Raw genomic sequence first — 67,842 nt, 5'->3', positions numbered from 1 at the left:
GGAGTGAAGGGGGACGCAAATAAAATATTATTGCTTTGAAATTAGATTTTTTTATATATCACAATTTGTATTCCGTTTTGCAATAACATGAGATTCGCAACAACCACATTCGAATCATTTTGCAACAAATATTGGAACTGTTTGGACTTGGCAAGAACCGGGCGATGAATAAACTAGTGGGCAAAATCAACTCTCTCAAACGTACAATTAAAATTGATTATATAAAAAGTGCACAATTTCTTCATCCATGTGTGGTTAGCATTGATGAGGAAGAAAGAAATGATTAAAATTTGAGGCATTCTTTTTTTTCCTTTTTGAATGAAAGCCATCATGGCAGATTTTATTCATTTTGACACATAGTTACATTGTTGGTGATTCAATCCACAAGAAAATTGGGAGGATACTCTTGCCAAGCATTAGGAAGAGTGCTCTCCGCTTTACTAACTAAAACATGGGCTGACACATTAGTTTCCTAGAGAAAAATTCAAAGATTACATTCCTAAACTCGTGACAAAGAGAAAAAACAATCATCGTACAGATCGTCACCACCCGCCGAAAAGTGTGCCCTCCATTTTTTATAAACTCCATCACTTTTATGCAAATCAGAGTTGGCGATGCTAATTTTGAGGAATTTTTATGGGCAATATATTGAAAAAATAAATGCATTTGATGTGGGAGACAAGGGGCTGGCACACGGAAATGTATAAGAGCTCCGACGAGCATATTTTTCCGTGTAATATTTTTTTCCAAGTGGAGAACAGTAGTAGTTGTGTCACTGTCATTTTGGGTGTCTATGAATTTTCATGAAGAAAAATATATAAATATAGTGGTTTGTGAAAAAAGTAATGCCTCCAAGTTAACCTCATTAGTTTTTCCCATAACATGACATACGTCTTTTCTTCACGGAACTTTGCACGTAGATAGAATATACATACATGTATGGTGTAAAAATGACAGACCTTTTGGCATTTTAAACTCTTATTTTACAATTTTATTATTCATCCTCGAGTATACCCTCCTTAAAGGCTAAGTGTTGTTTCCGTTAGCACACATTTAATTATTTTGTTGTGACTTGGTGTTGTAGTTTCATTACAACAACTTGCAACTTGCTTATTTGGTTCTAAAATCTATTATTTTCTTGCCAAAATAGTTTTTTTGGGTGCTATCGTATGTTATTTATTACTAAATCGAGTTGTTACTGTTGGGGAACGTAGTAATTTCAAAAATTTCCTACGCACACGCAAGATCATGGTGATGGCATAGCAATGAGAGGGGAGAGTGTTGTCCACGTACCCTCTTAGACCGAAAGCAGAAGCGTTAGAACAACGCGGTTGATGTAGTCGTACGTCTTCACGGCCCGACCGATCAAGCACCGAAACTACGGCACCTCCGAGTTCTAGCACACGTTCAGCTCGATGACGTCCCTCGAACTCCGATCCAGCCGAGTGTCGAGGGAGAGTTCTGTCAGCACGTGTACTACCGACGCAGGGCTTCGCCTAAGCACCACTACGATATTATCGAGGTGGATTATGGTGGAGGGGGGCACCGCACACGGCTAAGAGATCCAAGGGATCAATTGTTGTTGTGTCTCGAGGTGCCCCCCTGCCCCCGTATATAAAGGAGCAAGGGGGGAGGGGGCGGCCGTCCTAGTAGGGGCGCGCCAAGGGGAGTCCTACTCCCAACGGGAGTAGGACTCCCTCCTTCCTTGTTGGAGTAGGAGAAGGGGGAAAGAGGGGGAGAGGAGGAAGGAAAAGGGGGCCGCACCCCTTGTCCAATTCAGACCAGAGGGGGGCTGCACGCCTCCTTCCTTTTGGCCTCTCTCCTCTATTCCCGTATGGCCCAATAAGGCCCATATACTCCCCGGTGAATTCCCGTAACTCTCCGGTACTCCGAAAAATACCCGAATAACTCGGAACCTTTCCGAACTCTGAATATAGTCGTCCAATATATCGATCTTTACGTCTCGACCATTTCGAGACTCCTCGTCATGTCCCCGATCTCATCCGGGACTCCGAACTCCTTCGGTACATCAAAACTCATAAACTCATAATATAACTGTCATCGAAACCTTAAACGTGCGGACCCTACGGGTTCGAGAACAATGTAGACATGACCTAGAACTATTCTCGGTCAATAACCAATAGCGGAACCTGGATGCTCATATTGGCTCCCACATATTCTACGAAGATCTTTATCGGTCAAACCGCATAACAACATACGTTGTTCCCTTTGTCATCGGTATGTTACTTGCCCGAGATTCGATCGTCGGTATCCAATACCTAGTTCAATCTCGTTACCGGCAAGTCTCTTTACTCGTTACGTAATGCATCATCCCGCAACTAACTCATTAGTCACATTGCTTGCAAGGCTTATAGTGATGTGCATTACCGAGAGGGCCCAGAGATACCTCTCCGACAATCGGAGTGACAAAACCTAATCTCGAAATACGCCAACCCAACATGTACCTTTGGAGACACCTGTAGTACTCCTTTATAATCACCCAGTTACGTTGTGACGTTTGGTAGCACCCAAAGTGTTCCTCCGGTAAACGGGAGTTGCATAATCTCATAGTTACAGGAACATGTATAAGTCATGAAGAAAGCAATGGCAACATACTAAATGATCAAGTGCTAGGCTAACAGAATGGGTCATGTCAATCACATCATTCTCCTAATGATGTGATCCCGTTAATCAAATGACAACACATGTCTATGGTTAGGAAACATAACCATCTTTGATCAACAAGCTAGTCAAGTAGAGGCATACTAGTGACACTATGTTTGTCTATGTATTCACACATGTATTATGTTTCCGGTTAATACAATTCTAGCATGAATAATAAACATTTATCATGATATAAGGAAATAAATAATAACTTTATTATTGCCTCTAGGGCATATTTCCTTCAGTCTCCCACTTGCACTAGAGTCAATAATCTAGTTCACATCACCATGTGATTTAACACCAATATTCACATCTGTATGTGATTAATACCCATAGTTCACATCATCATATGATCAACACCCAAAGGGTTTACTAGAGTCAATAATCTAGTTCACATCGCTATGTGATTAACACCCAAAGAGTACTAAGGTATGATCATGTTTTGCTTGTGAGAGAAGTTTAGTCAGCGGATCTGTCATATTCAGAGCCGTATGTATTTTGCAAAATATTCTATGTCCATAATGCTCTGCATGGAGCTACTCTAGCTAATTGCTCCCACTTTCAATATGTATCCAGATTGAGACTTAGAGTCATCTGGACTGGTGTAAAAGCTTGCACCGATGTAACTCTTTATGATGGGCTCTTTTATCACCTCCATAATCGAGAAATATTTCCTTAGTCCTCACTAAGGATATTCTTGACCGCTGTCTAGTGATCTACTCTTAGATCAAAATTGTATTCCTTTGCCAAACTCAGAGCAAGGTATACAATAGGTCTAGTACACAGCATAGCATACTTTATAGAACCTATGACTGAGGCATAGGGAATGACTGTTCATTTTTTTTCTATTTTCTGCCATGGTCGGGTTTTTAGTCTTACTCAACTTCATACCTTTGCATCACAGGCAAGAACTCCTTCTTTGACTGTTCCATTTTGAACTATTTCAAAAATTTATCAAGGTGTGTACTCATTGAAAAATTTTATCAAGCGTCTTGATCTATCTATATATATCTTGATGCTCAATGTGTAAGCAGCTTCGCCGAGGTCTTGCTTTGAAAAACTCTTATTCAAGTATCCTTTCATGCTATCCAGAATTTCCATATCATTTCCAATTAACAATATGTCATCCACATATAATATTAGAAATGCTACAGAGCTCCCACTCACTTTCTTGTAAATACAGGCTTCTTCAAAAGTCTGTATAAAACCATATGCTTTGATCAACTCGTCAAAGCGTATATTCCAACTCCGAGATGCTTGCACCAGTCCATAAATGGATCGCTGGAGCTTGCACAATTTGTTAGCACCTTTAGGATTGACAAAACCTTCTGGTTGCATCATATACAACTCTTCTTTAAGAAAACCATTAAGGAATGCAGTTTTGTTTATCCATTTGCCAGATTTCATAAAATGCGGCAATTGCTAATATGATTCAGACAGACTTAAGCATAGATACGAGTGAAAAACTCTCATCATAGTCAACACCTTGAACTTGTCGAAAACCTTTTGCGACAATTCTAGCTTTGTAGATAGTAACACTATCAGCGTCCGTCTTCCTCTTGAAGATCCATTTAATCTCAATGTCTCGCCGATCATTGGGCAAGTCAATCAAAGTCCATACTTTGTTTTCATACATGGATCTTATCTCAGATCTCATGGCCTCAAGCCATTTTGCGGAATCTGGGCTCACCATCGCTTCATAGTTTGTAGGTTCATCATGGTCTAGTAACATAACTTCCAGAACAGGATTACCGTACCACTCTGGTGCGGATCTTACTCTGTAAGGCCTACGAGGTTCTGTAGTAACTTAATCTGAAGTTTCATGATCATCATCATTAACTTCCTCACTAATTGGTGTAGTAGTCACAGGAACAGATTTCTGTGATGAACTACTTTCAAATGAGGGAGCAGGTACAGTTACATCATCAAGTTCTACTTTCCTCCCACTCACTTCTTTCGAGAGAAACTCCTTCTCTAGAAAGGATCCATTCTTAGCAATGAATGTTTTGCCTTTGTATTTGTGATAGGAGTACCCAACAGTTTCCTTTGGGTATTCTATGAAGACGCACTTCTCTGATTTGGGTTCGAGCTTATCAGGTTGACAACCTTTTTCATATAAGCATCACAACTCCAAACTTTAAGAAACGACAGCTTAGGTTTACTTCTAAACCATAGTTCATATGGTGTCGTCTCAACGGATTTAGATGGTGCCCTTTTAACATGAATGCAGTTGTCTCTAATACATAACCCCAAAACAATAGTGGTAAATCAGTAAGAGACATCATAGATCGCACCATATCCAATAAAGTGCGGTTACGACGTTCGGACACACCATAACGTTGTGGTGTTCTAGGTGGCGTGAGCTGTGAAACTATTCCACATTGTTTTAATTGAAGACCAAACTCGTAACTCAAATATTCGTCTCCGCGATCAGATCGCAGAAACTTTATTTTCTTGTTACGATGATTTTTCCACTTCACTCTGAAATTCTTTGAACCTTTCAACTATTTCAGACTTATGTTTCATCAAGTAGATATACCCATATCTGCTCAAATCATCTGTGAAGGTCAGAAAATAACGATACTTGCCACAAGCATCAACACTCATTGGATCGCATACATTGGTATGTATTATTTCCAATAAGTCAGTAGCTCGTTCCATTGTTCCGGAGAACGGAGTTTTAGTCATCTTGCCCAATAGGCATGGTTCGCAAGCATCAAATGATTCATAACCAAGTGATTCCAAAAATCCATCTTTATGGAGTTTCTTCATGCGCTTTACACCGATATGACCCAAACGGCAGTGCCACAAATAAGTTGCACTATCATTATTAACTTTGCATCTTTTGGCTTCAACATTATGAATATGTGTATCACTACGATCGGGATCCAACAAACTATTTTCATTGGGTGTATGACCATTGAAGGTTTTATTCATGTAAACAGAACAACAATTATTCTCTGACTTTAAATGAATAACCGTATTGCAATAAACATGATCAAATCATATTCATGCTCAACGCAAAAGCTAAATAACATTTATTTAGGTTTAACACTAATCCCGAAAGTATAGGGAGTGTGTGATGATGATCATATCAATATTGGAACTACTTCCAACACTCATCGTCACTTCCCCTTCAACTAGTCTCTGTTTATTCTGTAACTCCTGTTTCGAGTTACTAATCTTAGTAACCGAACAAGTATCAAATACTCAGGGGCTACTATAAACACTACTAAGGCACACATCAATAACCTGTATATCAAGTATACCCTTGTTCACTTTGCCATCCTTCTTATCCACCAAATATTTGGAGTAGTTCCACTTCCAGTGACCATTTCCTTTGCAGTAGAAGCACTCAGTTTCAGGCTTAGGTCCAGCTTTGGGCTTCTTCACGGGAGTGACAACTTGTTTGCCATTCTACTTGAAGTTTCCCTTTCTTTCCCTTTGCCCTTTTCTTGAAACTAGTGGTCTTGTCAATCATCAACACTTGATGCTCTTTCTTGATTTCTACCTTCGTTGATTTCAACATCACGAAGAGCTCGGGAATTGTCTTCGTCATCCCTTGCATACTATAGTTCATTACGAAGTTCTAGGAACTTAGTGATGGTGATTAGAGAATTTTGTCAATCACTATCTTATCTGGAAGATTAACTCCCACTTGATTCAAGTGATTGAAGTACCCAGACAATCTGAGCACATGCTTACTAGTTGAGCGATTCTCCTCCATCTTTTAGCTATAGAACTTGTTGGAGACTTCATATCTCTCAACTCGGGTATTGGCTTGAAATATTAACTTCAATTCCTGGAACATCTCATATGGTCCATGACGTTCAAAACATCTTTGAAGTCCCGATTCTAAGCCGTTAAGCATGGTGCACTAAACTATCAAATAGTCATCATATTGAGCTAGCCAAACGTTCATAACGTCTGCGTTTGCTCCTGCAATAGGTCTGTCACCTAGCGGTGCATTAAGGACATAATTCTTCTGTGCAGCAATGAGGATAAACCTCAGATCACGGATCCAATGCGCATCATTGCTACTAACATCTTTCAACACAATTTTCTCTAGGAACATATCAAAATAAACATATGAAAGCAATAACGCAAGCTATTGATCTACAACATAATTTGCAAAATACTACCAGGACTAAGTTCATGATAAATTTAAGTTCAATTAATCATATTACTTAAGAACTCCCACTTAGAAAGACATCTCTCTAATCCTCTAAGTGATTACGTGATCCATATCAACTACACCATGTCCGATCATCACGTGAGATGGAGTAGTTTCAACTGTGAACATCAATATGTTGATCATATCTACTATATTATTCACGCTCGACCTTTCGGTCTCCGTGTTTCGAGGCCATATCTGTATATGCTAGGCTCGTCAAGTTTAACCTGAGTATTCCGCGTGTGCAACTGTTTTGCACCCTTTGTATTTGAACGTAGAGCCTATCACACCCGATCATCATGTGGTATCTCAGCACGAAGAACTTTCACAACGGTGCATACTCAGGGAGAACACTTCTTGATAATTAGTGAGAGATCATCTTATAATGCTACCGTCAAACAAAACAGAATAAGATGTATAACAGATAAACATCATATGCAATCAAAATATGTGACATGATATGGCCATGATCATCTTGCGCCTTTTGATCTCCATCTCCAAAGTACTGTCATGATCTCTATGGTTACCGGCACGACACCATGATCTTCATCATCTTGATCTATATCAATGTGTCGTCACATGGTCGTCTCGCCAACTATTGCTCTTGCAACTATTGCTATCGCATAGCGATAAAGTAAAGCAATTATTTGGTACTTGCATCTTATGCAACAAAGAGACAACCATAGGGCTTTTGCCAGTTGCCGATAACTTCAACAAAACATGATCATCTCATACAACAACTTATATCTCATCACGTCTTGACCATATCACATCACAACATGCCCTGCAAAAACAAGTTAGACGTCCTCTACTTTGTTGTTGCAAATTTTACGTGGCTGCTACGGGTTGAGAAAGAACCGTTCTTACCTACGCATCAAAAACCACAATGATAGTTCATCAAGTTAGTGCTGTTTTAACCTTTGCAAGGACCGGGCGTAGCCACACTCGATTCAGCTAAAGTAAGAGAGACAGACACCCGCCAGCCACCTTTAAGCACGAGTGCTCGTAACGGTGAAACCAGTCTCGCCTAAGCATACGCGTAATGTCGGTCCGGGCCGCTTCATCTCACAATACCGCCGAACCAAAGTATGACATGCTGGTAAGCAGTATGACTTGTATCGCCCACAACTCACTTGTGTTCTACTCGTGCATATGACATCTACGCATAAAACCTAGGCCCGGATGCCACTGTTGGGGAACGTAGTAATTTCAAAAATTTCCTACGCACACGCAAGATCATGGTGATGGCATAGCAACGAGAGGGGAGAGTGTTGTCCACGTACCCTCGTAGACCGAAAGCGGAAGCGTTAGAACAACGCGGTTGATGTAGTCGTACGTCTTCACGGCCCGACCGATCAAGCACCGAAACTACGGCACCTCCGAGTTCTAGCACACGTTCAGCTCGATGACGTCCCTCGAACTCCGATCCAGCCGAGTGTGGAGGGAGAGTTCTGTCAGCATGACGGCGTGGTGACGATCTTGATGTACTACCGACGCAGGGCTTCGCCTAAGCACCGCTACGATATTACCGAGGTGGATTATGATGGAGGGGGGCACCGCACACGGCTAAGAGATCCAAAGGATCAATTGTTATTGTGTCTCGAGGTGCCCCCCTGCCCCCGTATATAAAGGAGCAAGGGGGGAGGGGGCGGCCGGCCTAGTAGGGGCGCGCCAAGGGGAGTCCTACTCCCACCGGGAGTAGGACTCCCTCCTTCCTTGTTGGAGTAGGAGAAGGGGGAAAGAGGGGGAGAGGAGGAAGGAAAAGGGGGCCGCACCCCTTGTCCAATTCGGACCAGAGGGGGGCTGCGCACCTCCTTCCTTTCGGCCTCTCTCCTCTATTCCCGTATGCCCAATAAGGCCCATATACTCCCCGGCGAATTCCCGTAACTCTCCGGTACTCCGAAAAATACCCGAATCACTCGGAACCTTTCCGAACTCCGAATATAGTCGTCCAATATATAGATCTTTATGTCTCGACCATTTTGAGACTCCTTGTCATGTCCCCAATCTCATCCGGGACTCCGAACTCCTTCGGTACATCAAAACTCATAAACTCATAATATAACTGTCATCGAAACCTTAAGCGTGCGGACCCTACGGGTTCGAGAACAATGTAGACATGACCTTGAACTATTCTCGGTCAATAACCAATAGCGGAACCTGGATGCTCATATTGGCTCCCACATATTCTACGAAGATCTTTATCGGTCAAACCGCATAACAACATACGTTGTTCCCTTTGTCATCGGTATGTTACTTGCCCGAGATTCGATTGTCGGTATCCAATACCTAGTTCAATCTCGTTACCGGCAAGTCTCTTTACTCGTTACGTAATGCATCATCGCGCAACTAACTCATTAGTCACATTGCTTGCAAGGCTTATAGTGATGTGCATTACCGAGAGGGCCCAGAGATACCTCTCCGACAATCGGAGTGACAAAACCTAATCTCGAAATACGCCAACCCAACATGTACCTTTGGAGAGTAGTACTCCTTTATAATCACCCAGTTACGTTGTGACGTTTGGTAGCACCCAAAGTGTTCCTCCGGTAAACGGGAGTTGCATAATCTCATAGTTACAGGAACATGTATAAGTCATGAAGAAAGCAATAGCAACATACTAAACGATCAAGTGCTAGGCTAACAGAATGGGTCATGTCAATCACATCATTCTCCTAATGATGTGATCCCGTTAATCAAATGACAACACATGTCTATGGTTAGGAAACATAACCATCTTTGATCAACAAGCTAGTCAAGTAGAGGCATACTAGTGACACTATGTTTGTCTATGTATTCACACATGTATTATGTTTCCGGTTAATACAATTCTAGCATGAATAATAAACATTTATCATGATATAAGGAAATATATAATAACTTTATTATTGCCTCTAGGGCATATTTCCTTCAGTTACATGCTAAACTCTTATATTTGGTGTTCAAATGTATCGTTTTGTGCTATATTTTTTTATTTTGAAATATCTTATAAGTGCTTAAATATGACATTTGGTGTAGAAAACATGAAGATGTGATACATGTTTGTTGTAAATGGTTGAACGTGGTCAAACTACCACTAAGAAGATGGAGGATTTACTTATTTGGCCCCCTCGTATGTTCACATACATGACGCAGTCTCTTGTTAGATTGTAGAAAATGTTGTTAGGATTGATACAAGATTAAAGGAGACCCATCTTATCCATGTTGCAAAGTCTTAGAGTGATTTGTTAGGTTTTGTTTGAATAACATCCTAGTGCACAATCATCTTCACAAGCTGCGAGTTAGGTGGGTAAAAATTACTTAGTTGAGATGATTAAGTGTGACACACGTCAATGCCACATTAGTGTTGGAAGAGCAACACTACTTGGACTACAACAACGTATATACATAAATGTTCAGGTTGGACTAAAATATGTTTTCAGCTTTTGTAATATGTCATTAATGATGAATGTCATACTTATTGTTGAAATATGTTTAAGTGTTGAAATCAAATATTTATTACCCAAATCTTTTTAAGTGTCAAAATCTTTGAAATGTTGAGATTTGTTGTATATGGTGGAATATCCGTTTCAAGTGCTATAATCTACTATTCATTGCTGAAATGGGCTATTTTATATTGAATGTGGTGTGGAATTGAAATATATATGTAGGATAATCACAGTTAGGCCAAACATCATAAGGATGTTGAATTCCTCCATGTCCTATTTGAGAACTACACACACATATGAAAGTTGTCTTCGATAGTGAGGTAGCCATAGAGAAGTTTGCAATGGGATCTAATGAGGATTTAAGACACATGTTAAAGTGGAGAGTCGATGACAAGTGGTGATAGATTTGTAGATAATACATTTGGATTTGAATTTGGTATTCATTTGTTTGGTGCTAATATATTGCCCTCTCTAGTTCAACTAGGAAGAAGAAAACATTTTTTTCACTGGAGTAGGTACATTCCAGAGTAACATCATGGTTGGTGGGATGAATGAAAGTGAGAGTGCTATTAGGTGTCATGCATAGTCCATGTGTGCATCTTTGATCCACTCCAGGTAATTTATTGGACGCCACAAGCCTTTGGAGTGCAAGTACACATTGTCTCACTAAACATGCACACATGGACACCCCCTCTAAAATTGACACATCCATTGATCGTGAAGATCAAACTCACGTGACCAGTCTGCACGCTAGAGAGCTTAGCAACAAGCAAGAGCACGCTCCATAGATATGTGCCATAGTTAGAGCAACTCATGCACAGTCGTCATGCCGACAGTCTACGTAATGCACATGGAGCACACTCCATAATATTTTGGAGGGTGTGCGCAAATACAGAGTCGCCCATAATGTGGTCTCTATTTTTTATGTTTAATTCTTTCTACCTGATGTACAACAACTTAGAACAAACAATTCAATAAGTGAACGAATAATATTACAAACCTTTAATTCGAATATATTAAATGCAAAAATATATTCAAATGTAACGAATAATCCTATAAAATTGGTTCAACTAAAAATAAATAATATTTAAATAATCTAAACACACTATCTCCCATGTAGCTGCCAATGATGCTCAACAAAATCCTCTTTCAACTGATGATGGAGGCCCGGTCCTCAATCTTCCGGTACGCCTCAAGAAATGCGAGGTGGCACGTGTCACTTCTAGGCTGGCGATTGTGCCTGTATCTGGCATATCCCTCTCATCCTCTATGATCATATTGTGTAGGATTACACAACATGTCATTATATTTGACAAGACATCCTTGTTTCATAAATGAACATGTCCCTGGACAATTGAGAAGCTTGCTCATTGCATTCCAAATGCCTTTGTAGTGTATTTTGTCTAAAATTTTGGCGCCTTGGTGAAATGCTTATGTTTCATGCTCTTATTAACCCCTCTTCACAAATGTTGGCCAAGATGGATATATGCCATCGACAAGATAGTAACATTGGTCATGCTGGTGGCCATTGACATTGAAGTTGCAAGGTAGAGAAGTATCACCCGCTAGCCTTGCAAATAGATGAGATATCTGCAATACATTGGTGTCATTGTGAGATCTAGGCAACCCAAAGCAGCAATGCTAGATCCATAAATCTTCGAAGGCAAAAAACTTTCAATTTTTTGTTGGATCCTTGCAATGCCCCATGATTTGGCCGTGCCAAACTGCACGGCAATTCTCCCACCTCCAATGCATATAGCCAACACCCCATGTTTATGTCTTTGAAATCAACACAAAGACGCCTCCACCCCATGAGTTGTTGCTTCGACTAGTTAGTCGATACGTGGCAAAGGTAACAAATCCTTCTCTAGCACCATGAGACAACCAGTCTGAGTGCATACTGCTCAGGTGAAGCCGACTTCGAGCAGCTTAGCCAACTCTTCATCCATAGCCTTACGCTTGGGTACCTAGAATTTGCACAAGGCCCATTTCACTTGCTTGGATCCGAGAATGATATTCCGGCCATGTTCCGCAAACTCCCTTGGGATCCCTCGCATACTGGAATGATGCCAGGTGAAGATCTACCAATTCTCACAGAGGAAGTCGTGGAGCATGCTTTCCTATTTAGGGTCTAGGCCAGATCCTATCGAGGCCGTCTTGGACGGATCCTCGGGATGGACCTGGATCTTGGCGTCGAGGGAACCCTAATCACCAAACTACTTGGGTTTGGTGGGTATGGGTGTCGAGGGAACCCTAATAAACAAACTACTTGGGTATCGGGGGCTCAGCGTCGAGGGAACCCTAATCACCAAATTACTTGAGTCTAGGGGGGCTCGGCGTTGAGTGAACCCTAATTACCACCATCTATCATCCATCTATCAAAGCAACATATATCATGATATATATAATTTCAACCGCATTTATCAGCCATCTATCAAAGCAACATGGATCAGGAGTTATAACTTGAACCATCTAACATAGCATACTTGAGCGTAATTAATAGACTCTTACAAACCATAGATTCTTGTAGGTGCATTATTAATAGGTTCTTGCATTACAACATAGCTGCAAATCATAGCATAGTGGAGTTTAACATAATTCACAACTAGTAGATCCATACATCACACTTCATTACACCACAATTCTTCACAAAAGGTTAGCAAAGCATACTCTTCTTCATCTACCAAGTTCATCTTCATCTTCGTCTAGCTCATTCCTCCAAGATGTCATGGATCAACTTCAACTTATGTTTTTTCTTCTCCACTGCCTTCAACTAATCAGCAATCTAGATCTTAAGCTCATCCCTATGTTTAATGAGATTCTCATGTGCCTACTTGAGATCACACATGTGAAGGTTCAGCTGTAGATTCTCTTCAATGAGTTTTTTCTCAAACTCGGTGAGTTCATCAAACTGAACCTTCAAATTCTTGTTATCTTCACTTAGCTTTTCATTCTCTTTCAAACAATTCATCTTCAGGTTCCTGATGACACTGCCTACCAGGTTCATAAGCACTGCATACTTCTCTTACAACTTCAAGTTCTCTGCCTTTTTCTTCTCCATCTCAGTCTTCATGCTAGCCACAACCCCACTGTGTAGGAATGAAGTATGTCTACCAGAGGGGGGATGAATGGGAGTTTTGAATTTTCTTTGGAAATATCAAAACTCTCAGAACCGAGTAGCAGAGTGAATGAAAACAGTGTATAGTGAGCGAATATAAACTACCGAATGGAAACTAAAAGCATGCATCGAGACAAATCACATGATTGAGACAGTTCGAATGTAAAGAGGAGAAGCACAAATAACCAGTGTTGCTCGATGGGGACAAGGAATTTGGTAGACCAGTTCGCCCTTCTGCAAAAGGACTACGTCTGGTTGGAGGGGTTGTGATTTAACACAGAAGATAAACTCTCTTCGCCCTATTCTCCTTGACAATTGGTTCGTCAACCAATGCCGATCACTCATGGTAGATACTTGAGGCGATCTCCGAACCTTTACATACTTCTTCTTCGAGAACCACAATTACTCTTGGTCTCTGAAGAAATTGACACCTAACCATCTAGAGAGTTCGCAGCTCTCAAGAGTAATAGGCGAAGCATACTGAACTTAGATTCGAGTAATGCTGAACCACTATCTAATTTTTTGGCTCTGAGGTTTTCTCTTGGTGGATTTTAAACTCAAACCACTCAGGAGAGGGGGTTTCTCAACAATCTTCTCGCAATCAAACAGAGCAGCCACCGGACAACACCGGTGCGGGGTGGCTATTTATCGCCGCAGCCTTCCCTGGTGGGAAATGACCATTTTGGACGCGCAGTCCAGCCAATGGCCAATCGACACATTCACAATGGTCGGATCTCAAGAGCAACAGTAACATTACTTGAGGACCAAGTAATGCTAACTCCTTGGTCAGAGACAAGTCTCTCGTAGTGAAAAAGATCACATTCTCTTGCTGGCAAGTATTTGCTCAGAACACAAGGAGATTTCTTTCGCAACTTTCATAGGATTTGGGTTTAGCATCAGAGAATCAAAGCTTCGAACACTACACCCTGTTAGTAGTATGGTGGTCCTATGACTCAATAAAGAGAAGAGAAACAACGAAATAAATACTTCGTCTTCAATCTTCTCGGTCGCAGTCACTTCATTCGGACGAGCACCGAACCAATTGCTTCGCGTCAGCAATTTTTCAGGAGTCTCTCTTGTTATCATAATCTTCGGTGATAAATTTCACTTCCACGCAGAGGATTATCTTCTTCGTTTGAATCAAACTCCTCTTGACTCTAGGGACCTGTTACTCTGTGTGCACTAGCAAACACATAAGTCCCTTACTGTTTATGTCAACTAACTCCAAAACATAAGGAGGCAAATCACTACAAGAAATATGTCAACTTATGACCTTCTGTCAGTGACCCTGGAAGAATTGGTCATAGATTTATGACCATTTGAGACCAATTGGTCAAAAGCTGTTCGAGGGGCTCCAAACCCTAAACCATTGCGACCATTTTGGTCAGAAAGGTCATAATTTCCTTACATGAAATGGTCATAAAGCTAACAGCGCTAGTCCGCTGCCTTATTTCTAGTTGTTAACGACCAATATAGATGGTCATAGCCTTGTAAATTGTGGTGGGTTGCTATGACTAGGCGCGACCTCATCAGTTTTGCCTATGTGTCATGTCCATGTGGCAGTTTTTGCCCTAGGTTGTGAAGCAACCTATATTTCTGTCATTCCCAAAATTCCCAAAAAAATCTCATAAATTCTTTGGGTCATATCTTCGTCAAATATGTAAAAACCTTCCTTGCCTAGTTCAAAAATAATTCAAAAATATTCATTTTCCTATTCTGTTCAGAGTAACAGTTTGTGAAGGAAGTACCACTTTGGCATGTCCAAATAGTATCCATTTTCTACAGTACTTTCCTATGCCCAAATAACCATCCTCCACCAAATGCCAGCTCAATCCATTCATTATTTTGAGCCGAGCTTCAACATTCGTATTTATGTCCAGTGTGATGGTTTGCAAAGCAAGTACCACCTAGGGTCCTCCTTTTGAGCTGAAAATTTGTGAAGACGGTCTTCTTAGTAACTGATCATCCTCAGCCAAAACTCACGCCCATTAGCCATGTACATTTCCCGTACCGCTAATCAAACACTTGGCCGCTAATTCATGTTTGAGCATCGATCGGTCTCCTCGTGAGAATCTTATGTTGTAATTCTGTTCGTAGCACCTACCTGGGGAGTGCTCAACCCACTAGACATGCCTAGGCTGCCCATAACACATGGCAACGCCACGGTCACGCGGTGACCACGCGACGGGCATGCGAGTTTACGCGCTCTAGAGTTGGGGCCCTCGGCCACCGCCCAAACCTCGACGTATCACCACCAAAAAATGTATTTATGATTAAATAGGTACTTATGTAACTAGAAATGATTTTTGGAAAAAATAAATAGCAAACTATGAGGCAGCTGCAGTTCAAATTTGACCCGCTTCCAACTGAATCGGCGGGAATTTGTCTTTTTCACCAGAGGTGGATCAAAACTTTTGACACCCAACCATTTTGTCAATTGTGCAGTAAATATGTCCTAATATTTTATTAAAAATGATTTGGTACAATTTTGCAACAAATATATGGTAGGTCCTTCACAAAAAAACCTCATTTCGGGCACTCGAAAAATGGAAAATGAATTTTCCGTGCAAAGAAAATGAAAACTCCCTTTGGCAACATTGTTTGAAATTCCAAGATGCACCCTTATGCACAATATGAGATCATTTGAACAAACTATGCCATGAATGTGACCATGAGATTGAGCGTTTGGGTTGAAATTCATGAATCTTCACACATGATAGCTCATTTATGAGAACACTTTTCTAAAATAATTTCTGTATTACAAGATTATTATTTTTCCTGGAAACTTGGTCACACATAATGACACAATGCGAAGGTTTTCCAATTTTTAGATTTTTTTTTGAATTTTTTATGCCCGTTTGAAAATGCGGTCAAAACGGCGGGCTTGACCGTTCCTAGCTAGTGGTTGAATCTTGGAAAACTTTTGATGTTTCTCTTATTAAATAGATACTTATGTACATAGAAATGATTTTTGGAAAAAATAAATAGCAAACTATGAGGCAGCTGCAGTTCAAATTTGACCCGCTTCCAACTGAATCGGTGGGAATTTGTCTTTTTCACCAGAGGTGGATCAAAACTTTTGACACCCAATAATTTTGTCAATTGTTCATTAAATATGTCCTAATATTTTATAAAAATGATTTGGTACAATTTTGCAACAAATATATGGTAGGTCCTTCACAAAAAACCTCATTTCGGGCACTCGAAAAATGGAAAATGAATTTTCCGTGCAAAGAAAATGAAAACTCCCTTTGGCAACATTGTTTGGAATTCCAAGATGCACCCTTGTGCACAATATGAGATCATTTGAACAAACTATGCCATGAATGTGACCATGAGATTGAGCGTTCGGGTTGAAATCCATGAATCTTCACACATGATAGCTCATTTATGAGAACACTTTTCTAAAATAATTTTTGTATTACAAGATTATTATTTTTCCTGGAAACTTGGTCACACATAATGACACAATGCGAAGGTTTTCCAATTTTTTGAATTTTTTTGAATTTTTTATGCCCGTTTGAAAATGCGGTCAAAACGGCGGGCTTGACCGTTCCTAGCTAGTGGTTGAATCTTGGAAAACTTTTGATGTTTCTCTTATTAAATAGATACTTATGTACATAGAAATGATTTTTGGAAAAAATAAATAGCAAACTATGAGGCAGCTGTAGTTCAAATTTGACCCGCTTCCAACTGAATCGGCGGGAATTTGTCTTTTTCACCAAAGGTGGATCAAAACTTTTGACACCCAACCATTTTGTCAATTGTGCATTAAATATGTCCTAATATTTTATAAAAATGATTTGGTACAATTTTGCAACAAATATATGGTAGGTCCTTCACAAAAAAACCTCATTTCGGGCACTCGAAAAATGGAAAATGAATTTTCCGTGCAAAGCAAATGAAAACTTCCTTAGGCAACATTTTTTGGAATTCCAATATGCACCCTTGTGCACAGTATGAGATCATTTGAACAAATTATGCCATGAATGTGGCCATAATATTGATCATTTGGCTTGAAAGCCATTGATCTCCACACATGATAGCTCGTTTCTGAGAACACTTTTTAAAAATAATTGCCGTATTACAAGTTTGTTATTTTTCCTGGGAACTTGGCCACATATAATGACACAATGCGAAGGTTTCCCAATTTTTTGATTTTTTTGAATTTTTTATGCCCGTTTCAAAATGCGGTCAAAACGGCGGGAATGACCGTTCCTAGCTAGTGGTTGAATCTTGGAATTTTTTTGGCGTTTCTCTGATTAAATAGGTACTTATGTACCTAGAAATGATTTTTGGAAAAAATAAATAGCAAACTATGAGGCACCTACAGTTCAAATTTGACCCGCTTCCAACTGAATCGGCGGGAATTTGTCTTTTTCACCAGAGGTGGATCAAAACTTTTGACGCCCAACTAGTTTGTCAATTGTACATTAAATATGGCCTAGTATTTTAGAAAAATGATTTGGTCCAATTTTGCAACAATTATTTGGGAGGTCATTCACAAAAAAACCTCCTTTCGGGCACTCAAAAAATGGAAAATGGTTTTTTCGTCCAAAGAAAATGAAAACTTCCTTAGGCAACATTGTTTGCCATTCCAATATGCACTCTTGTGCACAGTATGAGATCATTTGAACAAACTATGCCATGAATATGGCCATAAGATTGATCATTTGCCTTGAAAGCCATTGACCTCCACACGTGATAGCTCGTTTCTGAGAACACTTTTTTAAAATAATTGCTGTATTACAAGTTTGTTATTTTTCCTGGGAACTTGGCCACATATAATGACACAATGCGAAGGTTTCCCAATTTTTTGATTTTTTTTGAATTTTTTATGCCCGTTTCAAAATGCGGTCAAAACGGCGGGAATGACCGTTCCTAGCTAGTGGTTGAATCTTGGATTTTTTTGGCGTTTCTCAGATTAAATAGGTACTTATGTACCTAGAAATGATTTTTGGAAAAAATAAATAGCAAACTATGAGGCACCTACAGTTCAAATTTGACCTGCTTCCAGCTGAATCGGCGGGAATTTGTCTTTTTCACCAGAGGTGGATCAAAACTTTTGACACCCAACCATTTTGTCAATTGTGCATTAAATATGGCCTAGTATTTTAGAAAAATGATTTGGTCCGATTTTGCAACAATTATTTGGGAGGTCCTTCACAAAATACCTCCTTTTGGGCACTCGAAAAATGAAAAATGTTTATTTTTGCAAAAAAACTCATTTCTCACTACACCTTTTTGAAGATATTTATCTTTTTTCATGTTTGTTATTTTTTTCTGAAAACTCGTTCACTTTTTGGTGACACAATGAGAAGGTTTTCTATTTTCCTTTTGAATTTCTCAGGTCATAAAATAGCTGTCATGACTTTAACATATTATTTTTAAACAACTATGACCAATTTAGATGGTCATAGCATCATACTGCATTCTGATTGGTCTGTAGACCCTTCACGCGGATCGTGCATCATACGCCGTCAGATGCTCGTGGATCCAACGGCTGTCCACACCAACCCCGAAACCCTAGCTTGTCATTTTCCATCCACCCCCCGCCTCCTTTCTTTCCCACCCCCACACCAACCCATCCATCTCCTCGCTGCCTCCTCCCTTCCAGATCTCCTCGCTGCCCGACGGAGAGAGAGAGCTGCCTCCTCCCTTCCAGATCGCCGCTGGCACCTCCCTCCGGCAGAGCTGGCCGCCGTCCATGGCCTCCCGCACGCCCTACTCCTCTCACCCCTCCCCTTCCCTTACCCAACCAAACCGCACGTCCATGGCCACATCCCAGCTCGATCTCGTCGGGAACGAGGCCACCTGCAACCACCGGCCTCCATCAATCCAACCATCCATCCATGCCCGCGGCAGCACTCCCGCCGCCCGTGCTCCTTCCCCAGCAGCGAGAGGCTTCGAGAGAGCCGAGGCACGCTCCGAGCGGGGCGATCCACCATCCGTCCCAACCTCCTCCGCCCGCCTCCTTCTGTTTTCTATGGGTCCTACAGATGGCGGCGACGGGCGTCGGCGCCGGGTGCCTCGCCCCAGCGTCCGCCTACGCGCTGATCCGGCGACGGCGGCCCGGGCGTCCGCCTGCGTCGTCCGCACGCGGCTCTGGTGCGTCGCGCGGGGCCGCTATGTCGTCGAGCTCAGCAGGGAGGGCCCCGCGGCGCGCCCCGCGTAGCAGCTGTAGCAGCTGGCCCCGCCCGTCATGCCCGGCTTCCTCGTGCCGCCCCTGCCCGCGCCTGCCCAGTCGCCGGCCCCGTCGCAGCCGAGATGGACTTCAGGAAGGCGCTGGACTCGGCGCTGTTCCGGCGGTGGCTGGAGAACCTGCAGGCGGAGAAGGGCCTGCTCGCCCACGGGAAGCTCAGCCTCCGACAGATCCTCATCCAGGTGCGGTCCTAGTGCTTCCCCCTCCCTCTGAATTGAAATGTTTGAGCTAGTACGATTTCCTCGGGGAATCTGTCTGTCGACGGCGCATCTGAAATATACTCCGCGATGTGTTGCAGGGGGTGGACATGTTTGGGCAGCGCGTGGGGTTCCTCAAGTTCAAAGCCGACATCGTCGACGAGGAAACCAAAGCCAAGGTGATCACAATGTCCCATGATTCTATCTCCTTTTACTGGCATAGTAACAATTTGTGATTCATACAATTTTAAGGTGTTTCTCCAACTAAAATAGATGTGACCTTGTCATGTCTAGTTTGTTATCTATGTTAAGATTGCTTAGACACAAACAGGGTTTGGAGTATGAGTAAGTGGAGACCATAAGGTAGGTGTAGATATGATAGAACCGGGTGAGGAGCCGCGATAGACCAGGGCAGGCAGTATATGTGCTTCACCAGGGTTTGCCAAATCGTTTGTGTTAGCATGATGGATTTAGAGCTAGTTAATTGACATGCTCGCGAAATCTTTGTTCTAGACAGTTCCTAAATAATCATCGGTACTCTGTCTTACCTTTTAAAATTAGTATGTATTGTGGATTTTCGTTCATCTTATTGATCTACAATATATTTAGATTCGAGGGATTGTCTTTGCAAGAGGGCCTGCTGTTGCTGTGTTGATTCTTTTGGAGTCCAAAGGGAAAACTTATGCTGTTCTCACTGAACAGGTATATATATTACTGTGATTTGCAGTGAATTGTTGCATATGCGAATAGTAATATTGTGTAGCTTGATTATTTGTATTCAACTATGCGATGCATGAGGAGAAACGGGTTGTTGCCCACAGCACACTGCGGCGACATCTTCTTCTCCTCTCTTCGCGGGTGCTCGCCGGTCCACGCTGCCACCCATCAATGTTGACAAGTCACCATCTAGAAGGTTGTCCGAGGAGGTATAGCCGAATCCTGAATCTGATTGATGTATTCTCATACACCTTTAGATTTCTTTTTCTTTACATTTACATAGTTTCAGTTACTTGTTACAGAAACTGCTGGTTTCGAACGCTAGCAAGCTCCTGGCATGGACTAGACAGAAGTGGGAAGGCTATTGCTGCTCCATGCTCCCGGCTTGACTTAAATATATGGACCTGATTATCTTGTTTCTGTGCCGATTTACTTGTTTCTGTCTTACTTTGCCTAGTGTTTGAACTAGTTGGTCTGTTAGATTTTGAATGGCAAGTCGATAGACTCCGTTGCTCCATCTGTACATAATTCTGTTTGTGTTCGTTGTAGTGGTAATTATGGCTTTAATAGTTATTGAAGATTGCACCTGTAAATCTAGATCTACTTGGATCCTGGTGGCTTCTTTTGCCAAGCAATATCATGTGCTTATTAGTTGCAAGATGTATTGGTTTGCTCTGCTGCCATGTTAATTCTGCAACATATTTCGTTTTGTCTGATTAAAAAATTGGTCATGCTCACGAGCAGTATATATGCACTTGGTTGGTTCGTTGTTGGCAGTTTAGCTACACAAACTGACTGACATTGCACAATAAAATGTAGCAGATTTGCTAGCAATCCTTCTTTCTCTCGTATAGAAGTACATGCTATCTAACGTGAGCAAAATCATTGCGTAACTACAGGTACATCATATGACTAATTTACATAGAATACTGATACTCGACCCCATGCATTCAGTTTCAGAACTTGAAACTAATTAACCTGTGGAAACTAACCTGACTAGTAGCTTCTCTGGCTTCCAGTTTACAACTTCTAGGATATCAATCATTCATTCTCAAGTTGCTGCTGGCAGCTACAAGTTGCCTTTTTCTGGAATTTTCATGTTCTTTTTTTGTGTGTATATGCCTTCCTCTTCGATTTCGAGCTTGTGATTGAGGTCAATTGATGGTGGTGGTTGTGCGATGCAGATGTTCGGGATGGTGGAGAAGGAGATGGAGTACCGGGTCGAGCTTTTCAACCGGTGAGTGATGAGCCTTCTAGCTGTTGTACTACCACCAGTCCACCACCTGGGTGGGGCTTGTGAGATCAGATCGCTTGTGAGATCAGATCGCTGGTTGATGCAATGAATTGTGGTTATTGCAGGCAAATTTGGGGCTGAGGAAAGAAGACGAGGAGCAACTTCTCTCTGGTCTGGTCGTTGGAACTTCAGGACAAGGTACGCATCCCCATCTCCCTCCCTCTCTTTCTCTGCTTACAAATGCCGCTAAATTAAGGAATATTTGATGCAAATCCTGGCTGTGTAAGGAATTCAAGAGGGATTTGTATGAACAAGTCCAGTTTTTTTAGTTAGTACCAAACAGAGAAGATGAAGGAAATATGCCCTAGAGGCAATAATAAAGTTATTATTTATTTCCTTATAATCATGATAAATGTTTATTATTCATGCTAGAATTGTATTTTCCGGAAACATAATACATGTGTGAATACATAGACAAACCAAGTGTCACTAGTATGCCTCTACTTGACTAGCTCGTTAATCAAAGATGGTTATGTTTCCTAACCATGAACAATGAGTTGTTATTTGATTAACAAGGTCACATCATTAGTAGAATGATCTGATTGACATGACCCATTCCATTAGCCTAGCACCCGATCGTTTAGTATGTTGCTATTGCTTTCTTCATGACTTATACATGTTCCTATGACTATGAGATTATGCAACTCCCGTTTACCGGAGGAACACTTTGGGTACTACCAAACGTCACAACGTAACTGGGTGATTATAAAGGAGTACTACAGGTGTCTCCAATGGTCGATGTTGGGTTGGCGTATTTCGAGATTAGGATTTGTCACTCCGATTGTCGGAGAGGTATCTCTGGGCCCTCTCGGTAATACACATCACATAAGCCTTGCAAGCATTACAACTAATATGTTAGTTGTGAGATGATGTATTACGGAACGAGTAAAGAGACTTGCCAGTAACGAGATTGAACTAGGTATTGGATACCGACGATCGAATCTAGGGCAAGTAACATACCGATGACAAAGGGAACAACGTATGTTGTTATGCGGTCTGACCGATAAAGATCTTCGTAGAATATGTAGGAGCCAATATGGGCATCCAGGTCCCGCTATTGGTTATTGACCGGAGACGTGTCTCGGTCATGTCTACATTGTTCTCGAACCCGTAGGGTCCGCACGCTTAAGGTTACGATGACAGTTATATTATGAGTTTATGCATTTTGATGTACTGAAGGTTGTTCGGAGTCCCGGATGTGATCACGGACATGACGAGGAGTCTCGAAATGGTCGAGACGTAAAGATTGATATATTGGAAGCCTATATTTGGATATCGGAAGTGTTCCGGGTGAAATCGGGATTTTACCGGAATACCGGGAGGGTTACCGGAACCCCCCGGGAACCATATGGGCCATCATGGGCCTTAGTGGAAAGGAGAAAGGGGCAGCCCAAGGGGGCTGCGCGCCTCCCCCCTTCCCCTAGTCCTATTAGGACTAGGAGAGGTGGCCGGCCACCCCTCTCCCTCTTTCCCCCTTGGGAATCCTAGTTGGAATAGGATTGGGGGGGGGGGAGTCCTACTCCCGGTAGGAGTAGGACTCCTCCTGCGCCTCTCCCTCTTGGCCGGCGCCCCCTCCCCCCTTGGCTCCTTTATATACGGAGGCAGGGGCACCTCTAAACACACAAGTTGACACAAGTTGATCCACGTGATCGATTCCTTAGCCGTGTGCGGTGCCCCCTGCCACCATATTCCTCGATAATACTGTAGCGGAGTTTAGGCGAAGCCCTGCTGCTGTAGTTCATCAAGATCGTCACCACGCCGTCGTGCTGACGAAACTCTTACCCGACACTTTGCTGGATCGGAGTCCGGGGATCGTCATCGAGCTGAACGTGTGCTCGAACTCGGAGGTGCCGTAGTTTCGGTGCTTGATCGGTTGGATCGAGAAGACGTACGACTACTTCCTCTACGTCGTGTCATCGCTTCCGCAGTCGGTCTACGTTGGGTACGTAGACAATACTCTCCCCTCGTTGCTATGCATCACATGATCTTGCGTGTGCGTAGGAATTTTTTTGAAATTACTACGAAACCCAACAGAAGATGCGGTCCAGATTGGCCAATTTTGCTACTACCACATGGATTTGTATCTATGCAACCATCTTCCTACTGTTTGTGTTGTTTGGATTGCAAGAAATTCAGCTTTGGGTGACCTGCACTTAGTTTAATTTCTTTGAATAATCAACCGTATTGTTTCTGTATTGTTTTGCTGCTGTATTGTTTCTCACTCATGATTGATCTACTGCCAGGTGAAGGTTTTCAAATGTTGAAGGAGGAGGACAATAGGAACTTGTGTGATGTCTTGTCATCTATTTTCTTTTCTTTGTTGTAGAATAGTTCTGTTTGGCACTTACTGGTTGGATGTAAAGATATGTACTGCTAGAATGAATGCATGTAAAGATATTTTGGGCTCCTATAATATTTCATGTTGCTTTGAAAATGTATCGGAACTGGGCTAGGCCCAAGATAACTTGTAGTGCGATGTGTTGTAATGTCAATGGCATAATAAAAGAAGTTGGATTGGACCAATTATTTTGGCCCAGCCCAAGATATATTGAACAATTATTTTTGAGGGGAAAACTTGAGAGGCCCAACAAAGAAATGGCCCAGAAAAAACAAGACCAAAAAAATCTGTCAAAAGGGATAGGCAAAGAAATTTAAAAGGCCGAATTACTAGGCCAGGCCCATGAAGCTAGTGAAAATTAACAGAAATAAATATATATTGAAAAGGCCGAATTGTTGGGCTCGGCCCATGTAGAAAATCGAATTGGACCGGGCTGAATCTTGTGCCACATCAGCTTGCCACGCTGGATGCCTACGTGGCCTGGGGGAGGTTGCTAGTGACCAAATCGCCACAGTAGGAATATTTTGGTCGTAAACGTCTTTGACCATTCCAGAAGAAAGGTCGCTATAGTCAGTTTACGACGGCCAGCTTTTGACCTTCTGTTTTTTGTCACAAAAAGGTCGTACATGGAAATTTGTGACCTTTCAGTGACCAATAGTGGTGGTCACAAGTTGACATATTTCTTGTAGTGAATTATTGCACCAACAATCTCCCTCTTTTTGGATGATTGTTGACAAAACAGATAATCATTAAAGTGAAGATAGATAAGAGGCAATTAATTCCAACAAGAGTGAATAAGTGTTACTTTTCTCAATGATGAATAGACTCCCCCTACATGTATGTAGGGAAAAAGATATGAGATTAATTCTCCTGCAAGTATTTGAAGTATACAGTGGAAATTTCAATCATCCGAGACAATGATTCACACTGATGACATATGATCCATCGAGATCATAGTGCTATCATTCATAACTTCCGATAATAACTCCACCTGCAAGACAAATGCTTCGAGAGAAATAGTGTAGCAGGAGGGGTTATTAACATTACGACACATAAGTTTTACAACTTAGAGCAGAAAAGCTTAAACCATAAGTTGCGAACTCGCATGAAACCAAACCAAAGGAACACAGAAAGAAAATCTATCGAGACTCGATGTAATTCTCCCCCCTTTTTTCAACTAATGTAAAAAATGTGATGAATAACATGAGTGCAAAAGAAAAGAACTTGGTTCACTCGGTGGCATACCCAGAAGAACTGTCCGAGGTGACTTCTTTTTCGGAAGTGACTAGATTAGCTTCATTTTCAGTAGCGGCAGATTTTCCTTTAGGGATAACAACTTGGTGTTGAGAGGAGGAGGGCATATTTGGAGCCGCCACATGAGGAACACGAGATAGCACATTGCCTTCGGTAGGTTTCTCAGTCGGTGAGGTGGCTTTAGAACGGTCAAGCAGTTTGCGAAGCTTGAGATGCAGAAGATCAGTGGTTGACTCATGACCAGGAAGAGGAGGGGTACTCCGATCTTGGAAATCTTCAAGAGTGAAGCCTTTGTCAATATAATCATATAGCTCTTGGAGATTGACATTCAGTAGTTGTTTCTCGGTAAAGAACTTGCGAGCAATTTCCAGAGCCTCTTCTTGTTTTCATCTGCAATCAGATGCATGATTCTAGTGTGATTGTTGAGAGCATTTAGCTCGGAGGCGAGATGTTCTTTTTCGCGTCGATCCTCAGCGATGTGCTGCAGTAGCAGTTGTTGTGTATGCAAACTAACTTCGAGTTGCGATGGAAGTTGAGGTGAAATATTTCGGTCATGCTGAGGGAGACGTGGCCCATCAAATTTCTTGTGATAATCATGAGGGCTTGATGCGGGAGATTTACCCAAAGAAATATCTTCCATGATTTGCAAGGTATCGCGAATAGGAGGTATGAAGCATTTATGACTTTCCTTCGCCAGATACACTATGCGCATAGTGTGATCAATAACTTTCTGGATCCATGGTGTGAAAACTTTGATGCAGAAAGGATATTGAGCAGAATCCTTCAGAATACGCAGAAACATGTCCTCAACATCAAAGATATACCGCTCAGAGATTGCATAGATAACATTTTGAAGAACATCTGAGATGGACTTATCTGGGTTCATCCCGGACATAGGGCAAATAGTGTAAGAGAGCATGTGAAATAGCATTTGATTCTCGAATCTTAAATGCTTAGGACGGGGAGGACCAGTTTAGTTATGAATCTTGTCTTGATCCATAGTGCACTGAAAAGTTTCATCTGATATACATCAATGTTGTGCACTGATACGTCCATTTTGCATCATGCTTTTATATCAATATTTATTGCATTATGGGCTGTTATTACACATTATATCTCAATACTTATGGATATTCTCTCTTATTTTACAAGGTTTATCATTAAGAGGGGGAATGCCGGCAACTGGAATTCTGGCTGGAAAAGGAGCAAACATTGGAAACCTATTCTGCACTGCTCCAAAAATCCTGAAACTCCACAAAACATCTTTTTGGAATTAATAAGAATTATTGGGCGAAAGAAATACACCAGGGGGCCCACACCTCAGCCAGAAGAGTGGGGGGCGCGCCCCCCTACTGGGCGCGCCCCCTGTCTCCTGGACCCCCTGGTGGGCCCCCGGTGTCCATCTTCTGCTATATTAGAGCTTTTACCCTAGAAAAATTGTGGGCAAGCTTACGGGACGAAACTCCGCTGCCACAAGGCGGAACCTTGGCGGAACCAATCTAGGGCTGTGGCGGAGCTGTTCTGCCGGGGACACTTCCCTCCGGGAGGGGGAAATCATCACTAACGTCATCACCAATGATCCTCTCATCGGGAGGGGGTCAATCTCCATCAACATCTTCACCAGCACCATCTCCTCTCAAAACCCTAGTTCATCTCTTGTATCCAATCTTGTATCAAAACCATAAATTGGTACCCGTGGGTTGCTAGTAGTGTTGATTACTCCTTGTAGTTGATGCTAATTGGTTTACTTGGTGGAAGATCATATGTTCAGATCCTTTATGCATATTATTACTCCTCTGATTATGAACATGAATATGCTTTGTGAGTAGTTACGTTTGTTCCTGAGGACATGGGTGAAGTCTTGCTATTAGTAGTCATGTGAATTTGGTATTCGTTCGATATTTTGATGAGATGTATGTTGTCTTTTCCTCTAGTGGTGTTATGTGAACGTCGACTACATGACACTTCACCATTATTTGGGCCTAGAGGAAAGCATGGGGAAGTAATAAGTAGATGATGGGTTGCTAGAGTGACATAAGCTTAAACCCTAGTTTATGCGTTGCTTCGTTAGGGGTTGATATGGATCCATATGTTTAATGCTGTGGGTTTACCTTAATACTTCTTTTGTAGTTGCGGACGCTTGCAACAGGGGTTAATCATAAGTGGGATGCTTGTCCAAGTAAGGGAAGTACCCAAGTACCGGTCCACCCACATATCAAATTATCAAATTACCGAACGCGAATCATATGAACGTGATGAAAACTAGCTTGACGATAATTCCCATGTGTCCTCGGGAGCTTCTTTCTCATTATTAGAAATTGTCCAGGCTTATCCTTTGCTACATAAAGGATTGGGCCACCTTGCTGCACTTTATTTACTTTATTTACTTGTTACTCGTTACTATTTATCTTATCACAAAATTATCTATCACCTACAATTTCAGTGCTTGCAGAGAAAACCTTACCGAAAACCGCTTATCATTTCCTTCTGCTCCTCGTTGGGTTCGACACTCTTACTTATAGAAAGGACTATGATAGATCCCCTACACTTGTGGGTCATCAAGACTCTTTTCTGGTGCCATTGCCGGGGAGTGTAGCGCTTTTGGTGAGTGGAACTTGGTAAGGAAACATTTATATAGTGTGCTGAAATTTTCTGTTACTTGTCACTATGGAAACTAATCCTTTGAGGGGCTTGTTCCGGGTATCTTCACCCCGACCAGAAGAGCAAAGAGTTGCTCCTCAACCTACTGAACTTTATGAAAATATTTACTTTGAGATTCCTTCGGGTATGTTAGAGAAACTGCTAGCTAATCCATTTGCAGGAGATGGAACATTGCATCCCGATTTACACCTTATCTTTGTGGATGAAGTTTGTGGATTATTTAAGCTTGCAGGTATTCCCGATGATGTTGTCAAAAGGAAGGTCTTCCCTTTATCTTTGAAGGGATATGCATTGACATGGTATAGGCTATGTGATGATACGGGATCTTAGAATTATAAGCGATTGAAGTTGGAATTTCACTAGAAGTTCTATCCTATGCATCCTGTTCATCGTGATCGTAATTACATATATAATTTTTGGCATCGCGAAGGAGAAAGCATCTCTCAAGCTTGGGGGAGGCTTAAGTGAATGTTATATTCATGCCCCAATCATGAGCTCTCTAGGGAAATGATTATTCAAAACTTTTATGCTCGGCTTTCTCTTGATAATCGCAACCTGCTCGATACTTCTTGTGCTGGTTCTTATATGCTGAAGACTATTGATTTCAAATGGGACTTATTGGAAAGAATTAAATGCAACTCTGAAGATTGGGGTTCCGATGATGGTAAGGAGGCAGGTATGACACCTAAGTTCGATTGTGTTAAATCTTTTATGGATACCGATGCTTTTCGTGGATTTAGCGCTAAGTATGGACTTGACTCTAAGATAGTAGCTTCTTTCTGTGAATCTTTTGCTACTCATGTAGATCTCCCTAAAGAGAAGTGGTTTAAATATAATCCTCCTGTTGAAGTGAAAGTAGTTGCACCTATTACAGTTGAAGAAAAGACTATCACCTATAGTGATCCTATTATTCCTACTACTTATGTTGAGAAACCTCCCTTTCCTGTTAGGATAAAGGATCATGCTAAAGCTTCGACTGTTGTTCGTAAGAGTAATACTAGGACTTATACACCTCCTGAGCAAATTAATGTTGAACCTAGTATTGCTATGGTTAAAGATCTCTTGGATGATGATTTAGATGGGCATGTTATTTATTTTTGTGATGAATCTGCTAAAATTGCTAAACCAGATACTAAGATACATAGACCTGTCGTAGGCATGCCTATTATTTCTATTAAAATAGGAGATCATTGTTATCATGGCTTATGTGATATGGGTGCCAGTTCTAGTGCGATACCCTATGATCTATATAAAGAAATTATGCATGACATTGCATCCATTGAATTAGAAGACATTGATGTTACTATTAAGCGTGCTAATAGGGATACCATTAAACCTTTTGGGATTGTTAGAGATGTTGAAGTCTTGTGTGGGAAGGTTAAATACCCTACTGATTTTCATGTTCTTGGTTCCCCACAAGATGATTTTTGTCCCATTATTTTTGGTAGACCCTTCTTGAATACAACTAGTGCTAAGATTGATTGTGAAAAAGATATTGTCACCGTTGGCATAGATGGTATGTCCCATGAGTTTAATTTTGCTAAGTTTCATAGACAACCTCGAGATAGGGAACCACCTAGTAAGGATGAGATTATTGGTCTTGCTTCCATTGCCATGCCTCCTACTGATCCGTTAGAACAATATTTGCTAGACCATGAAACGATATGTTTATGAAGGAAAGAAGGGAAATAGATGAAGTGTTCCTTAAACAGGAACCTATGCTGAAACATAACCTTCCCGTTGAAATTCTTGGGGATCCCCCTCCACCCAAGGGTGTTCCCGTGTTTGAACTCAAACCATTACCTGATAATCTTAAGTATGCTTATCTTGATGAAAAGAAAATATATCCTGTTATTATTAGTGCTAACCTTTTAGAGCAAGAAGAAGAAAGATTATTGAAAACTCTGAAAAAGCACCGAGTAGCTATTGGATATACTCTCGATGATCTTAAGGGTGTTAGTACCATGTTATGCCAACACAAAATTAAATTGGAGGACGATACCAAACCAGTTAGAGATCCTCAACGATGACTAAATCCCAAGATGAAAGAAGTGGTAAGAAAGGAGATACTAAAGCTCCTTGAGGCAGGTATTATTTATGAAGGAAATATGCCCTAGAGGCAATAATAAAGTTATTATTTATTTCCTTATTTCATGATAAATGTTTATTATTCATGCTAGAATTGTATTAACCGGAAACATAATACATGTGTGAATACATAGACAAACATAGTGTCACTAGTATGCCTCTACTTGACTAGCTCGTGAATCAAAGATGGTTAAGTTTCATAGCCATGGACAAAAGAGTTGTCATTTGATTAACGGGATCACATCAATAGGAGAATGATGTGATTGACTTGACCATACCGTTAGCCTAGCACTTCATCGTTTAGTATGTTGCTATTGCTTTCTTCATGACTTATACATGTTCCTATGACTATGAGATTATGCAACTCCCGTTTACCGGAGGAACACTTTGTGTGCTACCAAACGTCATAACGTAACTGGGTGATTATAAAGGAGCTCTACAGGTGTCTCCGAAGGTACATGTTGGGTTGGCGTATTTCGAGATTAGGATTTGTCACTCCGATTGTCGGAGAGGTATCTCTGGGCCCTCTCGGTAATGCACATCACTATAAGCCTTGCAAGCAATGTAGCTAATGAGTTAGTTACGGAATGATGCATTACGTAACGAGTAAAGAGACTTGCCGGTAACGAGATTGAACTAGGTATTGGATACCGACGATCGACTCTCGGGCAAGTAACATACCGATGACAAAGGGAACAACGTATGTTGTTATGCGGTCTGACCGATAAAGATCTTCGTAGAATATGTGGGAGCCAATATGAGCATCCAGGTTCCGCTATTGGTTATTGACCGGAGATGTGTCTCGGTCATGTCTACATAGTTCTCGAACCCGTAGGGTCCGCACGCTTAAGGTTTCGATGACAGTTATATTATGAGTTTATGAGTTTTGATGTACCGAAGGAGTTCGGAGTCCCGGATGAGATCGGGGACATGACGAGGAGTCTCGAAATGGTCGAAACGTAAAGATCGATATATTGGACGACTATATTCGGAGTTCGGAAAGGTTCCGAGTGATTCGGGTATTTTCGGGGTACCGGGGAGTTACGGGAATACGAGGAAGAAGCAATGGGCCTCATGGGCCAAGTGGTGGAAGAGAGGAGGTAGGGCGCGTGGCCCCCCTAGCCCAAACCGAATTGGACTAGGGGGCCGGCCCCCCTTTCTTCCTTTTCCTCCCTCTCCTTCCTTCTCCCTCTACTTCCCTTCCTTCCCCTCTCCTAGTTGGACTAGGAAAGGAGGGAGTCCTACTCCCGGTGGGAGTAGGACTCCTCCCTGGCGCGCCCTCCCTTGGCCGGCCGCCCCCTCCCCCTTGCTCCTTTATATACGGGGGCAGGGGGGCACCCCATGACACACAAGTTGATCTTCGTGATCGTTCCTTAGCCGTGTGCGGTGCCCCCCTCCACCATATTCCACCTCGATCATATCGTAGCGGTGCTTAGGCGAAGCCCTGCGTCGGTAGAACATCATCATCATCACCACGCCGTCGTGCTGACAGAACTCATCCCTGACACCCTGCTGGATCGAAGTCCGGGGATCGTCATCGAGATGAACGTGTGCTGAACTCGGAGGTGCCGTACGTTCGGTGCTTGGATCGGTCGCATCGTGAAGACGCATGACTACATCAACCGCGTTTTTATAACGCTTCCGCTTTCGGTCTATGAGGGTACGTGGACAACACTCTCCCCTCTCGTTGCTATGCATCACCATGATCTTGCATGTGCGTAGGATTTTTTTGAAATTACTACGTTCCCCAACAGTGGCATCCGAGCCTAGGTTTTATGCATTGATGTTATATGCTTGAGTAGAACACAAGTGTATTGTGGGCGAGATAAGTCATACTGCTTACCAGCATCTCATACTTTGGTTCAGCGGTATTGTTGGATGAAGCGATCTGGACCGACATTATGCGTACGCTTACGCGAGACTGGTTCTACCGACGTGCTTTGCACACAAGTGGTTGGCGGGTGTCTGTTTCTCCAACTTTAGTTGAACCAAGTGTGGCTACGCCCGGTCCTTGCGAAGGTTAAAACAACACTAACTTGACAAACTATCGTTGTGGTTTTGATGCGTAGGTAAGAACGGTTCTTGCTCAGCCCATAGCAGCCACGTAAAATTTGCAACAACAAAGTAGAGGACATCTAACTTGTTTTTGCAGGGCATGTTGTGATGTGATATGGTCAAGATGTGATGCTATATTTTATTGTATGAGATGATCATGTTTTGTAACCGAAGTTATCGGCAACTGGCAGGAGCCATATGGTTGTCGCTTTATTGTATGAAATGCAAATGCCCTGTAATTGCTTTACTTTATCACTAAACGGTAGCGATAGTCGTAGAAGCAATAGATGGCGTAACGACAACGATACTACGATGGAGATCAAGGTGTCGCGCCGGTGACAATGGAGATCACAAGCACAAGATGATGATGGCCATATCATATCACTTATATTGATTGCATGTGATGTTTATCCTTTATGCATCTTATCTTGCTTTGATTGACGGTAGCATTTTAAGATGATCTCTAACTAAATTATCAAGAAGTGTTCTCCCTGAGTATGCACCGTTGTGAAAGTTCTTCGTGCTGAGACACCACGTGATGATCGGGTGTGATAGGCTCTATGTTCAAATACAATGGGTGCAAAACAGTTGCACACGTGAAATACTCAGGTTAAAACTTGACGAGCCTAACATATACAGATATGGCCTCGAAACACAGAGACCGAAAGGTCGAGCGTGAATCATATAGTAGATATGATCAACATAGTGATGTTCACCATTGAAAACTACTCAATCTCATGTGATGATCGGACATGGTTTAGTTGATTTGGATCACGTGATCACTTAGATGACTAGAGAGATGTCTGTCTAAGTGGGAGTTCTTAAGTAATATGATTAATTGAACTTAAATTTATCATGAACTTAGTCCTGGTAGTATTTTGCAAATTATGTTGTAGATCAATAGCTTGCGTTGTCATATGTTTATTTTGATATGTTCCTAGAGAAAATTGTGTTGAAAGATGTTAGTAGCAATGATGCGGATTGGATCCGTGATCTGAGGTTTATCCTCATTGCTGCACAGAAGAATTATGTCCTTAATGCACCGCTAGGTGATAGACCTATAGCAGGAGCAGATGTAGACGTTATGAACGTTTGGCTAGCTCAATATGATGACTACTTGATAGTTTAGTGCACCATGCTTAACGGTTTAGAATCGAGACTTCAAAGACGTTTTGAACGTCATGGACCATATGAGATGTTCCAGGAGTTGAAGTTAATATTTCAAGCAAATACCTGAGTTGAGAGATATGAAGTCTCCAACAAATTCTATAGCTAAAAGATGGAGGAGAATCGCTCAACTAGTGAGCAAGTGCTTAGATTGTCTGAGTACTACAATCGCTTGAATCAAGTGGGAGTTAATCTTCCAGATAAGATAGTGATTGGCAGAGTTCTCTAGTCATCATCACCAAGTTACTAGAACTTCGTGATGAACTATAATGCAAGGGATGACGAAAATGATTCCCGAGCTCTTCGTGATGCTGAAATCAACGAAGGTAGAAATCAAGAAAAGAGCATCAATTGTTGATGATTGACAAGACCACTAGTTTCAAGAAAAGGGCAAAGGAAAAGAAAGGGAACTTCAAGTAGAATGGCAAGCAAGTTGTCACTCCCGTGAAGAAGCCCAAAGCTGGACCAAAGCCTGAAACTGAGTGATTATACTGCAAAGGAAATGGTCACTAGAAGCGGAAATGCCCTGAATATTTGGTGGATAAGAAGGATGGCAAAGTGAACAAGGGTATATTTGATATACATGTTATTGATGTGTACTTTACTAGTGTTTATAGTAGCCCCTGAGTATTTGATACTTGTTCAGTTGCTAAATATTAGTAACTCGAAACATGAGTTACATAATAAACAGAGACTAGTTGAGGGGAAGTGACGATGAGTGTTGGAAGTAGTTCCAAGATTGATATGATCATCATCACACACACTCCCTATACTTTTGGGATTAGTGTTAAACCTAAACAAATGTTATTTGGCGTTTGCGTTGAGCATAAATATGATTTGATCATGTTTATTGCAATACGGTTATTCATTTAAAGTCAGAGAATAATTGTTGTTCTGTTTACATGAATAAAACCTTCAATGGTCATACACCCAATGAAGATAGTTTGTTGGATCTTGATTGTAGTGATACACATATTCATAATATTGATGCCAAAAGATGCAAAGTTAGTAATGATAGTGCAACTTATTTGTGGCACTGCCGTTTGGGTCATATCGGTGTAAAGCACATGAAGAAACTCCATAAAGATGGATTTTCGGAATCACTTGGTTATGAATCATTTGATGCTTGCGAACCGTGCCTTTTGGGCAAGATGACTAAAACTCCATTCTCCGGAACAATGGAACGAGCTACTGACTTGTTCGAAATAATACATACCGATGTATGCGATCCAATGAGTGTTGATGCTTGTGGCAAGTATGGTTATTTTCTAACCTTCACAGATGATTTGAGCAGATATGGGTATATCTACTTGATGAAACATAAGTCTGAAATATTTGAAAAGTTCAAAGAATTTCAGAGTGAAGTGGAAAAATCATCGTAACAAGAAAATAAAGTTTCTATGATCTGATCGTAGAGATGAATATTTGAGTTACGAGTTTAGCCTTCATATAAAACAATGTGGAATAGTTTCACAGCTCACGCCGCATTGAACACCACAGCGTAATGGTGTGTCCGAACGTCATAACTGCAGTTTATTAGATATGGTGCGATCTGTGATGTATCTTACCAATTTACCACTATCGTTTTGGGGTTATGCATTAGAGACAACTGTATTCACTTTAAATAGGGCACCATCAAAAATCCGTTGAGACGACGCCTTATTAACTGTGGTTTGGCAAGAAACCAAAGTTGTTGTTTCTTAAATTTTGGGGCTGCGATGCTTATGTGAAAAAGTTTCAACCTGATAAGCTCGAACCCAAATCGGAGAAGTGCTTCTTCATAGAATACCCAAAGGTAACTATTGGGTACACCTTCTATCACAGATCCGAAGGCAAGTTATTCGTTGCTAAGATGAATCCTTTCTAGAGAAGAAGTTTCTCTCGAAAGAAGTGAGAGGAAAGTAGAACTTGATGAGGTAATTGTATCTTCTCCCTTATTGGAAAGTAGTTCATCACAGAAATCAGTTCCAGTGATTCCTACACCAATTAGTGAGGAAGTTAATGATGATGATCATGAAACTTCAGATCAAGTTGCTACCAAACCTCGTAGGTCTTCCAGGGTAAGATCCGCACCAGAGTGGTATGGTAATCATGTTCTGGAAGTCATGTTACTAGACCATGATGACCCTACGAACTATGAGGAAGCGATGATGAGCCCAGATTCCACGAAATGGCTTGAGGCCATAAAATCTGAGATATGATCCATGTATGAGAACAAAGTATGGACTTTGATTGACTTGCTCGATGATCAGCAAGCCATGTTAAATAAATGGATCTTCAAGAGGAAGACCGACACTGATAGTAGTGTTACTATCTACTAAGCTCGACTTGTTGCGAAAGGTTTTCAACAAGTTCAAGGTGTTGAATACGATGAGATTTTCTCACTCGTATCGAAGCTTAAGTCTGTTTGAATCATGTTAGCAATTGCCACATTTTATGAAATCTGGCAAATGGATGTCAAAACTGCATTCCTTAATGGATTTATTAAAGAAGAGTTGTATATGATGCAACCAGAAAGTTTTTGTCAATCCTAAAGATGCTAAAAAAGTGTGCAAGCTCCAGCAATCCATCAATGGACTGGTGCAAGCATCTCGGAGTTGGAATATACGCTTTGATGAGTTGATCAAAGCATATGGTTTTATACAGACTTTTGGAAAGGCTTGTATTTACAAGAAAGTGAGTGGGAGCACTACAACCTTTCTGATAAGTATATGTGAATGACATATTATTAATTAGAAATGATGTAGAATTTTCTGGAAAGCATAAAGGAGTGTTTGAAAGGAGTTTTTCAAAGAAAGACCTCGGTGAAGCTGCTTACACATTAAGCATCAAGATCTATATAGATAGATCAAGACGCTTGATAAGTTTTTCAATGAGTACATACCTTGATAATTTTTTTGAAGTAGTTCAAAATGGAACAGTCAAAGAAAGAGTTCTTGCCTGTGTTGCAAGGTGTGAAGTTGAGTAAGACTCAAAACCCGACTATGGCAGAAAATAGAAAGAGAATGAAAAGTCATTCCCTATGCCTCAGTCATAGGTTCTATAAAGTATGCTATGCTGTGAAGCAGACCTATTGTATACCTTGCTCTGCGTTTGGCATAGGAATACAATTTTTGATCTAATAGTAGATCACTGGACAGCAGTCAAGAATATCCTTAGTGAGGACTAAGGAAATACTTCTTGATTATGGAGGTGATAAAAGAGCTTGTCGTAAAGAGTTACATCGGTGCAAGCTTTTACACCGATCCAGATGACTCTAAGTCTCAATCTGGATACATATTGAAAGTGGGAGCAATTAGCTAGAGTAGCTCCATGCAGAGCATTGTAGACATAGAATATTTGCAAAATACATACGACTCTGAATGTGATAGACCCGTTGACTAAACTTCTCTCATGAGCAAAACATGATCATACCTTAGTACTCTTTGGGTGTTAATCACATAGCGATGTGAACTAGATTATTGACTCTAGTAAACCCTTTGGGTGTTGATCACATGACGATGTGAACTATGGGTATTAATCACATACAAATGTGAATATTGGTGTTAAATCACATGGTGATGTGAACTAGATTATTGACTCTAGTGCAAGTGGGAGACTGAAGGAAATATGCCCTAGAGGCAATAATAAAGTTATTATTTATTTCCTTATTTCACGATAAATTTTTAATATTCATGCTAGAATTGTATTAACCGGAAACATAATACATGTGTGAATACATAGACAAACATAGTGTCACTAGTATGCCTCTACTTGACTAGCTCGTGAATCAAAGATGGTTAAGTTTCCTAGCCATGGACAAAAGAGTTGTCATCTGATTAACGGGATCACATCATTAGGAGAATGATGTGATTGACTTGACCCATACCGTTAGCATAGCACTTGATCGTTTAGTATGTTGCTATTGCTTTCTTCATGACTTATACATGTTCCTATGACTATGAGATTATGCAACTCCTGTTTACCGGAGGAACACTTTGTGTGCTACCAAATGTCACAACGTAACTGGGTGATTATAAAGGAGCTCTACAGGTGTCTCCGAAGGTACATGTTGGGTTGGCGTATTTCGAGATTAGGATTTGTCACTCCGATTGTCGGAGTGGTATCTCTGGGCCCTCTCGGTAATGCACATCACTATAAGCCTTGCAAGCAATGTAGCTAATGAGTTAGTTACGGAATGATGCATTACGTAACCAGTAAAGAGACTTGCCGGTAACGAGATTGAACTAGGTATTGGATACCGACGATCGACTCTCGGGCAAGTAACATACCGATGACAAAGGGAACAACGAATGTTGTTATGCAGTCTGACCGATAAAGATCTTCGTAGAATATGTGGGAGCCAATATGAGCATCCAGGTTTCGCTATTGGTTATTGACCGGAGACGTGTCTCGGTCATGTCTACATAGTTCTCGAACCCGTAGGGTCCGCACGCTTAAGGTTTAGATGACAGTTATATTATGAGTTTATGAGTTTTGATGTACCTAAGGAGTTCGGAGTCCCGGATGAGATCGGGGACATGACGAGGAGTCTAGAAATGGTCGAGACGTAAAGATCGATATATTGGACCACTATATTCGGAGTTCGGAAAGGTTCCGAGTGATTCGGGTATTTTCGGGCGTACCGGAGAGTTACGGGAATACGAGGAAGAAGCAATGGGCCTCTTGGGCCAAGTGGTGGAAGAGAGGAGGCAAGGCGCGTGGCCCCCCTAGCCCAAACCGAATTGGACTAGGGGGTCGGCCCCCCTTTCCTCCTTTTCCTCCCTCTCCTTCCTTCTCGTTCTACTTCCCTTCCGTCCCCTCTCCTAGTTGGACTAGGAAAGGAGGGAGTCCTACTCCCGGTGGGAGTAGGACTCCTCCCTGGCGCGCCCTCCCTTGGCCGGCCGCCCCCTCCCCCTTGCTCCTTTATATACGGGGGCAGGGGGACACCCCATGACACACAAGTTGATCTTCGTGATTGTTCCTTAGCCATGTGCGGTGCCCCCCTCCACCATATTCCACCTCGATCATATCGTAGCGGTGCTTAGGCGAAGCCCTGCGTCGGTAGAACATCATCATCGTCACCACGCCATCGTGCTGACGGAACTTATCCCGGACACCCTGCTGGATCGGAGTCCGGGGATCGTCATCGAGCTGAACGTGTGCTGAACTCGGAGGTGCCGTACGTTCGGTGCTTGGATCGGTCGCATCGTGAAGACGTACGACTACATCAACCGCGTTGTTATAACGCTTCCACTTTCGGTCTACGAGGGTACATGGACAACATTCTCCCCTCTCGTTGCTATGCATCACCATGATCTTGCGTGTGCGTAGGATTTTTTTTGAAATTACTACGTTCCCCAACAATTTATCCCGTCGGTGATAGTGAATGGGTAAGCCCTGTCCATTGTGTTCCTAAAAAAAGGAGGTATTACCGTTGTTCCTAATGATAAAGATGAATTGATCCCGCAAAGAGTTATTACAGGTTATAGGATGGTAATTGATTTCTGTAAGTTAAATAAAGCTACTAAGAAAGATCATTACCCTTTACCTTTTATTGATCAAATGCTAGAAATACTATCCAAACACACACATTTCTGCTTTCTAGATGGTTATTCTGGCTTCTCTCAAATACCTGTGTCAGCGAAGGATCAATCTAAAACTACTTTTACTTGCCCTTTTGGTACTTTTGCTTATAAATGTATGCATTTTGGTTTATGTAATGCACCTGCTACCTTTCAAAGATGCATGATGGCTATATTCTCTGATTTTTGTGAAAATATTTATGAGGTATTCATGGACGATTTCTCCGTTTATGGATCCTCTTTTGATGATTGTTTGAGTAACCTTGATCGAGTTTTGCAGAGATGCAAAGACACTAGTCTCGTCCTGAATTGGGAAAAGTGTCACTTTATGGTTAATGAAGGCATTGTCTTGTGGCATAAGATCTCCGGGAGAGGTATTGAAGTTGACAAAGCCAAGGTTGATGCTATTGAAAAGATGCCATGTCCCAAGGCATAAAAGGTATAAGAAGTTTCCTTGGTCATGCCGTTTTTTATAGGAGGTTCATTAAGGACTTTTCTAAAATCTCTAGGCCTCTGACTAATCTATTACAAAAAGATATTCCTTTTGTCTTTGATGATGATTGTGTAGAAGCATTTGAAATACTTAAGAAAGCTTTGATCACTGCACCTATTGTTCAGCCACCTGATTGGAATTTACCTTTTGAAATTATGTGTGATGCTAGTGATTATGCTGTTGGTGCTGTTCTAGGGCAAAGAGTCGATAAGAAATTGAATGTTATCCAGTATGCTAGTAAGACTCTTGATACTGCCCAGAGAAATTATGCTACTACTGAAAAAGAATTCTTAACAATTGTGTATGCATGCGATAAGTTTAGACCATATATTGTTGATTCCAAAGTTACTATTCACACTGATCATGCTGCTATTAAATATCTTATGGAAAAGAAAGATGCTAAGCTTAGACTCATTAGATGGGTTCTCTTGCTCCAAGAATTTGACTTGCATATTATTGATAGAAAGGGAGCTGAGAACCCCGTTGCAGATAACTTGTCTAGGTTAGAGAATGTTCTTGATGACCCACTGATACGTCTCCAACGTATCTAATTTTCGAAACACTTTTGCCCTTGTTTTGGACTCTAACTTGCACGATTTGAATGAAACTAACACGAACTGACGCTGTTTTCAGCAGAACTGCCATGATGTTGTTTTATGTGTAGAAAAGAAAAGTTCTCGAAATGTCCTGAAAATCCACGGAGGCACTTTTTGGAATCAATAAGAACTTCTGGGCGAAAGAAATATACCAGGGGGCCCAGGGCCTGTCCACAAGACAGGGGGCGCCCTACCCCCCTGTAGGGCGCGCCCCCTATCTCGTGGGCCCCCTGGACCTCCACCGACCTCACCTCCAACTCCATATATTCACGTTGGGGAGAAAAAAATCAAGGAGAAAGTTTCATCGCGTTTTACGACACGGAGCCGCCGCCAAGCCCTAATCTCTCTCGGGAGGGCTGATCTGGAGTCCGTTCGGGGCTCCAGAGAGGGGGATTCATCGCTGTCGTCATCATCAACCATCCTCCATCACCAATTTCATGATGCTCACCGCCATGCGTGAGTAATTCCATCATAGGCTTGCTGGATGGTGATGGGTTGGATGAGATTTACCATGTAATCAAGTTAGTTTTGTTCGGGTTTGATCCTTAGTATCCACTATGTTCTGAGATTGATGTTGCTATGACTTTGCTATGCTTAATGCTTGTCACTAGGGCCCGAGTGCCATGATTTCAGATCTGAACCTATTATGTTTTCATGAATATATGTGTGTTCTTGATCCTATCTTGCAAGTCTATAGTCACCTATTATGTGTTATGATCCGACAACCCCGAAGTGACAATAATCGGGATACTTCTCGGTGATGACCATAGTTTGAGGAGTTCATGTATTCACTATGTGCTAATGCTTTGTTCCAGTTCTCTATTAAAAGGAGGCCTTAATATCCCTTAGTTTCCACTAGGACCCCGCTGCCACGGGAGGGTAGGACAAAAGATGTCATGCAAGTTCTTTTCCATAAGCACGTATGACTATTTACGGAATACATGCCTACACTACATTGATGAATTGGAGCTAGTTCTACATCACCCTATGTTATAACTATTGCATGAGGAATCGCATTCGGCATAATTATCAATCACTGATCCATTGCCTACGAGCTTTTCACATATTGTTCTTCGCTTATTTACTTTTCCGTTGCTACTGTTACAACTATTACAAAAACACAAAAACATTTATCTTTACTTTTGCTACCGCTACCTTTATTATCATATTACTTTTGCTACTAAATACTTTGCTGTAGATACTAAGTTATCCAGGTGTGGTTGAATTGACAACTCAACTGCTAATACTCAAGAATATTCTTTGGCTCCCCTTGTGTCGAATCGATAAATTTGGGTTGAATACTTTACCCTCGAAAGCTGTTGCGATCCCCTACACTTGTGAGTTATCAAGACTAATTTCTGGCGCCGTTGCCGGGGAGCATAGCTCTATTCACTGAGTCACTTGGGATTTATATTTGTTGATCACTATGAAGAACTTGAAAGACGACCGAACTACTATTTTGCCCTCAACTACAAGGGGAGGTAAGGAACTATCATCTAGCTCTGCACTAGATTCTCCTTCCGTTATTAGTAGGCTTGCGACACCTAAACCTGCTACTGCTATGAATTCTGATATGTCGCATGTTATTGATGATGCCACTTCTACTATGCATGATGAAACTACTTCTGTGCGTGATACTACTTTGCCATTAGGTGAATTTCTTGATGAACAACTTGCTAGAGTTTGGGGGAATGAAATTACTGAAGAACCTATTATTGATGATAGTGATGATGAAGGTTCTCCCAATGATTATGTATTACCTGTTGTTCCTAAGGGTTATGTTATGAATGAAGAAGCTGCTTGGGAAATCTTTGCTTGCAATGATAGATATGATCTTAAGAAATTATTAGCTAAACGGAAGCAGCAGTCTCTTAATGCTAGAATGAAACCTGACCCTACTTTTGCTACTTCACCTATCTGTGTTACTGATAAGGATTATGAATTCTCTGTTGATCCTGAGATTATTACTCTAGGTGAATCTGATCATTTTTATGGCCTTGAATCTGAAACTGTTGTGGCACATCTTACCAAGTTGAATGATATAGCCACCCTGTTTACTAATGATGAGAGTCTCGCTATTTTTATATCCTTAAGATATTTCCGTTCTCATTAAAGGGTGATGCTAAGACTTGGTATAATTCTCTTGCTCCTGGTTGTGTGCATAGTCCCCAGGATATGATTTATTACTTCTCTGCTAAATATTTCCCTGCTCATAAGAAACAAGCTGCCTTGCGGGAAATATATAACTTTGTGCAAATTAAAGAAGAGAGTCTCCCACAAGCTTGGGGGAGGCTTCTCCGCTTACTTAATGCTTTGCCAGATCACCCTCTTAAGAAAAATGAAATACTTGATATCTTTTATAATGGACTAACCGATGCTTCCAAAGACTACTTGGATAGTTGGGCTGGTTGTGTTTTCGGGGAAAGAACAGTCGATGAAGCTGAAGTATTATTGAATAATATGTTGACTAATGAAAATAATTGGACTCTCCCCGAGCCAATTCCTGAACCAATTGAGCCAACTCCTAAGCCTATTCCTAAACCCACTCCAAAGAAGAGAGGTGTTTTATTTCTCAGTCCTAAAGATATGCAAGAGGCAAAGAAATCAATGAAAGAAAAAGGTATTAAAGCTAAAGATGTTAAGAATTTACCACCAATTGAATAAATACATGGTCTTAATATACCGCGTGTTGAAGAACCATATTGTCTTGATAACCCGACACAGGTAGTAAAGGTAAATTCTCTCTATAGATATGATAAAGTTGAAATCCCCTCTACTAAATTTCATAGCCCATGCTTAGATGAATTTGATGACTTTATGGCTAGACAAGAAAGTTTTAATGCTTATGTTGGTGGAGAGTTAAAGAATAATGCTTTCGAGATAGGACGTGTAAGCGATAATCTGGCTAGAGTTAAAGCTGAACTCAAACTCGTTAGCAAATATGCTTCTATGGTTGCTACTCAAGCTGAGCAAGTACTTAAAGCTCAAAATGATTTTCTTGATGAATTAAATAATAAAAATGACTTTGCTGTTAGAGTGGCTACTAGAAATGGTAGAATGACTCAGGAACCTTTGTATCCTGAAGGCCACCCTAAGAGAATCGAGCAAGATTCTTAGAGAAATAATTTAGAGGCACCTAGTTCTTCTAAAAAGAAGAAGAAGAAGAACGATAGGACTTTGCATGCTTCTAGTGAACCTACTGTAGACACACCTGAGAATCCCAATGACATTTCTATTTCTAATGCTGAAACACAATCAGGTGGTGAACATGAACCTAGTGATAATGTTAATGATAATGTTCATGTTGATGCTCAACCTAGCAAAAACAATGATGTAGAGATTGAACCTGCTGTTGATCTTGATAACCCACAATCAAAGAATCAATGTTATGATAAGAGAGATTTTGTTGCTAGGAAGCACGGTAAAGAAAGAGAACCATGGGTTCAGAAACCCATGCCCTTTCCTCCTAAACCATCCAAGTCAAAGGATGATGAGGATTTTGAGCGCTTTGCTAAAATGATTAGACCTATTTTCTTACGTATGCACTTAACTAATATGCTGAAAGTAAATCCTTATGCTAAGTATATGAAGGATATCATTACAAAAAAAATAAAGATACCGGAAGCTGAAATTTCCACCACGCTTGCTAATTACACTTTTAAGGGTGGTATACCAAAGAAACTTGGAGATCCGGGTGTACCAACTATACCATGCTCCATTAAAATAAATTATGTTAGAACTGCTTTATGTGATCTTGGAGCCGGTGTTAGTGTTATGCCTCTCTCTTTATATCATAGACTTGAATTGAATAAGTTGACACCTACTAAAATATCTTTGCAAATGGCTGATAAATCAACTGCTATACCTGTCGGTATTTGTGAGAATGTGCCTGTTGTGGTTGGAAATGCACTATCTTAACGGATTTTGTTATTCTTGATATTCTCGAGGACGATAGTATGTCTATTATCCTTGGTAGACCTTTTCTTAATACTGCAGGGGCTGTTATTGATTGCAACAAAGGCAATGTCACTTTTCATGTTAATGGTAATGAGCATACGGTACACTTTCTGAGGAAACAATCTCAAGTGCATAGCATCAATTCTATTGGACAAGTTCCAACTATTATTATTGGAGGTTTTGAATTTCCTCTCCCTATTGTCAAGAAAAAGTATGATATTCTTATTGTTGGGGATTTTCATATCCCCGTTGAGGTAACTTAGTGTTATTCAAAATTTCTCCGGTTCCGTGTTATTCGGAATGAGTTTGTTAACAAGACTTGATCAACCTTGTTAGTGGGTTCATTTTGATGATCATGAGATGGATGAAACTAGAAGGCACAACCTTCTGTACCCACTTTTTACTTTCTGTTATTTAGAATAAATAAAGCAAAAATAGTATTATCCGTCTGTTTTCTGAATTATCCGTGCATTAAAAAATAGTCCAAAAATAAAAGTGCTCCAAATGCCCTGCAAATTTAGTATGAATTTTTCTGGAATAATTGAGGATTTTAGGCACTGAAATCACTATAGGAGGGGCAAGCACCAGGCCACAAGAGTGGAGGGCGCCCCCCCTATAGGGCATGCGCCCGTGTCTCGTGGGCCCCTGGTGGCCCCCCTCCACTTATGCCAGCACCCACACACTTCATCTTCTACCCCAAAAAATCCCCATCCAGCTCAAGCACGAGTTCTAGCTCGTTTTGCTACGATTTTCGATCTCTTTGCTCAAAGCTCCATTCACAAAACTGCTTTGGGAGATTGTTGCTTGGTATGTGACACCTCCATTGGTCCAATTAGTTTTTGTTCTAGTGCTTTATTCATTGCAAATTTTTGCTGCATAGGTGACCATGTTCTTGAGCTTGCATGTTAAATTTTTGAGGTCCCAAGCAATTCCAATGCATGATATAGTCTCTAGGCACTTGTAGGAGTAGTTGCTATCAATGTTGTTTAGTTTTATTCACTTTTATTTTGAAGTTACTAAAATTTCAGAAATTTTCAGAAAATGTTGAGGAAACTTTTGAGGGGCTCTTCTAGCCAAAGCTCTCAGGAAAAACAAGCCAAAAGAGAAGGAAAAAGCCAAGTATAATCTTCCTCGCTTAGCGGAAGTACGGTCGTGTGAATGGCCATGCGAGGATTTCTTGAAAGAAGCTGTAATTCATGAAGATTTTTAAACTTTAATCGAGACTGCAGGCCTCAGTGGTTTCATCAACGACCGAATCAATCAGTATCTCTTACTCACCAATACTTTCGTGCAAAACTTTTATTATTATCCTAAGAAGTCACCGCCTTCATTTATATGATGAGTTTAAAGAAATGGCTTTACGTAATTTTTGCGCGGTGTTTAGGATTCCTTATGAGGGCGAATTAGAGGAACCCCATCATGAAGATGTGGGTGGCTTTGTTAACACTATAGCTGTAGAGGAGCCAAAGAAGGGCTCCGAGGCGAAGGTCTCTAGCATACCCTTTCCTATGTTACGCTATTTTGCTATATTTGCTAGTAGATGCTTGATTGGTCGTGGAAATAGTGGAAATTTGAGCGTTCCTGATATTATCATTCTTCAACATGCCTTGCTTGGAGACAATACTTTTAGTATGGGTGCCATTGTTGCTAAACGGCTAGCCCTGAATCGTACAAAAGGGCCCATATTTGGAGGTATCTATGCTTCACGTCTTGCTAGGCATTTTCAGATACCCATTAGGCACCATGAGAAAGAGGAGACAAAATTGCCTCCTCACATTTTAGATTACAAGAGCATGGTAGCACACAATTTTATTGTTGACAACAAAGATAGGATGCTCTTGTATAAACTTAGATTTAATAAGAAACACTTTGAGATTATTATTTTGCCTGCGCCTCTGTTATTTGATTTGCTTGTAGAAAATTTTCTTGTCACACCGGAAGCGGTGAACAATCATCGAGCCCAAGCTTTTACTCCAGAACCCGGACCTGAGCCGGAACCTGAACTGGACCCTTATCGTGCATCATCTATCCAGTGGGATCCGGAGATGACCAACCAGTGGTATCCTGATTACACCTCCTAGTACACCGGGGAGAGTAGCGGTGGTCCTCTAGACTAACTTAGGCCAAAAGCCTAAGCTTGGGGGAGTATGTATTTCTCATCGACTTTACATTCATGTTCACACACTAGTCGTCGGTGCTCATACTCTTTCATTGTATTATCCATGCTAGTTTAATTTTCTTTTTCTAGTTTTCTTCTTGTAAGTTTGATAAACTTTAAGAAAAACCAAAAAAAATTAGTTAGTTTAATTTCCATGCTTGTAGTAGAATTAAAATGAAAACCCAAAAAGATTTCTTCTTCTTCTTCTTACTTGTTGGGAGCTTTCCCGTGTAAATAGTTTTCTTTTCTTTTCTTTTCTTTGGGGGTCGAGAAGACCGTATTGAAAATGCTTAGTGGCTCTTATATGCATGATTGTTTATTTAACTTAGAGCCCATATTACCATGTCTTCTCTCTTGAGTTGAATGCTTGCAGATTCTAGCTTAGTCCAATGCACGTGCACTCTTATTATTGTACACATCATTCGGTCGTGCAAGTGAAAGGCAATAATGACAATATATGATGGACTTATTGAGATGAGAAAAGCTAGTATGAACTCGACTTCTCTTGTTTTTGTAAATATGATGAGTTCATCGTTTCTGATTTAGCTTATTATGAAGTAAACATATTTGCAATGACGTTTAGAGATTATAGTTGCTTGTGCCATGCTTTATTAGCTATGAGTTATAATGGTTTACCTTGCGTGCCAACATGCTATTAGAATGATTATGATGTGGTATGATGGGATGGTATCCTCCTTTGAATGAATTGAGTGACTCGACTTGGCACATGTTCACGCATGTAGTTGAATCAAATCAACATAGCCTTCATGATATTTATGTTCATGGTAGATTATATCCTACTCATGCTTGTATTCGGTATGAATTAATTTTAATGCATGTTTACGACTGTTGTCGCTCTCTCAGTAGGTCGCTTCCCAGTCTTTTGCTAGCCTTCACCTGTACTAAGTGGGAATACTGCTTGTGCATCCAAACTCCTTAAACCCCAAAGTTATTCCATATGAGTCCACTATACCTTCCTATGTGCGGTATTTACCTGCCGTTCCAAGTAAATTTGTATGTGCCAAACTCCAAACCTTCAAATGAAATTCTGTTTTGCATGCTCGAGCAGCTCATGTTACAACTAGGGCTGCCTATATCTTCCATGCTAGGTGGGTTATTCTCACGAGGAGTGGACTCCGCTCCTCATTCATGAGAAAGGGTTGGTAACCGGGATGCCCAGTCCCATGATCCAAAAAGATCAAAGCAAATCAAAATAATTAAACAAAACTCCCCTAGGGCTGTTGTTAGTTGGAGGCACTCGTTGTTTCGAGCAAGCCATGGATTGATGCTTGTTGGTGGTTGGGGGAGTATAAACCTTTACCATTCTGTTTGGGAACTTCCTATAATGCATGTAGTATGGAAGATACATCCATCTCATAGTTGTTGCATTGACAGCGAAAGTATGACGCCCAAAATGTTATTCAATCTCTATTTTAAAATCGAGCTCTGGCACCTCTACAAATCCCTGCTTCCCTCTGCGAAGGGCCTATCTATTTACTTTTATGTTAAGTCATCACCCTTCTTATTAAAAAGCACCCGCTAGAGAGCACACTGTCATTTGCATTCATTACTATTGGCTTATATTGGGTATGACTTGACTGGATCTCTTTTACCATGAATTACAATGTTTAGTCAGTCCTTGATCTTTAAAGGTGCTCTGCATTTATGTTTTGCGGTCTCAGAAAGGGCTAGCGAGATACCATTTTGTTATATCATGTTATGATTATTTTGAGAAAGTGTTGTCATCCGAGTTTTATTATTATAGCTCGCTAGCTGATTACTCCCTCCATTCCTTTATATAAGGTGTATTATTTTTGGCACGGTGACCAAGGCACATGAATGGACAGGGTAGGACTAAATTACCCTTAGCAAATTTATTGGTTTGTGGCAGGTAAATCAGTTAGTCCAGGAAAGTATGAAATACATGCAATCGAGAGGGAGATACTTTCCTTCTTTTGCTACAAGGAGAGATACAGACAATCGAGAAAGAGATACTTTCCTTTTTCTGGAGGGCTAAAAGGGGAATTATGAGGAATTAGAAGAAATGCACCTTACATTATGAAATTTTATCAAAAAACAAATGCACCTTATATAAAGGAACGGAGGGGGTATGTTATTGATATGAGTAATTGTGAGACCTAAGTGTTATTGTGAGTATGGTTAGTTCATAATATTTGCTGAAACTTGAATGCTAGCTTTTCATGTTACAACAACAAGAGCAAACAGAGTTTGTAAAAGTTTTTCTTTATCACTTTCAGTTTATCAACTGAATTGCTTGAGGACAAGCAAAGGTTTAAGCTTGGGGGAGTTGATACGTCTCCAACGTATCTACTTTTTCAAACACTTTTGCCCTTGTTTTGGACTCTAACTTGCATGATTGAATGAAACTAACCCGGACTGACGCTGTTTTCAGCAGAACTGCCATGATGTTGTTTTATGTGTAGAAAAGAAAAGTTCTTGGAATGTCCTGAAAATCCATAGAGGCACTTTTTGGAATTATTAAGAATTTCTGGGCGAAAGAAATATACAAGGGGCTCAGGGCCTGTCCACGAGACATGGGGGTGCACCCCCCCTGTAGGGCGCGCCCCTCTATCTCGTGGCCCCCCTGGAGCTCCACCGACCTCAACTCCAACTCCATATATTCACGTTCGGGGAGAAAAAAATCAAGGAGAAAGTTTCATCGCGTTTTACGACTCGGAGCCGCCGCCAAGCCCTAATCTCTCTCGGGAGGGCTGATCTGGAGTCCGTTCGCGGCTCCGGAGAGGGGGATTCGTCGCCGTCGTCATCATCAACCATCCTCCATCACCAGTTTCATGATGCTCACCACCGTGCATGAGTAATTCCATCATAGGCTTGCTGGACGGTGATGGGTTGGATGAGATTTACCATGTAATCAAGTTAGTTTTGTTAGGGTTTGATCCCTAGTATCCACTATGTTCTGAGATTGATGTTGCTATGACTTTGCTATGCTTAATGCTTGTCACTAGGGCCCGAGTGCCATGATTTCAGATCTGAACCTATTATGTTTTCATGAATACATGTGTGTTCTTGATCCTATCTTGCAAGTCTATAGTCACCTATTATGTGTTATGATCCGACAACCCCGAAGTGACAATAATCGGGATACTTCTCGGTGATGACCATAGTTTGAGGAGTTCATGTATTCACTATGTGCTAATGCTTTGTTCCAGTTCTCTATTAAAAGGAGGCCTTAATATCCCTTAGTTTCCACTAGGACCCCGCTGCCACGGGAGGGTAGGACAAAAGATGTCATGCAAGTTCTTTTCCATAAGCACGTATGACTATTTACGGAATACATGCCTACACTACATTGATGAATTGGAGCTAGTTCTACATCACCCTATGTTATAACTATTGCATGAGGAATCGCATCTGACAAAATTATCCATCACTGATCCATTGCCTACGAGCTTTTCACATATTGTTCTTCGCTTATTTACTTTTCCGTTGCTACTGTTACGACTATTACAAAAACCCAAAAACATTTATCTTTACTTTTGCTACCGTTACCTTTATTATCATATTACTTTTGCTACTAAATACTTTGCTGCAGATACTAAGTTATCTAGGTGTGGTTGAATTGACAACTCAACTGCTAATACTCAAGAATATTCTTTGGCTCCCCTTGTGTCGAATCAATAAATTTGGGTTGAATACTTTACCCTCAAAAGCTGTTGCGATCCCCTAAACTTGTGGGTTATCACCCACTGCCTATTGATGATAGCTTTACTGATGAACAATTAGCGGTCATCAATGCTTCTCGTACTGCTCCTTGGTATGTTGATTATGCTAATTACATTGTTGCCAAATTTATACCTCCTAGTTTCACATACCTGCAAAAGAAAAAGTTCTTTTATGATTTAAGACATTACTTCTGGGATGACCCACACCTTTATAAAGAAGGAGTAGATGGTGTTATTAGACGTTGTGTGCCTGAGCATGAACAGGAACAGATACTACGCAAGTGTCACTCTGAATCTTATGGAGGACACCACACTAGAGATAGAACTGCACACAAGGTACTACAATCTGGTTTTTATTGGCCTACTCTGTTCAAAGATGCTCGTAAGTTTGTCTTATCTTGTGATGAATGTCAAAGAATAGGTAACATTAGTAGACGTCAAGAAATGCCTATGAATTATTCTCTTGTTATTGAACCGTTTGATGTTTGGGGCTTTGATTATATGGGACCTTTTCCTGCCTCTAATGGTTATACGCATATTTTAGTTGCTGTTGATTATGTTACTAAGTGGGTAGAAGCTATTCCAACTAGTAGTGCTGATCATAACACTTCTATTAAAATGCTTAAAGAAGTTATTTTTCTGAGGTTTGGAGTCCCTAGATATCTTATGACTGATGGTGGTTCACATTTTATTCATGGTGCTTTCCATAAGATGCTTGCTAAGTATGACGTTAATCATAGAATCGCATCTCCTTATCATCCGCAGTCTAGTGGTCAAGTAGAGTTGAGCAATAGAGAGCTCAAATTAATTTTGCAAAAGACTATGAATAGATCTAGAAAGAATTGGTCCAAAAAACTTGATGATGCATTATGGGCCTATAGAACTGTATACAAAAATCCTATGGGTATGTCTCCTTATAAGATGGTTTATGGAAAAGCATGTCATTTACCTCTTGAACTTGAACATAAAGCATATTGGGCTATTAAAGAGCTCAATTATGACTTCAAACTTGCCGGTGAGAAGAGGTTGTTTGATATTAGCTCACTTGATGAATGGAGAAAACAAGCCTATGAGAATGCCAAGCTGTTCAAAGAAAAAGTCAAACGCTGGCATGATAAAAGGATACAAAAGCGTGAGTTTAACGTAGGAGCTTATGTGTTATTATTCAACTCTCGTTTAAGATTTTTTGCAGGAAAACTTCTCTCTAAATGGGAAGGTCCTTACATTATTGAGGAGGTCTATCGTTCTGGTGCCATAAAAATCAACAACTTCGAAGGCACAAGTACGAGGGTGGTAAACGGTCAAAGAATTAAACATTATATTTCAGGTAATCCTATCAATGTTGAAACTAATATTATTGAAACCGTAACCCCGGAGAATACATAAGGGACACTTTCCAGCGTTCCAGACTCCGAAAAGGAATAGGTATGTGGTACGGTAAGTAAACCGACTCCAAAACAACTGCAATGGCATTTTTTATCAGTTTTGAAATATTTAAGAATTTTAGGAAGAAAGAAGTAGTCCGAAAGGGACACGAGGCCCCCACGAGAGTGGAGGGCGCGCCCCCCTCTACTGGGCGCGCCCCCTATCTCGTGGACACCTCGTGTGCCTCCCGGACTCCGTTTTCTTGCACATTACGTATTTTGGTTGGTAAAAATTCATTATATATACTCCCGAAGGTTTTGACCACCGTATCATGCAAATATCCTGTGTTTTCGTTTCGAGCTGTTTCTGTTTCAGATCTAGAGCATCATGTCGTCTCCAAGCGCTCCCAAGGACAAGTTTTTCGAGAGGGTTATCAACCCCTATCTTGCGGAGGTGCGGCAACACCCTCAAACCATTGAGATGCATGAGGGGGTGCTGCACATCCGCGATGTGGAGGGACCAAGGCGTACCGGAAGTGTGGAGACAAAGCTCGAAGCCGTGGAGCAGCAAGTTTTCAAGTGCCAAGGGATGGTGGAGCGTGGACTCAATGCCAACCAGATGATGATCACAGAGTTCACCAACAACCACAAGCTGGATGCCAAAGTCATTGGGGAGATCATCTTCAAGCTTCAAGAGAAAATCAAGCACCTCCAAGCCCAGATCTATGACCTGCAAAACCAGAACTGTCACTACAAAAAAATACACTTCCGTGATGATACATGTTTGTCACAGTAGGTCGCGTTTTTTGTGTCCACTTCCATGTGTTGTCGTAGACAAATTTATGACAGAATCAAGATAGTCATACCTGTGCTGTCGTAGAAGTGTTCCATGACATTACCAAAATTATCATCACGGAAGTGTCCACTTCCATGACGATAAATCGCGCGTCACAGAAGTGCTTTCGTCAAGGGTGACCGACATGTGGCATCCACCGTAACGGAACGCCGTTAAGCTATCGGGTCGGGTTTTGGATCCGATAACCCGTTAACAACCCCGACCAATGGGGATTTTCCACGTCTAAAATCATCATTGGTTGGAGGAAACACGTGTCGGCTCATTGTTGGGACAGATGTCATCTACTCATTGGACAGAAGGCGCCTATGATACGTCGACACATGGCACGGCCCAATAGAGGCCCATTCCTGTGAAAAGGCCGGCCCGTTTGACTTGGTCAAAAGGTGATGGGCCGGCCCATGGAAAGCCTGTTAATGGCCCATCCACATATAGCCCATTTACACCCCGCTAACCCAAGGCCCGTTACGCCCTATCCGAATTAGGCCCAGTAGCGTCATCTAGGCCATCCAATATGATTCCAGCCCGTTTTCACTTCTGGCCCATGTATGGCCCATGACGTCTTTCAGCCCATATGAGGCCCTATGTAACTCTTGGCCTATTAATGGCCCGTGGTGAAACTGGCCCGCAATGAACAGTGTATTACTTTAGACCCATTGACGGCCCGTGGTGAAACTGGCCCGTAATGAACAGTGTATCACTTTATACCCATTAAGGGCCCGTTATTCAGTTGGGCTGTTTCCAGCCCATGTTATCTTTCGGCCTTCTCAGAGCCCATTTATTCTTGGGCTCATTTGCAGCATTCGGTTACTTACGGCCCATTACGGTCATTTTCTGCTTGTGGGCCAAATTCAGCCCGTCGTTACAGTCGGCCCGTTTGTGGTCCATTAGTCTGTTGGGCCATTTTCATAGCATCACCAAATACGGCCTATTAACGGCCCATTATGGTCAGCCAATAAAACATACGATTTCCATTATAGGCCTGTCTACGGCCCATTAAAGGCCAGTACAAGACCCATAAATGAGTCGGCGGCCCATGGATCCTACGTGACGTAGAAGGCCCATGGATCTTGTGAGACGTAGAAGGCCCATGAACACTGCGAGACGTAGAAGGCCCATGGACACTATGAGACGTAGAAGGCCCGTGGATCCTTCGAGACGTAGAAGGCCCATGGTCGGGCGAGTTGGCCCCTGTTTGAATGATATAGCATATTCAAAGAATTATCCTACTCAATACTATCACCTCTAAAAAGCATACACTATACAACAAAGAGATCAAGGCATAGAAAGGTAGAATAATCCTACACTATACAATAAAGAAATTATGGCCGATTATACCCACTGGGCATTATGGTACGGCACAGGTGATAATAAAGCATACACAAACAACAAATTACATACACTGGGCAAATACGGCTCATACATCATGGACGCGCATCAACTTAACTCCATTTGAACTATAATCTCTTCAAAAAATAGGATTGGCCAGATTCAGATAGCACAAATTTTAGTCTGCAAAATCTCCAATTCCTTCATGGTCACCTCGGTGTCTTGTTTCATTTTTTGACTCCTGCATCTAATACCTGCATGTCCAGTCTCAACTTGTTGATTATACATTGACAATCATGTACACGTTGTCTTGCCACCTCTAGTTGATGCTCGAGAACATCAGCACATTCCAATACCAATACATAATCATTCGGTAATGGCCATGCCGCACTGCTCGTAGATTTTTGTGTTGATGTCACTTCATCCTGAAATGTTTCTGTAAGTACACATGACTAGGGCAAAAATATAGTTACAACAGTGAAGCGAACAAGACACTATTTTGTACTACATGGCAAAACAGGACTAACAATAATATTACACGTCACTTTCACACAAAAAATGTTACACGTCATGAAGCATAAGCAGGTGATATTTTAAAAATTATAAAAAGATAGTCTGTGCAGCCTGCATACAGAAATCCCTCTTAGCTCACCAGAGGAGCATGATGTTGGGGCCCAATCGAAAACACAGACAAGTTACAAATTTAGACAACACGTTGCGTATAAGTAAGCAAGCAGTTGGCCATTCTGTACCTCAATTAAAGTTTTAGGGAGCATAATGAACAGAAAGGGTTTCATACAAACATACTACAGCAGGCAAAACTATGCAATCATTAGCATAGTGTAAACTAGATTGTGAGCCTCATGCAATAATAGTTGGTTAATAGACTTCAAAGCTTCAGGCACACTACGGCAGAGTAATTAAATGGTAAGGCCTTTAATTATGTCAACTAATAGTGATACAAGTACCGAAATCAGGCATAATTATTTGGGCATCTCATTAGGTGAGGACAAATAAAGCAATTGAAAAGAGAAAATTAACTATGCCTGAAACAAACAAGGAATTGAACTGTTGAGTTGCATACAGTGACTTACCTTAGCAGGTTGAAGAGGCTCAGCGCAGCTCCTACTTCTCTTGCAAGGCTCCTTCCTAACATCTTGTACTTGGAAATCCTCAATCTTATCTTCATTGCACCCCCTCTGCAAGGTGACACAAACTAGTTACTCGTCTCCTTGGAAGATAAATATGCATACTTTCCAGTCTGTGAACACAAAAGGATGAGATTATAACAAAACAACACCACATAATGAAACATGCCACATCTCTTGCACTTGCACACAATGAAATGAGCATTTACTATGTCTGCACTATGTAAAAACTAGGCATACCTTCGAACTGGATCTCCAGGTACTCTTGGAGAGCCCACTGTAGTGTACAACCAAACCTTTATTCACCTATGAGTTAGACAAGGCCCCACTACAGCAGCCCTTAGTGTTTAAATCGTTGACAAGCTCTGTTAGAGTGTTAGGTCAAGAACAACAAGTAATCAAAGCAAACAGTCCTAGTATGGCTGGCTGATGCAAACAAGCAATTGAAGAGATGTGGGAGCAAATCTTACATATCAAGAAAAGAAGCAAAGAAGGAGGCTTAAAGACCATCACTTGACTGACCAGATTTAAGGGCATTTAAACATCATGTGCAACGTATGAACTAACATAAACATTGCATATTCCAGATTCTACAACAGAATGCACATGTATTATGTTATGCCATGTATGATGATGCCTAAATGTATAGATAGCAGGTAGGAGTGATTCATCATTGCACGCACAATTGAATTGCAGGTTAAGGGCCAGTTCGATTCTGACTTTTCAGGGTATATTGTCAAAATAAGCCATAAAAGATGTAAAGAAGTCATTTTGAGTTACGGGCTTGGGCTTAACTAATTTTGCTTTGGATGGGGGTGTTTCGGGTAGAACCTCACTAAAAATTGAAGGGAAGGGGAATAGTGAAACGACTCTGTTGTCTGCCTATATTACACTCAAAATGCAACTGCTGACGCCTGTGTCACACCTGACCCTCAAGTAAAAACAAACACGCAAGCATTCATTGCCCTTCCCGCTTGCATCTCCTCTCCCCTTTCCCTCTACCCCGATCCCCTGCCTGCAGCACTAGGGTTCCTCCAGCGAGCCGTCACCACTGGTCCCATCTGGCCTGGTCCTCGACGATGCTATGTCCAGCTTGGCTACATGGCCAGCGGGTAGGGGCAAATCTCCCTGGCTGCTCCTCCCTTTGGCGCCGCCCCTCATTCTCATGGTCTCCAGCAGCTGCTCCACTGTGGTTCATCCAACGCACTACTCCGACGGGTGCTGCACAACTACGGCTGATGCCACACTGCGGCAGAAGGCACCTTGTTCCCCCTCCCCTCCTCCTAGGCCATGGCCTTGAGGTGCTGTTGAAGGATGAGCTCATCCAACAAGGTGAGGATCTCCTTTGATTTTTTGCCAAATTTTCATTCTGATCCACTATACGATGAATTGCTATGAGCTGCTTCTGCTGCTGCTATATGATGCATTGCTATGAGCTGCTCCTGCTGCTGCTATATGATGAATAGCTATGAGCTGCTGCTGCTGTATGATGAGTTGCTATGAGCTGCTACTGCTGCTATATGATGAATTGCTATGAGCTGCTGCTGCTGCTATATGATGAGTTGCTACAAGCTGCTCCTCCTGCTGCTATATGATGAATTGCTATGAGTTGTTCCTGCTGCTACTATATGATGAATTGCTATGAGCTGCTGCTGGTATATGATGAATTGCAAACTGCTGCTGCTGTATGATGAGTTGCTATGAGCTGCTGCTGCTGCTACTATATGATGCTTTCACGTGGTGCTCCTATATGATAATAACCAGCCACTTGGACCATCCAATTTCAACAAATAATTGTTCTTCATTTAAATGTGGGTCATGCGTTCTTCATTTAAATTAGGCAATGGGATCTCTATGGAAAACATTGACCAAAGTAGATTGTGCCAAGTAGATGGTATCTTTGTATTTGCATTTTGAGCAAATAGTGATGGTCTGTTTTCCTATCATATTAATTACTACACTGGGTTCAGTTTTTGATGTTTGCAAGTCAAATTAATTTCCATATGTGCAGCAAAATGAAAAATATATATAATGCAATCTAGACTTTCCACTGATCATACCAAAGATAAGCTGAAAACGCAATGAAAAGAACTGGTTGGCGTATTACATGGAGCTTATATTCACATGTGCTTATTTTCTTAGGATAACTCATAATAACTGTCCCTAAGAAACTTGGCTAATAGAACTGGCATACAAATAACATGTCACGATGATTTCAATGGAGGAGTGACGTACCATAGCACACTGTATAGGCTCACCGCTGCCTCTCCTTTTTTTGCCATGTTCCATGAAATTGCCACATACATCTTGTACTTTTTCATTGTGTAACCCTATCTGCATGTTGACACGGCTAATTTCAGACATCTCTACATGATACTACATTGCATGTCCCTTGCGCATATTTAAACCACCAATTAACGATTGTGTGCATACCATAAACTAGCCATGACTCTGTATGCTGGACTGGCAGGCACTCTAAAGGAGCCTAATGTAGTGCACTGGAATTCCTACATGCCACCTACGATTTTGTGTAATGTACTGCCCCTGTTCCTAAATATATGTCTTTGTAGAGATTCCAGTATGGACCACATACAGATGCATATAGATGCATTTTCGAGTGTAGATTCACTCATTTTGCTCCGTATGTAGTCTATAGTGGAATCTCTAGAAAGACTTATATTTAGGAACGGAGGTACGAGGTAGTATCATGTATGACATCTACATATCTAATTTAGCAGCCAGTAGTAGAAATCATTGTCTTCACAAAGGGATTACTGGTCGAAAATCCTAGCAAAGCACACTGGCAGGCACGGAACAATACAAGAGAGAGAGACGCGCTTACAAGATTATAGCAATGCCTCAATCCAGGATCTTGGTTGGCCAAGCTGTTAGATCCAGAAGAAACATCGTCCTTGTAGTTTTTCCCAGCTGCATAACAGGTAACAGCGACCGGTCAGTATATTTGAAGTACATCGGGCAGGTGATGCTGGATGGTTTTAAAGGTGACAAGTACCTAGGCCGTGGCGGGTGCTTGGCATCTCTCCAAACGGTGGGAATCAGGTTAGAAATGTCGAGGGTTATGATGCTACGCTGGCTGTCGGGGTCCGGTAAGGAGATCTAGAACCGTCGAGTAGGGTGTTTGTGGAGCGGCTCCAGTAGGGTGGACTACGGTGTGGGCGAAGCGGATCTGTGGCCGTGGACGAGGGCATAGGTGAAGCTGCTCCGGTGGTTGGGTTAAGGATGGTGTCGACGACGCGGATCTGCGACCGTGGATGGGGCGTCAGAAGCTGCTCCGGTGGTTGGGTTAAGGATGGTGTCGATGATGCGGATCTGCGGCCGTGGACGGGGCGTCAGAAGCTGCTCCGGTGGTTGGGTTAAGGGTGGTGTCGACGATGCGGATCTGCGGCCATGGACGGGGCGTCAGAAGCTGCTCCGGTAGGTTGGATGAGGGTGCGAGGAAGCGGATATGAGGCCGTGGACTTGTGAGTTGGCAAAGCGGCCCCGATAGGGTTGAGAATGGTATAGGCGAAGCTACTCCGGTACGGTTGACGCTGGTGTCGGTGTCAAAACCGGCGGATCTCGGGTAGGGGGTCCCGAACTGTGCGTCTAGGCGGATGGTAACAGGAGACAAGGGACACGATGTTTTACCCAGGTTCGGGCCCTCTTGATGGAGGTAAAACCCTACGTCCTGCTTGATTGATATTGATGATGTGGGTATTACAAGAGTAGATCTACCACGAGATCAAGGAGGCTAAACCCTAGAAGCTAGCCTATGGTATGATTGTTGTTATGTCCTATAGACTAAAACCATCCGGTTTATATAGACACCGGAGAGGGCTAGGGTTACACAGAGTCGGTTACAATGGTAGGAGATCTACATATTCGTATCGCCAAGCTTGCCTTCCACGCCAAGGAAAGTCCCATCCGGACACGGGACGAAGTCTTCAATCTTGTATCTTCATAGTCTTGGAGTCCGGCCGATGATGATAGTTCGGCTATCCGGACACCCCCTAGTCCAGGACTCCCTCAATAGCCCCTGAACCAGGCTTCAATGACGACGGGTCTGACGCGCATATTATCTTCGGCATTGCAAGGCGGGTTCCTCCTCCGAATAATTTATAGAAGATTGTGAACACCAGGATAGTGTCCGGCTCTGCAAAATAAATTCCACATTCCACCGTAGAGAGAATAATATTTACACAAGTTCAATCTGCTGACGTATTCTGTGGCGTGATGTCACACCACAACCAAGCCTTTACTCGAATCATTTTTATTATACCACCTCAGCGCTTTTAGTGAAGCGGTTTCCTTGGCACGTCTTGTAGAAGCAGAGATCGTGTTCCCCTTATTCCGGGATCCCCATCAATACGGACGTGGGTAACCCAACCGCGCCATTGATTGCGGCGCTTGGGAGAAAAGCGAGTTTTACCTGGCCGGTGGGGACGCATAGTTTCGTCCGCCCATATATAAGGGGATAAGGATCCACCTTTTTACCTGCGCCTTCTTCCTCCTTTGCTTATCCATCTCCGCGCACTCGAGCTCCAGCGCCCAAGTCCGCACATCTCACCTCAACCTTCTCCAACTATGTCCGGAGCGGGAGGCAAGTGGACGGCCTCCTCCGTTACGAAGGGGCACATCAAGAAGCTGCGCAGCGCCGGATATCTATCCAGCGACATTGCGCACCGGCTCCCCGACGAGGGGCAGCCCATTCCCACCCCCAGGCCCCATTAGAGGGTGGTATTCCTTCCCCATTTCCTCCGCAGACTGGGCTTCCCACTTCAGCCCTTTGTCCGGGGGCTCATGTTCTACTACGGTCTGGATTTCCATGATCTGGCCCCGAATTTCATCCTCAACATCTCGGCGTTTATCGTCGTGTGTGAGGCCTTCCTCTGCATCCAGCCCCACTTCGGCTTGTGGCTCAAGACCTTCAATGTCAAGCCGAAGGTTGTGAAGGGCAGCCAAGCGGAGTGCGGAGGCGCCATGGTGGGCAAGATGCCCAACGTTACTTGGCTCGAGGGCGCCTTCGTGGAAACCATCAAGGGGTGGCAATCGGGGTGGTTCTACATCACTGAGCCGCGTGACCCTAAATGGGCAGCGGCCCCCGAATTCAGATCTGGCATCCCCACATGACTCACCTCTTGGAAAGAGAGTGGCCTGACCTGGGGCGATTCGGAGGAGCTGACCGGACTCCAAGCCTGCGTCCAAAAGCTAGTGAACAAGAAGCTCAAGCTTGTCAACGTAGTCTAGGTCATGCTCATCCGCCGGAGTGCCAACAACGGGCCTTCAAATTGTGGGAGTTTGATCCGGCCCAGCACCGGACCTTGAGCGGGCTCTTCGACACTAAGTACGAAGATGTCTGGAAGGTGCTGTTTAAGGGCGCCAAGGCTCCCGCATCCGCTACCGAAGATCGCGGATTCAGCTCGCAGCGCCAGGCTAGCGAGGTAAGCGATTCTACCCTTTACGGGACACTTGTTTTCCATAGTTTGACTCTATGCGGGATCTAAGCTCCCTCTCCTTTGACAGGACTGGCTGAAGAAGGCCGAGCAGACTAACTTTCCGGCCCCTTTGCCAGAAGACCCAGCGGACGCCCGCTTAGCGGGGCTGCTGGTTCCGGCACCCCACGTGGTGCCGGAGAAGAAGGCCAAGAAGAAGGCCACGGGCACTCGAAAGAGTTCCCGTTTTCAGGTGTCCGATGACTCCAAGGCGGACTCCTCCCACGAGGACGAGGAGGAGAAGAAAGATGCCTCTCCCCCAGCCGGGGGAGGGAAGAAAAGGAAGGCCTCCCCAACGAGGGAGGCCGAAGGGTCCAAGAAGGGAAGGACTCTTCCCTCGGACTGTTCCGCCAACGCCGGTGACGACAACGAGGATTGGCCTTCAAGGGTCAAGCCCCTAGCGAGATCGTAAGTATCCGGACTCCCGAACAACTTCATGATTTTTCTTTTTGCCACATGGTGTCTTTCTAATGCCGCATACAACCCTGCAGTCCGCCCAAGGACGATCTTCCCGCTTCGTCGAGCGGGTCCTTGGGCACGTCGGATGTTAATAGTACTTCACTTCCAACCGCCTCCTCCCCCCGTGACGCCGACGACGCCGAGGTAGGATCCCAGAGAGGGACCCACCCAGAGGAGGAGGACCCGGAGGTGCCACAGGGCAACCTCCCGAACTTCGTACCGGACTACGCACCGGAACCTGCAGTGGTTCCGGAGTCCGACAGGCGGCCCCTTCGTAAGAAGGGCAAGACCATGACGCCAGCGGCCTCCGTCCAACTGGAGGCGCCGGATAACTTGCTGGAGGCGCTCAACGGCGCTTCCATCAAAGAGGAACACCGCACTGTCAAGAGTGTGGTGATTCAGAAGGTCCAGCACGCCAAAAGCAGGCTGACCGAAGCCTGCAGCAGCCTTCTAACAGGCTTTGAGGTAAGAAATTTAATATATGTAAAATAGTACCGCATAGACAGTAGCCCCTGATGCTCGGTTCGATGTTCGGAAAGAAAAGCCGGACTAAGGATCTAAAAAGATATACACAGGAGTCTTAAAAAATATGTCAATATGGGATTGCAGGCTGCGCTGCTGACCTCTGCCGCACTGACTGCAGAGGTCGATGCTTTGAAGCAAAACCTCAAGCGGTCCGAGAACGAGCTCGGCCATGCCAAGAAGCATCTTGAGGACAAAGAAGGTGAGTAACACCTTATTAAAGTTGTACCTTACAGAAAAGGATTTGGTTGCAAGAGAAATGACAAGAATAACATGGGTACTTCAGGGGCCACGAACGAGGTGGCGACCCTGAAGGAGGCGGTGTCCGCGGCCGAATGTAATGCAGCCGTGGAGCATGCTGGGCGAGAGAAGCAGGAGGCGCGGGTGGCGGAGGTACAGCAAGAGCTCCAGGCTCTCGTGGAAAAGCATGAGAGTTTGGAGCGCGACTCGAAGACTCGAGAGTCCGAGCTTGCATCGGCTCTTGAGAGTGCCAAAGCCGCTAAGGCCGAAGCCCACAAGGCCCTTCAGGAAATCGAGGCGTTGAAGAAAATAGCGGCGGGTAAGGCATTTTTCATGCAAAGCAAGCATGTGAATGTTAATTACCTGTTACTTACCCGAATTCGGAGCTCTCCAGGAGCGTTCGCAGATCTGCCCCGCAGCGTGTTCGATGCTGCCGCTTTCTACAGGGCCGAGGAGGGGAGCTTGATGGAGAAGGTCTTCTGGTCTCAGTATGCTGAGGCCGGACATCCGGTGCCCCTTAGCGACCAGCTGAAGCAGCTGGTCGAGCTCCACAAGGTGGCCGAACAGGCCATGAAGGGCCTCATTGTTCAGCTGTGGCCCAAGGAGGCAATGCCTGGGAGCTACTTCGGCCTGGTGCGGCGGCTGGTGGATGCTTGTCCATGGGTTGAAGTCATCAAGCAATCCACCTGTATTGAAGGTGCCCGTCGGGCCCTTGCCCGTGCTAAGGTGCACTAGGGCAAGATGGATGCTAAGAAGCTTGTGACGGACGTGCCACCGCCGGGCAAGGAGTATCGCACGCCCGAGATGTATTATAAGAGTGTCCTGAAGGGTGCCCGCACTATTGCGGGTGAGTGCTCCAAAGATGTAATATTTGAGTAGACTCGCATTTTGTTATCCCGTGCGCTGAAAACTTTGTTCATATGCGCTAAGCAACGCTTGTTGATTTAAAATATTACCTTCTGTGCGGCTGTTTATCAAATCTGAGAGATGGCAAGTCGTCGGCTTCAGCCCCCATGCCATGAGTGCTGGGGTGTTCGGGATAAATTTGAGCACTCTTGTTCCCATATTTGGGTCCATCTAGGGAGGCGCTCAACACAACGAATGAGGCAACCAGACTTATAATGCTTGAACACTCTCACTTAGCCATAGAATTCTATAATTTTAAATTTCGGTGAAGCCCCTAGTGTTCGAAAGGCCGAATTCGGGGCGCGATCCACGCCTGGGCTGGACAAAGCCGGTTCCTCGCTCTAAGCGGCATAAGTCTTTAAGGACTCGAAAAAACCTCTCGAACAGCGACCGGCTCTCGCCTCATCATGATGGTCACTTTTTGCTTTCTCCACTGAGGCGCTCGCCCAGCTCAACTGGGGCGCAATCGCAGTGGTTCTCCCAGTGCTACCTTAGCCGATACAACGGAATGTAAGGTACCAAAACATGGGAGCCGGGCAAACCCAACTATTGACCCAAGACATGATTCGAAGCTGATGCATATAATGCTATAAGTTCGGGGTGTCGCACTTGTGAAAGTGTTCGGACTTATCACACCATAATGTGGGGAACTTAAGCCCCTAGTGTATTTAGCCGTACCAAAGTGTACGGATGCTACATGTCATAAATGAACATATATATAAGAAAGGAATGCAATTATAAGCAAAAAGGTGCTGCATTGTTTATTCAAGAAATACTGCCATGAATGCAGAACGATACAAATAGTGCGGTAAGCAAGGGATGGGACTATTAAACATGTCCCCCTCTAGGGGTAGGCTACGGGATGGTGTATAAAACAGATTTAATGCTTGTAATGGAGACCACCTGGATATTCGTCGTAGCCTTTCTCCTTCCCTGGCTGTTGCATCGTGAGTTCGGCCGGTCTACTGCCGGGCAGGGCCTCTGGTGAACGGAGTCCTGTGGGTAAGAAAGAAAAAGAGGAAAAAAAGAATGACACACTTGGGAGCCCCTGGTGTGGTTAAGCCGCATTCTGGGCCTGTTGTGGTCGTGCCCCTCCCCCTATGCCCATGGTATCTCCAGAGCGTAATGATGTACGCGAAGGACCAGTCTTGCAATCTTGCGAGGGCTGGGGTTGGGGCCGCATTGCTACGCGTGCTCGGAACGTGCCAGGTGGTCTTGTTGTAGGTTACTCCGGGCGCGTTTAGCCGTGTCCGGTCGCTTAACGGGCGGACTCGAGAATTGCCTTAAGAGGCTGCATTGTACTTCTGCCGCGAGAGCCGTTGTATGTTCCTCCGTTCGGAGGGAGCGTTCGGTATTTCCGTTGACCGTGATGACTCCTCGAGGGCCTGGCATCTTGAGCTTGAGGTATGCGTAGTGCGGCACCGCGTTGAACTTTGCAAACGCGGTCCGTCCAAGTAGAGCATGATAGCCGCTGCGGAACGGAACTATGTCGAAGATTAACTCCTCGCTTCGGAAGTTATCCGGGGATCCGAAGACCACTTCCAGTGTAACTGAGCCCGTACAATTGGCCTCTACACCTGGTATGATGCCTTTGAAGGTCGTCTTTGTGGGTTTAATCCTTGAGGGGTCTATGCCCATCTTGCGCATTGTGTCCTGATAAAGCAGGTTCAGGCTGCTGCCGCCGTCCATCAGGACTCTGGTGAGGTGAAATCCATCGATGATTGGGTCTAAAACCAATGCGGCGAATCCGCCGTGGCGGATGCTGGTGGGGTGGTCCCTTTGATCAAAAGTGATCGGGCAGGAGGACCATGGGTTGAACTTCAGGGCGACTGGCTCCATCGCGTATACGTCCCTGAGTGCATGCTTCCGCTCCCTCTTGGGTATGTGGGTTGCGTATATCATGTTCACCGTCCGCACTTGTGGGGGAAACCCTTTTGTCCTCTATTGTTCGGCGGTCGGGTCTCTTCTTCGTCATCGCTATGCAGCCCCTTGCCATTGTTTTCGACAATTAGCTTGCCTGCCTGCTTGAATAGCCAACAGTCCCTGTTGGTGTGGTTGGCTGGCTTTTCGAGGGTGCCGTGTATCTGGCACGAGCGATCGAGTATTCGGTCCAAATTGGACGGACCCGGAGTAGTTCTTTTGAATGGCTTTTTCCGCTGACCGGGTTTGGAGCCTCTGAATCCGGCATTGACTGCCGTATCCTCATTATTGTCGCCGTTAATGCGGCGTTTGTTCTTGTTGAGACGCGACCTTCCATTGCGGTCCTTGGTATCCGGACTGCCAGAATTTTTGCTGAGGTTGTTGCTGCGGGCTAGCCAGCTGTCCTCTCCCGCGCAGAAGCAGGTCATTAGTGATGTGAGGGCTTCCATGGATTTCGGCTTTTCCTGTCCAGGTGCCGGGCAAGCCACTCGTCGCGGATGTTATGTTTGAAGGCCGCGAGGGCCTCCGCATCCGGACAGTTAACGATCTGATTTTTCTTAGTTAAGAACCGTGTCCAGAATTGTCTGGCCGATTCGTCTGGCTGCTGAATTATGTGGCTTAGGTCGTCAGCGTCTGGTGGTCGCACATACGTGCCCTGGAAGTTATCAAGGAATGCGGCTTCCAGGTCCTCCCAACACCCAATTGATTCTGATGGCAAGCTGTTAAGCCAATGCCGAGCTGGTCCTTTAAGCTTGAGTGGGAGGTATTTGATGGCGTGGAGATCGTCACCGCGGGCCATGTGGATATGAAGGAGATAGTCTTCAATCCAAACCGCGGGGTCTGTTGTGCCATCATAGGATTCAATATCACGGGTTTAAACCCTTCGGGGATTTGATGATCCATTACTTCATCTGCGAAGCATAGTGGGTGTGCGGCGCCTCTGTATTGGGCTATATTGCGACGGAGCTCCAACGAGCTTTGTCTACTGTGTTCGGCCCGGCCGGACTTCTTGTGTCCGGCGCGACGGTTGTCGTCACGTATCATGGGGCGCCCACGCGATCCATATGTCGATCTTGATTGTCTTGCCTTATCCTCCAATACATCTCGCAAGTCCAGAGCGTTCCCCTGTGGCCTTGTGCTTTTCGAGCGATGCCGGGGTACGGCTCTAGTGGAGGGCCTAGAGGCCTCTCTGTCGCGGCCACGAGGTGGTTGGTCAGCCGTATTGTGCTCTGGTGATGCAGGTTTATATGCCTCCTCCTCTAATCGGGGGAGCAACTTGCGTTTGGGGTAGCTTTTGGAGGGGCGTTCGAGCTCATGCTCTTCGGCCGCAAGGACTTCAATCCATCTGTCGGCTAGCAGATCTTGATCAGCTCTAAGCTATTGCTGCTTTTTCTTGAGGCTGTTTGCCGTGGCCATAAGCCTGCGTTTAAAACGCTCTTGTTCGACGGGATCCTCAGGCACGACAAATTCGTCGTCGTCGAGGCTTGCCTCGTCTCCGGAGGGAGGCATGTAATTATCATCCTCTACCTCTTTGTCTGCCGCTCTCTGATGAGGGCTGGCTTCTCCGTCCTCCTGCGCTGAATCTTGCTGGAGGGGGTTGTCTTCGGCACTGTCTGGGGTATTACTATCTCCGGTGCCAGAATCTCCATCCTTGCTGTGGCGGGATTTAAAGCGGCGCCGCTGACGCCGGCGCTTGGGCTGTTTCTTGGAGGGCTCTTCCTCCGCTGTTCCCTCGCCATTCCCATCCTTTGAGATATCCACCATGTATATGTCATATGACGAGGTGGCTTTCCAGTGCCCAGTAGGCGCTGGTTCTTGGTCGTCTCCGGCATCGTCGTCCATACCGTCAATGTCTTCGGAGTCGAAGTCTAGCATGTCGGTTAAATCATCGACATTGGCTACTAAGTGGGTGGTGGGTGGGCCTTGAATTTCTTCGTCGTCCGCATCCCAACCGTCCTGACCGCAGTCCGGCTAGGGCTCTCCTGATAACGAGAGATACTTTAGGGAACTCAGGATGTTGCCGAAAGGTGAGTGCTGAAAGATGTCCGCAGCGGTGAACTCCATGATCGGCGCCCAATCGGATTCGATTGAAGGGGGCGCGGGAGGTTCGGAGTCCGGCAAGGAGTCCGTCACCTTGGAGTCACGAGCTTCACAAGGGACAAGGTCAGTATTCGGCTCTATCGTCGTAGAGGTTGCAGCCCCTGAGGCGGTGTCTAACCACCCGTCCTCGATCTGCACAGCCGGCTCCGAATCGAGGGTCGGAGCGGACTTGTGTGCGGCCTCTAGGGCACTGTCCGGCAGCAGAGCTAAATCATGCCCATCATGACAGTGCGGCGCGCTCGGCTGTGGCTCAAATCCATCGAAGATCAAGTCTCCGCGGATTTCAGCCGTGAAGTTCAGACTTCCAAATCCCTGACGGCCAGGGGCGTAGCTTTCAATCTGCTCCAGATGGCCAAAAGAGTTGGCCCGCAGTGCAAAGCCGCCGAATACGAAGATCTGTCCTGGGAGAAAAGTCTCACCCTGGACTGCGTCGTTGATGATCGAAGGAGCCATCGAGCCTATTGGTGACGACACAGAGGAACTCTCAATGAAAGCACCAATGTCGGTGTCAAAACCGGCGGATCTCGGGTAGGGGGTCCCGAACTGTGCGTCTAGGCGGATGGTAACAGGAGACAAGGGACACGATGTTTTACCCAGGTTTGGGCCCTCTTGATGGAGGTAAAACCCTACGTCCTGCTTGATTGATATTGATGATGTGGGTATTACAAGAGTAGATCTACCACGAGATCAAGGAGGCTAAACCCTAGAAGCTAGCCTATGGTGTGATTGTTGTTATGTCCTACGGACTAAAACCATCCGGTTTATATAGACACCGGAGAGGGCTAGGGTTACACAGAGTCGGTTACAATGGTAGGAGATCTACATATTCGTATCGCCAAGCTTGCCTTCCACGCCAAGGAAAGTCCCATCCGGACACGGGACGAAGTCTTCAATCTTGTATCTTCATAGTCTTGGAGTCCGGCCGATGATGATAGTTCGGCTATCCGGACACCCCCTAGTCCAGGACTCCCTCAGCTGGTGTCGGCGAAGCGGCTCCGGTAGGGTTGAGGAAGGTGTCGGCGAAGCGGCTCTAGTAGGGTTGAGGAAGGTGTCGGCGAAGAGGATCAGAGGCCGTCGACAGGGGCATTGGTGGGGCGGCTCCGGGGGGTGTGGACGAAGCGTCTCCGGTGGGGAGTACGAATGAGCCGCTGCAGATGCGTGGCGGTTGACGAGAGTACCAGCGAAGCAGATCCGGTGCCGTGGACAAGGCCAACACTGAATGGGCTGTGGTACAGTGGTGGATGAGCAGTCTACTTGTTTCTAGGGGAGGTGGGAGGGGTAGATGCGGCCGCAGAAGCAGATCCGGCGAGGTGGACGCCGCTGGCAGTGAATGGGCTATGGTACGCTGGTGGATGAGCAGTCTAGGGTTTCGAGAGGGGAGGGGAGAAAGGGCGATGAAGTACGGACGGCGTGATGTAAGATGCTCTGGTGCTGTGGAGTTAGGGCCTGTTTGGTTCCAAATAAGTCACCAACTTATAAGTCGAAAAGTGAAAATAATGACTTATTTTGCCAAACAGACCCGACTTATAAGTCACCCCAATTTATAAGTCATAAGTTGCTCCACCCTAACTTAAAACTTATAAGTTACCCCCTTTTGCGTTGGTCCCACCACCTGCATGATGTTGATTGGTGTGGAAAGGTGTGTCAGGTGACAACCAAACAGGCGTGACTTATAAGTCA

General features: G+C 43.3%; 1 long non-coding RNA gene across 1 annotated transcript; it reads left to right on the top strand.

The window, feature by feature from the left end:
* Positions 1–21,439: 21,439 nt before the first annotated feature.
* LOC119305798 lies at positions 21,440–24,255 on the top strand. The gene is made up of 3 exons (XR_005148775.1): positions 21,440–21,737; positions 21,860–21,932; positions 24,038–24,255. It is a non-coding gene; the product is annotated as an uncharacterized LOC119305798 (long non-coding RNA).
* Positions 24,256–67,842: the final 43,587 nt, after the last annotated feature.

The sequence above is a fragment of the Triticum dicoccoides genome, chromosome 5B (assembly GCF_002162155.2).
Source record: "Triticum dicoccoides isolate Atlit2015 ecotype Zavitan chromosome 5B, WEW_v2.0, whole genome shotgun sequence".
Classification (NCBI taxonomy): Eukaryota; Viridiplantae; Streptophyta; class Magnoliopsida; order Poales; family Poaceae; genus Triticum; species Triticum dicoccoides.
This window is presented reverse-complemented; position numbering and strand designations above follow the sequence as displayed.